At 40.4% G+C, this 60,948-nt stretch overlaps 1 protein-coding gene, 1 long non-coding RNA gene and 1 other non-coding gene across 3 annotated transcripts; 1 reads left to right on the plus strand and 2 right to left on the minus strand.

Annotated features, from left to right (window-relative positions):
• Positions 1-1,992: 1,992 nt before the first annotated feature.
• Positions 1,993-2,079, minus strand: trnay-gua (transfer RNA tyrosine (anticodon GUA)). Its single transcript is given in 2 exon segments — positions 1,993-2,028; positions 2,043-2,079. It is a non-coding gene; the product is annotated as a tRNA-Tyr (tRNA).
• Positions 2,080-30,278: 28,199 nt separating this feature from the next.
• Positions 30,279-32,685, minus strand: LOC148348520 (uncharacterized). Its single transcript, XR_015847762.1, has 2 exons — positions 32,379-32,685; positions 30,279-30,745 (listed from the first exon to the last, which is right to left on the minus strand). It is a non-coding gene; the product is annotated as an uncharacterized LOC148348520 (long non-coding RNA).
• On the plus strand, positions 32,539-42,063 carry LOC148348521 (beta-2-microglobulin-like). The gene is made up of 3 exons (XM_088322868.1): positions 32,539-32,827; positions 37,963-38,238; positions 40,139-42,063. The coding sequence occupies exons 1-3, from the start codon at positions 32,692-32,694 to the stop codon at positions 40,150-40,152; spliced, it is 426 nt and encodes a 141-aa protein (XP_088178994.1). The 5' UTR covers positions 32,539-32,691; the 3' UTR covers positions 40,153-42,063.
• The last annotated feature ends 18,885 nt before the right edge of the window (positions 42,064-60,948 follow it).

Consider the following 60,948-nt stretch of genomic DNA (forward strand, 5'->3'; position numbering starts at 1 on the left):
TAGGAAGCGGAGGGAAATTGTTCTCAGAAAGTGACCACAAAAAATCTGAAGTTTTACATAGATGAGGTTTAAGGACTATTTTCAGGGATCTTGTGAAAATATAAAGTCATTAGTGAGAAGTAAAATATTTTGTTTGCAACTCCTTATGTCTCTAAAACCTAGTCCTATGAACCAGTGTTGAACCAGTGACCTAACTTTTTCAACATTTGGTTTCTACAGTCCTGTTCTCTGCCAAATGAGCTATCGAAGGGCATACTCTCATCAGGATAGTGTTTTGAGACGGAATGAAGTGTAAGGTGGAGTGAGGAAGTAAATGGAAATTGTTCTCAGAAAATGACCACAAGAAACGTGGAGTTCCATCTAGATGATGTTTAAGAACTTTTTTTCAGGGATCTTTTCAAAATCTAAAGTGCTTATTGAGAGGTAAAATATTTTATAAGTGATTGGTGAGAAGTTGAAGGTTTTTTTGGTAACTCTTTAAGTTCTTAAAACACAGGGATATTAGCATTTTAACATTTTCATGTAACCTTTTCCAACTCTGTCAACTGAGCGATCATAGAGCAAACATTTAGTTTTACAGTGTTTTGAGAGACAATGAAGTGAAGGTGGATTGAGGAAGTGGACAGAAATTGTTCTCAGAAATTGACCACAAGAAATGTGAAGCTCCACATAGATGAGGTTTAGAACTTTTTTCAGGGATCTTGTCAAAATGCATTCATTGGTGAGAAGTAGAAGGTTTTGTCTGTAACTCTTCAAATTCCTAAAACATAGTCCTTCGAACCGGAGTTGAACCAGTGACCTAAAAATTTCAACAATTTGATCTACAGTCCTCCGCTCTGCCAACTGAGCTATCTAAGGACATGCAATGCAGTTGCAAAAACATTCTTTTGAGACTGAATGAAGTGTAAGGTGGAGTTAGGAAGCGGACAAAAATTGTTCTCAGAAAGTGACCACAAGAAATGTGAAGTTCTATATAAATGAAGATTAAGGACTATTTTCAGAGATCTTGTGAAGATCTAAAGTCATTAGTGAGAAGTAGAAGGTTTTGTCGGTAATCTTTAAGTCTCTAAAATAGAGTCCTTTAGACCGGAGTTGAACTAGTGACCTGAATATTGCAGCATTTTGTTCTATAGTCCTCTGCCCTGCCAACTGAGCTATTGAAGGTTATACGTTCATTGTAATGGTGTTTTGAGATGGAATAAAGTGTAAGGTGGAGTTAGGAAGCAGACGGAAATTGTTCTCAGAAAATGACAACAAGAAAAGTGGCGTTCCACATAGATGAAGTTTAAGAACTATTTTCAGGGATCTTGTCAAAATCTAAAGTGCTTAGTGAGAGGTAAAATATTTTATAAGTGATTGGTGAGAAGTAAAGTATTTGGTTGATAACTCTTCAATTCCCTAATACACAGTCCTTCGAACTAGTGACCTAAGGATTTCAGCATTTTTATCTGTAGTCCTCCGCCCTGCCAACTGAGCTATAGAACGGCGTACATTTAATGAAATAGTGTTTTGAGACAGAGTTAAGTGTAAAATGGAATGAGGACGCGGACAGAAATTGTTCTCGGAAAGTGACCACAATAAATGTGGAGTTTCAAATAGATGAGGTTTAAGGACTTTTTCAGTGATCTTGTCAAAATCTAAAGTGCTTAGTGACAGGTAAAATATTTTATAGGTTACTCTTTAAGTCCCTAAAACACAGTGCTTCAAAACAGAGGTGAACCAGTAAACTAAGTATATTTGTTCTTCAGTCCTCCGCTCTGCCAACTGTGCCATCGGAGAACATGTAATCTTATGAACAATGTTTTGGGACGGATTAAATTATAATGTGGAGTTAGGAAGCGGACGGAAATTGTTCTCAGAAAGTAACGACAAGAAATGTGGAGTTTCAAATAGATGGGGTTAAGAACTTTTTCAGGGATCTTGTCAAAATCTAAAGTAATTGGTGAGAAGTAGAAGGTTTTGTCCGTAACTCTTCAAGTCCCTAAAATAAAGTCCTTCGAACCGGAGTTGAACCAGTGACCTAAGGATTTCAATGATTTGATCTACAGTCCTCCGCTCTACCAACTGAGCTATCGAAGGGCATCCACTTGTTTAAATAATGTTTTGAAACAGAGTTAAGTGTAAAATGGAGTGAGGAAGCGGAAATAAATTGTTCTCAGAAATTGACCACAATAAATGTGGAGTTTCAAATAGATGTGTTTTAAGGATTTTTTCAGGGATCTTGTCAAAATCTAAAGTCATTAGTGAGAAGTAGAAGGGTTTGTCCATAACTCTTTGAGTGTCTTAAACACAGTCCTTTGAACTAGAGTTGAACCAGTGACCTAAGGATTTCAACGATTTGATCTACAGTCCACCACTCTGCCAACTGTACTATCAACGAACATGCAGACTGTTGAACAATGTTTTGAGACGGAATAAAGTATAAGGTGGAGTTAGGGAGCGGACGGAAATTGTTCTCAGAAAATTACCACAAGAAATGTGGAGCTCCACATAAATGAGGTTCAGAACTTTTTTCAGGGATCTTGTCAAAATACAGTCATTGGTGAGAAGTAGAAGGTTTTGTCTGTAACTTTTTAAATCCCTAAAACATAGTCCTTCGAATCGGAGATGAACCAGTGACCTAAGGATTTCAACGATTTGATCTACAGTCCTCCGCTCTGCCAACTGAGCTATCGAAGGGCATGCACTTGCAAAAACATTGTTTTGAGACTGAACTCAAACTCTGTTTTAAGTCCCTAAAACAGTATCCTTCGAACCAGAGTTAAACCAGTGACCTAAGGATTTCAGCATTTTGTTCTACAGTCCTCCACTCTGCCAAGTGAGCTATCGAAGGGAAGCCCTTTGAGACTCTTCGTGATTTAGGGCTATACAAATAAAAATGACTTGACTTGACTTGACATTCTCTCGAATAAGTAGTGTTTGAATGAAGTGTAAGGCGCAGTGAGGAAGTAGAAGGATATTGTTCTCAGAAAATGACCACAAGAAATGTGGAGCTCCACAAAGATGAGGTTTAGAACTTTTTTCAGGGATCTTGTCAAAATGCAGTCATTTGTGAGAAGTAGAAGGTTTTGTGAGTGACTCTTTAAATCCCTAATATGCAGTTCTTTGAACCGGAGTTGAACCAGTGACCTAAGGCTTTCCACAACTTGATCTACAGTCCTCCGCTCTGCCAACTGAGCTATGTAGGACATGCTAATAAAGACTCTGTAAGTCCCTGAAATAAAGATGCCAGATTTTGTACACCTATGTCCTGCATTCTCTCCCTGTGCATGGCAGATTAATGACACATGTTAATTTCTGGTGTTCCTTGCCATCGTGTCCAGTAATGAGAATCATTCCCAATGGTGTCACCGATAACAGATTGACAGACTCTGAGTGCAATTAGGCTGAAATTTGCAGACAAAAATTCTCAACATCGGTATGGGCCGAGTACATTGAAGGCCACCGAAAAAAAAATGCCCCTTTGGTATCATGCACCTACCGTTCGGGTGGGGGCGTCAGCTCTTTGTTCCCCTCTTCATCTTTCTCAATGAAGAGATGCGGACAGGTTACCTTTATGGAAACATTATTCCTCGACTGCTCCGTGGCAGGAGTTCATTACAACCCGGTGCAACGTTGAAATATTCTCAGGCAAATGTCAGCATATGTAAATGAGAACTCGGTTCTCATGTTTGGTTTAAAATTGTTGTAACCTTCTTGTCTGGCGTCATCAGCAGTGATCATTTGATAAACAAGGGGAAAAAAAAGCATACCTTGAAAAATAAACTCAACAAGAAGAAGACAAGAGGGTGTACAGTATGGCTTTGCATATTTTTTTTTTCTATTGAGTTTTATTGGACATTTATTTTAAGAAAAACATGCTTTCAAAAGTGGACACAGTCTATCTGTACTCTCAAATTAACCATAAAGACAATGCAGGTAAGGACTGTCCTGATCTCATGCTGCAATGAAAATTGGTTATTTTCTTGGGTTGTTTTACAAAATCACAAAAACATGTAGATTTGTTTTAAAAACGAATGGCAAAGAACTGAGTCTAGTACAAAACAAAACAAACATTTTCTTGCTATTACATACGCTGCCATACTTACGAACGAGATTTGTTTGTAAGTTGCTTTGTACTAAAAATAAACATTTCATAAAGTAATATGCTCTATAAAGATGGATAAAGTTGAGTTTAATTTACTATTGGAAGATGCGCTTCAAGAGGTCCTCCTCCATGGTAAAAAGTGGCCAGAAAAAAAGCGGTTTGACCATTTTCTCAACCACATCAAGCTTCCTTATTCCACTTTAATTTCAAAAGAAATGGTTTGTCTTCTTTACACTTTACACCAACCATAATGAATGGATGCACACGATATTAAACAATAAGAACATCAAACTTCTTAGCGCACCAAAGATAAAGTACGAGTACAGTTATATGTTTACACACTAAATAAGAAGTAGAAGCTGGATACCTTCTTTAGGGTGCAGGCTGGGTGACCTCTCAGAACGCCACTACATGCTGGTAGCGGCGGAAAGAAGCATTACAGTAATGTCCTTTGCTCGGAAAAAAAGTGCACACAAGACAAAATCTAACTTACAGCAATGTCTGGATATTTTTCGAGATCCCGAAAATATGTTCGTATCTACTGTTTACGTATGTAGAATGGTGGTAAGTAGGGGAGTGTCTTTAAATAAAATTATATCATATGCTAGATACAGGAAGCAACACTAGAAAGTAGTGGCTTTCTGTATGTGTGGACAAAGATCTATAAAAGTCACTCCATCTAATGGCAATTTTTCAAACTGAAATCATTCCTTGAGGCCTGATGCTTACTGATAAGCTGCGCAAAAGCCTTTACAAAAGTTTTTTAATAAAAATAAAAAAAAAAAATGTAGTTTTACTTTTTGTCACTCAGGTTCAGAGCTTTTGAAAACCTAATTACCGTAAATTCCGGACTATAAGCCGCTACTTTTTCCCCTAACTTTCAACCCTGCGGCTTATTCAGTGATGCGGCCAATTTATGTCATTTTTCTAACGGCCGCCAGCGGCGCTCGAGTGTTGCTACTATTAACTGCCCTGTCAAAGCTATATCATTATTATTAAAGCTTTGAAAACTCTCTCGGTGTACCGTCTTTCTTTGTAAATATGTGTAACCCATGTATAATATGTATTTGCAAATGTATATTTTTGTAATGTATTTATTTGTATTTATTTTAGACACTTATTCTGATATGTTTTGCACGGTTGAACGAAAAATGAGCGGCGGAACAAACGCGGGGTGCTGAGTTTAAGTGGAGTTGCGTGAGTAAATGTGTTCATCTGATATGTTTTTCCCACCCTTCCCTTTGGAAATATACACTTTTTTCCTTGGATTACTTTCAACGGGACCCGGACTCTGCAGGTCTGCATCAAACCTTAAGTACCGGTAACATTTTCCGTTCATTTTGCCAGCTGTGATTTTTGGACTGTGGACTTTAATGAAGGACATTTAGTTTCAATCGCCGGACTCAAAGTCAGGTTTTGGTTAATTTTGTGTTTGTGTTACATGTTTAAATGTGGGCGCATGCGGCTTATATACAGGTGCGGCTTGTGTATGTACAAAATCGGTTTTCCTCTTAAACTGTGGTGGGTGCGGCTTATAATCAGGTGCGCTCTATAGTCCAGAATTTACGGTATCCGTTTATGGCATGAATACGTTTCGGAGATTTGCACAAAATCATGAATTTACTGTAAATCGAAATAAAACAACAACAAAAAATATGATTTAAAACCGATTTTAGCAATATTGATTTTTGGTTTTGTTTCCGTATTTATATCTGCTAAGCCATATTAAATCATGTCGAACTACAAAGATCCCTCAGGGCAGTTTAAATATTAGTGAGCATTAAATCAATATCAATGCGTTCTGTTGTTACACACTAAAAAGGACGCTGGCGTGATTCAACATTTATGCAAAACAACGGCTAAAGTCTGGCATGACGTCTCGGCTGGTGCTACGTTCGTGCGCCCGGAAGGCCCCGTGGCTACTTGCGTTGATGAGAAGGGATAGAGCTTCTATTCACAGCCACCCGTGTGAGCCGAGTGCCTCCATTTGTCGCCTTGCTCGGCCGCTCCCTCGACATGACAGCTACCACGGGAGGCTAAAGCTAACACCTGATCATTGAGCTTTGATGCCAGGCTAAATACAGTGGTACTTCTTAATTCGGTCAAGCTTCGTGCTTGTAGCTCGAGCAATTTTTTTCGATACTAATTGTCTAATTGCCTGTTCTTGTCCTCTCAAAAGCATCTAAGGCACAGGTGACAAACAGGCGGCCCGCGGGCCAAATCAGGCCCGCTAAGGGATTGAATCAGGCCCGCGAGACAACACTCAGAGAAGCGCAAGAGAAAAACAAGCTGCAGGTTGAAATATGTCAACTCGATGTTGCCAAAGCCTCTCTCTCTCTCTCTCTCTCTCTCTCTCTTTCTCTGTCTCTCTTTCTCTCTCTCTCTCTCTTCCACCCCTTTTCTCCCTCTCTCTCTCTCTCTCTCTCTCTCTTTCTCTCTTCCACTCCTTCTCTCTCTCTCTCTCTCTCTCTCTCTCTCTCTCTCTCTCTTCCACCCCGTTCCTCCCACTCTCTGTCTCTGTCTCATTGAGCTTTGATGCCGGGCTAAATGCAGTGGTACTTTTTAATTCGGTCAAGCTCCGTGCTTGTAGCTCGAGCATTTTTTTCGATACTAATTGTCTAATTGCCTGTTCTTGTCCTCCCAAAAGTGTCTGAGGCACAGGTATCAAACAGGCAGACCGCGGGCCAAAGCAGGCCCGCTAAGGTATTGAATCCGGCCCTCGAGACAACACTCGGAGAAGCGCAAGAGAAAAACAAGCTGCAGGTTGAAATATGTCAACTCGATGTTGCCAAAGCCTCTCTCTCTTTCTCTCTGTCTCTCTCTCTCTCTCTTTTACCCCTTTTCTCCCCCCCCCTCTCTCTCTCTCTCTCTCTCTCTCTCTCTCTCTCTCTCTCTCTCTCTCTCTCTCTCTCTCTCTCTCTTCCACCCTTTTCTCCCTCTCTATCTCTCTCTCTCTCTCTCTCTCTCTGTCTCTGTCTCTCTTCCACCCCTTTTCTCCCACTCTATGTCTCTGTCTCATTGAGCTTTGATGCCGGGCAAAATACAGTGGTACTTCTTAATTCGGTCAAGCTTCGTGCTTGTAGCTCGAGCATTTTTTTTCGATACTTATTGTCTAATTGCCTGTTCTTGTCCTCCCAAAAGCATATAAGGCACGGGTGTCAAACAGGCGGCCCGCGGGCCAGATCAGGCCCGCTAAGGGATTTAATCCGGCCCGCGAGACAACACTCAGAGAAGCGCAAGAGAAAAACAAGCTGCAGGTTGAAATATGTCAACTCGATGTTGCCAAAGCCTCTCTCTCTCTCTCTCTCTCTCTCTCTCTCTCTCTTCCACCCTTTTCTCCCTCTCTATCTCTCACTCTCTCTCTTTCTCTGTCTCTCTTCCACCCCTTTTCTCCCACTCTATGTGTCTGTCTCATTGAGCTTTGATGCCGGGCTAAATACAGTGGTATTTCTTAATTCGGTCAAGCTTTGTGCTTGTAGCTCGAGCTACTAATCGTCTACTTGCCTGTTCTTGTCCTCCCAAAAGCCTCTAAGGCACAGGTGACAAACGGGCAGCCCGCGGGCCAAATAAGGGGATTGAATCCGGCCCACTCAGTGAAGCGCAAGAGAAAAACAAGCTGCAGGTTGAAATATGTCAACTCGATGTTGCCCTTTTCTCCCACTCTCTCTCTCTCTCTCTCTCTTCCACCCATTTTCTCCCTCTCTCTCTCTCTCTCTCCCTCTCTCCCTCTCAGGTGCTGCCTTATTAACGGGAAAGTGCAATCATTGATACACGGAGAAATTGGTTCAGTTGAAAGGTATGAGAATAAAAGACTCTTGACAATGCATAATAACTTATTGTACACTTAATATTAAAGTTACCGTTACTTAAAATAAACTTACATATCTAAAACGTTTACAGCACAATATTTTACTTTGGTGGACCGCTCGTGACCTGTTTTTTTCTTCGTATAGCAAGTGAAGAAGGATCTTGGATTCTTATCTTGTCCTTTGCGTGTTCGTTGAATTCCGAGTGAGGAGAATGGTAAATTAAGAGGCTGGAGATGAACTGCTTCTCGGGTTTTTTTTTTTTTTTTGGAAGATTATATTCTGCAGACCACAAGTCTTCAATCGGACAATCTTAGCAGTGGCCTCCCTATGACATTTTGAAGCAAAGTTTGTATACCTTTTTTCAGGCGTTGTATAGGTCAACAGGAAACCACAACTTCAGTTTTCTGCTTTCCACATGTTTGCACATATGGTACTGCATTACGGTGTGGTATGCTGGGTGCACAGCAGCAGACAGGAAAACGCTCCAGAGGGTCATCAAACAGCCCAGAAAATCATCGGTTGCTCTCTGCCCAGTCTGGAGGACATCACCTGCTCTCGCTACCTCAGCAGAGCAGAAAACATCATCAAGGACTTTTCTCACCCCGGCCACCACCCCTTCAACCTGCTGCCTTCCGGCAAGTGCTGCAGGTCACACAAAACAAAAACAAACAAGCTCAGAGACAGTTTCTTCCCCAGAGCCATTACCACCCTAAACACACACCGCGGGAAAAAAATGAAAAACACTACCTCATACGAACGTAAAATGGTACTCATGTCTATGGTTCTTGCACAATGTTGACTGCACTATGTTTACTGCTCACCTTGCAAAATGTTGACTATCTTTTTTTTGCACTATGATGACTATTTTTGCACCAAATGCATATGTTGACTATTTCTTGCACTATAACTATTTTTGCACCAAATGCATATTGCACAAACCCTTACGATACCAAACTGTATGTTACATCCTACATGCCGACATTTCTTGTGTAGATTTTGTGTAAATTATAACTATAACCTTATCCTCCTTGTTTCATAACCTTATTTTCTCTGCTCCTTTATCTTCTTGGGTTTTTTACCTCACTGCGAAGGTGTGAAACTGGAGTGCCATGCCCAATTTGGTTGTCACAATATGTTAACCCATATTCTATTCTATTCTATCCTATTCTATTCTATTCTATTCTATTCTATTCTATTCTATTCTATTCACATATTTGTGTTATCCATTCTCAAAGTTTCAGTTTGTTTTTTGAGGCGTTTAATAGGTCAACAGGAAACCACAACTTCACTTTTCTGTTTTCACCCTGGTCTTGTGGTTTCTTGACACCAGGCTGAACTTTGTTATTTCTCTTAAAGTTACTCATATTAGTTTCAACTTGTAGTTTGCATTGAAAGTATCCATTTATAATAAAAGCTTATACACATTATTATACACGTAGGTCTACACAAGCAATCTCTTGCATCCATATAAAACTCATCTAGCATAATTATTATGTTTAGAGGTGCTCGTATCGATAGGTACCAATGTAATTTCCTCGTTTTGCATGTATGAAGACAACATCATCTTAGAGAATGTTCTTCTTCTTCAAAAATGTATTTTGTGCCAGTGCACAAACAAGTCTGCTTCGAGCTGTGAGGGAATGTTCGTCTTTGAAAGGGATAATGCCACGACTCCCAAAATGAGTCTCGACTATACCTCGGAGCGAAGGTTGAAACTACGGGCGCGTCATCAGCCTAATGAAAATTGCATTACCTTCCCCAGCCTTTCTACTTGTGCAGTCTAGAATATGAAGCTCGTGAACTTTGGGTCTGTAATGTCTAACATGTATTTAAGTGAGATCAAACCGAGGAGCGAACGTGAATTTGATGAGTTCGACAGTGAAACTATTCACTTTGCACATAATGTACAGTAGTGACATTTTCAAACTTGGATACAATCTGTTAGCTGTTCCAATTTCATTCGTGCAGTGTTGGTCCTCATGGAATAGTCTTCACTGGTCTCTTTTAGATTTAAAACAGTTTATTTCCATCCATTTACAGTTTCAAAAACTTTGCCGACCAAATTATCAAAAATGAATAGACAAATAAATGGACGAAAATGTAGAGTTTATAAAGATATAAACTTGTTGCTGGCGGAATTATTCAGATAAAAACACTTATTGAGTTTTGACCTCCTTCGTGAATGAAGCGATCACGGCCCAGTCGCCATCTTGCCCGGGCCGTACTGACTACATCCGGTCAGTAGGCGTGGTTTATTGAGAAGTCACACATAAACAGGAAATGAAGTCACACATGAGTGTCATATTACATTACAATTAAATTAGACTGAAAACGTAGAAATAGACTGATCTTTGAAACATGACTGTGTGTGTGATGATCACTTGTATATTAGGAATATTAAAAACAGGTTAATTTCATAGCATGGGAGTCTGAGAAATGCGCAACTAAAAATAGCTAACTTTACAGAGGTTGGACAGATGGATAGACAGGAGTATAGATACATGGGTGGACGAATTGACCAATAGGTGCATAGTTATTCAGGAGAATGGATGGGAGGACAAATGGATGCCTAGATGGATGCCTAGATGGACGCCTAGATGGATGCCTAGATAGATTGATATATAGAGAGATAGAGAGATGGATAGAGAGATGGAGAGAGAGAGAGACAGAGAGAGAGAAACAAAAACAAAACCAGTGTATTTTTTCCCCTTGATCTTATATCTCATCTTCGACATGCAATCTAAATAAGCTATTGACAATTTTTGGGGTATATTTTGCAAAAACTGTTATTGTTTGTATAACTGCCACCTTCTAAATATGACCTGAATATCTTTACATTGCATTTTATCGTTTAAGTTACATGTTTATCCCTGGTTCCAGACCGAGTGAAAATATATATTACCCTAGAAAGGGATGGGCGCCACCAGGATGGACTTGTCCAGGACACACCACAGAAAATGATTCTCCAATGAGTGGTTAAGGTGTCCAACCAACCTACACTATAATCTATTTTTTTTTCAACACTGAAGTTAGAAAATAATTAAATCATATTATACTAAAATAACAATAAACATGAAATAAAGTAAACTATGTTCTATTATACGAAGGAAACATTGTAAAGATGATCATTATTTATTATTAAGCCTTTCTATCTTATATAATTTGCTTTAATTTTTAATTAGAGTTTTTGATTTATTCTAGATCACGGGTCAACAATCTGGTGCCCGTGGGCTCCCTAAGAGCACCCGAGTAGCACGCGGACTGGTTCTGAAGACAGCTCACCAGTGAAGGATCATAGTGATTTTCTAGGACATTTGATTTCATGATACATAATTGACATGTTCAGTGTCTTCGAATACAATGTTTCAATGATTGATTGGACTTAATTTAACCCTACTTGTGACATTCACAACCTGGTAATAAAACAATAGCAACATAGTAATTGTGTTTGTGTGTTTAAGGCAATTGTTGTTATTGAATGAATAAGTTACTATGAATGCAAATGTAATACTAGGCTAAAAATGGGTAACAGTTAATTTAAAAATTGTCTACATGGATAGTTTGAGTTGGTTTAAGCTTCAAGTTGAAAAGTGCTGTAAACAAATACTACTTTCCTTTCTCAATGTTTCTTAATTTCCTGATACTGAGGTTTTACGTTTTCCCTTGCCCTAATGCAGCTTTTAGATCAGGGGGTGGTCTATAAATAGTCTAGTCTGTAATAGTCTGTGGTCTCTGTAGCCCTTTGAGGCTTCTTCTGATTAAGGGATATACAAATAAAAATGACTTTACTTGGATCGACTTACTTCCGGGTTTCCTGTGTCACTTTCGGTTCCGCCAGTTCAATGTAAACAGAGACTCAGACAATAGCTGAAAAGACCGTTGCATGTCCAATCCATCCTCATCCATGTTGAAGGATTAACAAGGCAATGCCATATGTTTCTAAAAGTGTTGTGTAGTGATGTATGGTGTATAAATATCTTCTAATGGTTGTAAAGGGTATGCATTTTATCGACGTGAACTCATTGGTACATTTTCTGAATGCATTTTATTGTACTTAAATGGAATGTACCCTGTGGTCACGGTCCTTCTTTGGTGGTTTAGCTCAGTGTCTCATTGATGACACTACATTAATAAAATATAGACGCTCCCCTACTTATGACCATTCAACTTACGAAAAACGGTAGATATTAACATATTTTTTGGGATGTTGAAAAATATCTGAACATTGCTGTAAGTTAGATTTTGTATTGTGTGCACCTTTTACCGAGTAGAGGACAGTACTATAGTGCTTATTTCCGCCCCAGCATCTAACCCGAAGAAGAGCTTCATGCGTAAACATACTACGTGTACTGTAACTATAGCGCGCTAAGAACTTTGACATTTTTGTTGTTTAATTTCTCGTGCATCTATTCAATAAGGTTGGTGTAAAGTGTAAAGAAGAAGCGAGCCGTTTCTTTTGAAATGAAAGTGGAAAGATTAAGAAAGATTGATGCGGTTGATAAAATGGTGGATCGCTTTTTTTGCCCACTTTCTACCACGGAGGAGGAAGTTGCCTAACTCTTGAAGCCCATCTTCCACAGGTTAGTTAAACTTCACTTTATTTATCTTTATCAAGCATATTAGTTTATTAAATGTTTATTTTTTTAATACAAAACAATACAGGTTACTTATACAAGCCTTAAACATACTTATATAAACCTGAAACATACAAAATATAGCACCGAAGCAACTTACGGACAAATTAAACTCACTAACGATTGTTCGTAAGTAGGACAGCGTCAGTAGGAATAAGTTGCTAATTCAGAGATCTATATGAAACTGGTAATCAGAAACAAAAAATTGCTCTCAGCTTTATAAAGGTTGGTAAATCAATTTAATAAGGCAATTCTTAAATTTCGATGCTCACCTTCTGGCTATATAACTTCACAAATGAAACATCCTCAGAAGCAATTCTTCTGTACACTTTTTATTAAAATCCACTTAGAATTACCGTAAAATCCGGACTATAGAGCGCACCTGATTATAAGCCGCCGCACGCACCATATTTTGCGGATATAATTAGTTTTGTCCCTACACAAGCCGCACCTGTATATAAGCCGCATGCGCCAACATTTAAACATGTAACACAGTCACAAGTTTAACCCAAACCTGACTTTAGGTGCCGCGGTTGTAACTGCAGGGGGCGGATTTTGTAGAAGTTTATTGTTCTATATTCTTTATCAATCATCCATTATCGGTCAAATCATAATACACTGCAAAGCCAAGAGGCCGACACACTTGCTCCCAGCCAAGAAGCTGAGTCAAGGTCCATAAATCCATTCACCACAATCGGCAACATGAACGAAAGATGATACTTGTAGTTAGAATTTAATGCAAACCTTTAAAGTCCAGGTCCCGTTGAAAGTAATCCAATGAAAAAAAATATATATTTCCAAAGTTAAGGGTGGGAAAAATATATATCCACTATTGTCCGCTGCAACAACAAAGAGATTTAACTCAGCTTTACCCCACTTCCCGTCAGCCCGCGTTTGCTCCGCCCCTTCTTTTTGATTCACTCGTAGAAAACATATCACAATAAGTCTCTAAAATAAATACATTACAAAAATATATAGTTGCAAGTACATATTATACATGGTTACACATATTTACAAAGAAAGACGGTACACCGAGAGAGTTTTCAAAGCTTTAATAATAATAATATAACTTTTATCCCAAACAGTGCCTGTGAAAGGTACCACCACGCTACTCCTAACCAGCTCGCAACGCAAAAAGCGCAGCTGTTAGAAAAAGCCGTACCGCAATTGCAAAATTCACGTTAAACCGTCTTCAGCTTTCTCGTAATAACTATCTCCATCAAGGGCATTTTCCTCATAATCGGAACGAACCTTTGTCATACGGACAATTCGAACGTAAACTAAGATCAAGCAGATGCAGTCTACCTCGGTGCACAATTCCACCGGTCTAAATCTTACCTGTTGTACTCGAGTGCCGCTGGTGGCCGTTAAATTACATAAATTGGCCGCTTCACTGAATAAGCCGCAGGGCTGAACATTTGGGAAAAAAGTAGCGGCTTATAGTCCGGAATTTACTGTATTGTTCATTGGGGTTCAAGCTGCACTACCTCAAAAGTTATTCTGCTCACTGGTATTTTCCTGGATAGATTTTGGGGCCTTGTTTAGTAAAAATGGATTTTTTATATCACTCCGCAGTTGAATTGATGTAAAAATGAACTGTTTAGACTCATTGACGCTATGCTTATAACATGCAGGGATTTCTTCATTTGTTATGAACCAAATGTATGCTACAATATTGGAAATCTAGTTAGAAAGAAAAGTGATGAGTTTCAGGAAGTGACTGGAATCTCCATGCTAATGCATAATAATCACACATCTACAACATTAGAAAAAAAAACACCTTGAATTCAATTATAAGGCCAGCTCGAAATAATCCTAACGTTATTGGAAACTCAATTACAGAAGCAAGCCATGCCTGAAAATTAGCTAGACTTATCCGAGACAAGTCAGCCCCTTGAATTCATCAAGTATGGATTATAACAATATTACATGTTCACTTTGATTGTGTTGTCCAAAGACAAACCTTTGCAGTCACTGCTGTACCCTCCCCACGTTTGTTTTATTCATGAACTGCTCTCTGATCTATTATACATACAAAACTGATTCTATGCCGATCGCCTCGGGCTAAACAGCTCAGACGTCGAATTAATTATATTATATACACATGCATGATAATTGTGTATGATTCGGTCAAACACGGTGGTATTCCTCTATGTGTGATTACCATTGTTGCCACATTGGCAATTATTTTCATTAACATCGCTAATATCATACAGGTTATTGTTTCTTTATCATGGCTTTTCTCTCGGATTTGTTTACACATCATCAGCATGTACAGTATTGAGTTCTACGAGACAAATCGCCAGGTTTCTTGACAAGGCCCGTGACAAAAGCGCGTGAACAGCAAGCTCGTATAGAAAAGAAATGACTAACACAGGTCAGCCGCTGGAGATAAGGTTGGTTAACTCATTAAAAATAATAATGAAATAGTGTAGAAGTCTATTTGTTAGTATTATCATGGAAACTGTATTTCCTCTGGCGCACTTAAAGGCTGGATTTTGCTATATTAGCATTTGTATATTGATGCATGCATGGTTTACTATTTGCATGATTTAAGTACAATTTACATTTTGAAATCCATAATTATGCAAAAGCCGGACTATAGCAGGCAAATTTAAAATGTCATATGTTTTATTTTATTTATTGGCAATGAATAAGAAGGCTTTTTGTATACTGATGACTGAATTTGAACCTGTTAGAGATCTAGGATCTGGAGACTTGGGTCAATCAATGGAACCCTGAGTTCAGGGTAAAGTTGAAGCTTTACTTAGCTGTTATGCAACATGCAAAAGCAATATGCTGCCAAAAGTCACATAGTCTTAGACTTTGATTCTTGGCTCATTTCAACTTAGTAGAGTACATTTTCTCAATATTCATGAATAACCAGTTGCCAGTGCGAGAAGGGAGCAGTAGATCTTTAAACATGTTTCAATAGTAAGGCAGAAACAATTTTGTGGGTGACTAATGACAAAATATAATTAAAAAAAACAAAACAAATTGCTTAAGTAATTGCTGCATGGTTGTCATGGTGCCCAGCTGGCCCCGCCCCTTGACACCGGCTGACCTGCATTTTCCTGATTACTCCTATGGGTAGTTAAACGTGCATTTTGGAACTGCCCTTTGCCAGATCATTGTTTACCCTTATTGAAAACCTGTTCATGCCTGTTTGATACCTGTTTATTCTTGTTGTGCTTGTTGGACTTTGTTGCACTTCGGTGTAACATTCTAAGAGATTCCTGCAAGTTTTGATTAATCCTGTTAAATTCCTAGTCTGTAGTTTTGCATGCATTTGAGCCTACTTTGTTTTGTCTTTGGTCCGTTTGTGTGTTAGACAACTTTTCTTTCTCAATTAAAGTGACAGATCATCCACGCAAGTTCCAACTTCCTGCTTCCCGACCCGTTTCGTGACATCCTGTTTGTTCAAGACACCACCACCGATCAAAAACAGCCCATCCAAGTGCTGGGCCTGGTATATCAGTGCTATTCGTATAGACAATATACAAATGAGATATTCCCTGTTATTTGAGCTCTTTTATAAACTATTGATATTAAATGATTTCATCATACTTTAAAAAAAAGGTGATTTTAATTCATACCATATAGAAGTTCTTATAGTTGAGACAATTCTTACCATGGAGTTGGTCACCTTGTTCACGAGAATCACGCTTCACCCAGGTAAAGCAACCAATCGCGTTTGGTGCTGCATTCACTGTGCATTAAAAGACACAAAATTCATTCAGAACTTTAAAATATTCAAAGTTAAAACCTTGGTGTCTAAATGTTTTCTTTTCTTTCAGTTATGTTCCTGGTTTTTGACATTAAAGTTTTTTCAGATGAGCTTCACTTTGTATATGCTAATTGTATCACCACAATGTGTACATGGCTTGAACAACTGAAAAATATTGAAGGGTGTCCACAGTTTTACCTACAAAGGTCTGGACCCTAACCTTTAACCCTTTAACCCTAACCCCTAGCCTTGACCCACTAACCCTCTAGCCTTAACCCCTAACCCATAAGGGCAGAAACCCTAGCCCCCTAACCCTACCTCTAACCAAAAACTGTAACCCTACTTCCAAACAAACCCTAACCTAGTTCTCACCAAAACCCCAAGCCTAGCTCCAACATAACCCTAACCTTTCACCATCTAATACCCTAAGCCTAAATCTTTACTCATTTGAATGGGGAATTAACCCTGTGTGTGCAAGATCAAGCAACTTCAAGGGTACTTTCACGAGAATAGAAGAATAGAATTAGAAGAATGGAGGACAGTTGAAGATTGTGCAGGGATTCTCGTAGACTAGTGATTAAAGCAAAAAAAACACATTGACGTTTTATTGACGTACTTTCATTAAAAATGGCCAAAATCTCAAGAAAAGTAGGATTGGCCAAGTCTGTCTCTTTAAAAGTAGCTATATCCCGATAACAATGCTACCGACTTGATTTGTAACCGTAGAATCAGTCATTCATCAGTAACATAAAAGCATATTCAAGTCAAATCAAGTCACATGTATTTGTATAGCCTTTAATCACAAAATGTCTCAAAGGACAGGTTACAATTACATCATACCCTGATCTTAAACCGACATGCAGGCAAGGAAAAACTCGAAACCTCAGGATGCGGAAGATAAGAAACCTTGAGAAGGGGCCTCACAAGTGGTCATCCCTCTTCCAGGTTGACCAGGGTACAATGGATTTAGTATTGGGTAACACTAGATAACAGATGAACAGCAATAAAAGAAAACAATAGGTAATATGTTAAGATTTGTCCAGAAAGTGCATGACAGCAACGACACCTCAAACAGTCCCTAATAAAGCTCTTCATTTTTCTTGGTATATGTATGGTTTTTTATTAACTATTTCTCAATAACTATTGTGGTCTCTATGTATGTGTAATAAACATAGAGCATACAAGGTTTCACAATGTAGCAATTTGTTACCTCCCGTCTCGATTACTGTAATGCACTACTCTCTGGTCTCCCGAAGTCTAGAATCAAGTCTCTTCAGCTGGTACAAAATGCCGCAGCGAGGCTTTTGACTAGGACAAAAAAGTACGATCACATAACACCGATTTTGGCTAACCTGCATTGGCTCCCAGTTAGCCATAGATGTGACTTCAAGGTTCTCTTAGTATTGTACGAAATCATACATGGACTTGCTCCCTCTTATCTTTCAGAACTGATTTGCCCCTATGTCCCGGTCCGAAGCCTACGATCTGAGAGTGCCGGTCTTCTGGTGATCCCAAGAGCAAAGAAGTGTTCTGCTGGTTCGAGAGCGTTCTCCATCCGGGCACCGGTGCTGTGGAATGCTCTTCCCCCTGAGATCAGATCTGCAACCTCAGTGGAAATGTTTAAATCTAAACTTAAAACTCACTTCTACTCCATAGCATATGAATAACCTACTCTTCTCGTCGGCTGAAAAATAGTCTGTGTAATATAGTGTAATAATCTGTGAAGCCCTTTGAGACTCTTCGTGATTTAGGGCTATACAAATAAAGATGACTTGACTTGACTGAATCCAATTCATTTCAATTATATTCCCTGCTTTCCTTTGCTAGTAATGACAGAAAAAAAACTCAGCAGACCACACAATAGATATGCAATATTGTACTTTTCTCAATTTAATAAACAGTCAAACATCAAGTCGCTCAAACTGGTTTAAATATCAGGGAACATTAAATAGCTGTAAACGTGTACCCGGTTTAGAAAAATAAGTCCTGGAATATGCAGTCCTAACAATTGAATGTGTTTCATCAATCTTCCCGTGTTGATGTCTACGCGATTCGTCAACTTGAGGAGTTCTCTTCATTTACGCCCTGCTCCCCCCTGCATCGTCTTCGCAGCCATGTTAGGCGCTGCCTTGCTCCGAGACGACTTCAATCCCCTATTATCAGGAAAGCGCACATTGCTGCTCACAAGGGTTTAATTTATTTGTGCCTGTTTCAGCCCAAGATTAAAGTTTAATTGGCGCTGACTGGCAGCTCCCAAGTTTTGACTAATTCTCCTTATCGGGAATCCTTACCGAGCGAGTAGCTGTGGGCAATGTGAGGCAAGCTTGGCTTTGCGCATACTCACACTTACACACATTCGCCCTCCCGCACACTTACACGTATACGCAAATATTTCAGCTATTCAGGAAATGTTTCAATTTAATCGGTTCATATATCGAGTATGAGTGTTTGAGGGGATTGTGAATATATTGTTTGATATCTCCGCAGGGAGAGGAGCCAGCTGAGGTGGCTCGGGCACCAAAAAATGATTCAACCTATAGAACTTACTCAAGAGGTGTTCTGGGCATGTCCCACCGTCCCCGGGGACGACCCAGCACACGCTGGAGAGACTATGTCTCTAGACTGGCCTGGGAACGCCTTGATATCCTGTTGAATGAGTTGAATGAAGTGGCTAGGAATAGGGACGTCTGGGCTCAATTCCTGAGGCTGCTGCCCCGCGACCTGACCCTGGATATGCAGAAGATGACAGATGGATGGATCACAAATTGACTGTAAATATGATTTAAATAATATATAACTCAATACTAATACTGTTTGAATTCAGCTTAATGCAAACCTCTGAATTGCCTACTCGTTGTTCATAAAGAACAGTTTTTACTGTTGGACACTTTCAAAAAATATTAAAAAGGATTATTGCTCACCATTGTTTTGTATTTTGGCTATTGACCGAGTATTTTTCATCACCGATGACTTCAATCAATCATGCCACAAATACACATTGAGTGTCTGCTTTTAAGCTGTTTGCATTGTTGGCGCCCTGGACATAACAATCAGGGGTTTGTTTAATTATTTGTCTAATATGGCTGCCACTATTGGGTGCCCTGGATGTAAAAATCCAGGCTGTATATATTATATTTTCCAAAATGACAGCAAGTCAAGCAAGAACAATGATACACGTTTGTTTGCCGTCTGCTTTTAAGCTGTTTGCATTGTTGGCGCCCTGGACATAACAATCAGGGGTTTGTTTAATTATTTGTCCAATATGGCTGCCACTATTGGGTGCCCTGGATGTAAAAATCCAGGCTGTATATATTATATTTTCCAAAATGACAGCAAGTCAAGCAAGAACAATGATACACGTTTGTTTGCCGTGTATCTGCTTTAAATATATACATTTTTTTTTATTTTAAATGCCCTTGATGTGACAATCCAGGCTTTGTTTGAATGCCCGTTCAAGAGGGCTGATATAATAAGTTTGTGGCTGGTGGGAAGACACCTAGATTGAATGGTTGGAACACCTTTACCACTACCAAATTGAACGTATGTACCTTGCACATGCAAGGAGTGTAGCAGAAACTCATCTAAGAGAGGGAAATCCACTCTTGGGATATCTCGGGTCTTTGTTAGACCAGATGCAAAAACTTTGCAGAGACAACTGACGAGGGCCACAAAATCTACCATAGTGGAGAAGCTAAAAAGCACATCTACTCTTAGTTCACAATAATATCAAGGTTTTTTTAGGATGTTACCGGATCTCAAGCAATGTTAACAGTGTGTTACTGATCAATGGTACCATTAGAGCGTGGTTTCAAACCAGAATTGGCGAGAGACAAGGCTGTATTATCTCTCCAGCTTTATTCAACATCTTCAAGGAGAGGACCATGACCAAAGTCATCAACTAATATGAAGGTACAGTATCAGGAGACATAACATCACTAACCTCCATTTTGCTGATGATATTGCTGGACTGGCAGGTAAAGTGCAGATCTCAGGGATCTGTTCAATCACCTTGGCAAACCATCAACCCATTGTGTGATGGAAATCAGCAGTGAAAAAAAAAGTAATGAAAAACAACCCCCATGGTATTACCACAAACATAACCATCAACCACCATATAGCTTGAACCCGTTGATGTCTTCCTCTACGCTTCACAGGAAAGCTGGAAAAGGAAATCCAGGCCATAGAGATGTGGTGCTACAGGGAACATCTAGGCATCAGCAACATAGCCCATGTGACAGAGAAAACAAGGACTCTCACAGCAAAACTGTAAATGAAAATCAGGGCTTTGGAGATGTGATGCTACAGGAAACTTCTGCTACAAAGCCTAGGGCACAGTCTAAGATGGCAGGAGGAGAGGATGACCGAAAAATAACTAGTCCGACAACATCAAGAAATGGACAAGCGCCAACAATGATTTGTCTTAGACAGCAGCTAATGACATACCGACACTAATAGACATTTTCTTGTTGCAAAGCTAATGTAAAAATCAAATATTGGTTAAAGTTTAGTACAATCAAATATCGCATAAGCCATTCTATACTCAATCTGCACTTGGACTTCCAATTGCAAGCTGCAAGAGCAACACTGTGGCTGATACTGCTGCTTTTCCCGTGAATCATTCTCGCATAAATCATTATATCGCGGCATTAAAGCCGAGCGATCCCATTTCCATAAATGCGTGTTTGTGCCAGAATGATACACAAGCGTAAATAACGCTGGTAATCTGGGCCCGCGTTTGATCAGCCAAACGTCGGAGGGAGCGATCACTTGTGACCTGTAATATTAGCGGCGGCTATTAAAATGTGCCGTGCGATTTGCAAAGCTTCATTTAGTCAGCCGGGGAGACGTGCGTGAAATAGAGTTTCTTTGGTCGTAACTAATGTCTCCCGGTTTCTAATGAGCGTCGCAGCCACAAAGCTCCTAAAGTGATAAACATTGGATTAACAGACTCTTGGGAGAGGAAATAGAGCCGTCATTTCAAAGTCATCCGCTTTGAACAGCCAAAAATTGTACAGAGTGACACAAAAATGTTTACCAAATGATTTACTAAATACCTTAAAATGCATTTACCTTTTTTAAGCATTACTATCTCTTCAACACGACTGTGAGGTTTACTGTACTCCATTGGCTATGTAATATTCTTGTCAGAATCATTGGACTTGTTGTAATACTTCAAACAAATCAAGCAATAAAGTTATCACTCCATTAACACAAATAATGGCAACTAAGAACCCCCATGAAATTTGAAAAACGCCTCTTTATAAAAGCCCAAAGGGTAAAACATACATCGGGATTATGTCTTTACCGCCTGAGAGTATGGAACTGTAACAAAATAACAATTATAGATCTATCACATGACCAAGGAAGATAGATAGATAGATAGATAGATAGATAGATAGATAGATAGATAGATAGATAGATAGATAGATAGATAGATAGATAGATAGATAGATAGATAGATAGATAGATAGATAGATAGATAGATAGATCAATAAAAACACAAAATTGAAATTAAATACATGCTTTTTGTTGTCATATTGTCACAAACATTAAAGGAAATTGAAGGGCTTTTCACCTCAGTGCAATGAAGTTATTTATATCGTGGCTGGCTAGCATTGGGTATCCTTAGATTGAGCCAGGTCTTCACGTTAATCAAAATACACCTGTCCTGTATATTGGTTTCCCACGAGTTGCAGTTCCAGGTCATCTGTTTCATCTGTATGGATCCAGCGTTGATAAGACACAGGCTCCCCAAGGGTAGCTTATGAGAGTTTTTACGTAGCTTTGCCGTAGCAGTAGGCCCAACCTGAAGCCTCGTTATTTCTTTCTCTCCTCAGTTGCTTCCCAGACCTGATAACAATATACCGAGCACACACTGGTGATCACCATTTCTGTGTGCTCTTCTGACTTTCCTCGGAAACCAATTAAATTGATGAATTTATTTTCAATGTAAGGGGCTGCTAAGAGCTGGCTGCTCTTAGCTTCACAGTTTTTTTGGGAGGACACACTGACTTGTACGCCTGCCCAACTGATTTACAAGCCTATCAAAGTCACGCACACAGATAATCACACTCAGCCATTACACACACATACCAACATCCCCTCATGATAGCATTTGCAGTGTGCTGTCTGCTTAGAACACAATTAACAATATGAAAGAAGAAAGGCACAAACAAATTAACAAACAAATTAATGCATTTAATATTGCATTTATTAATACATTTTACAAAAAATAATCTCAATATTTTGATATTGTCTTTTTCTTGTTTTGCCTTCATAGAAGATTTCCAGGTAAATTGTAAATGTGTTTTTGTGTTGACTGTGTCACAGCGGGAAACACAAGGTTACCTATTTTGGTTAATACATTTTATGTAATTTGGGATATTACTCATCTCATCTCATCTCATTAGCCGAACCGCTTATCCTCATTAGGGTCGCGGGGGGGGGGGGGGGGGGGGGGGGGGGCTGTAGCCCATCCCAGCCATCTCTGGGCAGTGGGCAGGAGACACTCTCAACTGGTTGCCAGCCAATCGCAGGGCACACATGGACACCTCATTCACACCTAGGGACAATTTGGACAAACCAATTCACCTGAAATGCATGTTTTTGGAACGTGGGAGGAAACCGGAGTGCCCGGAGGAAACCCACGCAAGCACAAGGATAACATACAAACTCCGCACAGGAAGTCTGGAGCTGGATTTGAACCCACACAGGAGGCTCCCATGACATGAACTGTGCCGCACAAGCGCTAACCACTGCGCCGCCGTGCTGCCTGGGATATTTCTATATTTTCAAAATTACTAGTGGGACACAAACATGTTTTGCTCAGTTCAAACTTTTGCATACTATGAACAAAATAAAAATCAGCAAAATAAAAATGCAAAATGTATTTCTTCACCCAATTTATTTCATCTACTTTGGAGTGCACACAATAAGCTATTCAATATATTTTGTTATACTACGACATGAGCAGATAATTAGTATTTACTAATAAAATACTATATTAATCTGTCTCCATCTAGTGATATTAATGAATATATCAGTTACTTGTCAGATCAATGGAACCAAGCTTCTAAACAAGCATGCAAAGATAAAATCGGACAATTGGCTATGGCATACTAGACAAGGAATCAAGGCACAAGAGTGTAGACTGATGTTTGTTTATGTTCCAGTCTTTGACGTAATGTGAAGTGCTGTGGACATGCTGAGGTGTGCTGTGTGTATTTCAAGTTTGGGGGGTTATGGTTGAGTCCCTAATAAATCTCCCATGTCTGGTGGTCCTAATTGGTGGCTGCTAATTTTATGTGACACTAGCGAGCTGCCGCAGAGTACAACCTGGCGACCAATCGGCAATACAGTATCAGTCAGACACATGTAGTTTACACTTAGTCATGAAGCGCTCTCTGCAGGGGTCAAGATAACTATCTGGGTCACCGTATAGGGAGCACCTGATCCCGGCCAGGAGGGAATCAGACTCCGGCATATTTTGGGTGCTTAATTTAGCTCCCACTCTATTGTCACCTCAGTCACACCTGAGAGAAGCAGTGAAACACTTCCACAGCAAACAGTGTGACTTTAAATTCCAAATCAACCAAAATGAGATAAACTAGTACACGGATACATACAATCTTTTTCATCAGTGTGTTCCAATTACATTCTGAGATAATACCTTTTGAAGACAGTCTGTCCCGTCTTTGACTTCCCGGGCTTTGATGTTATGTGAAGGACACCGGCACCTTAGCAAGCGAGTTGGCATTATGTTTTTCGTACTAATGAGTTAAAGAGATTACAAGTGTTTTAAGTGATGTTTTGGTCGTTCATATGGAAAATGCCCAGGCATTGTGTCACAGGTGGACGCAGTAATGGTACAACAGAGGGCGAGCAGCCAAAAAAGGCAAATTGGCAAAAATAACACAAGTACAGCCAATGGTGCCAATGGGGGCTAACTGGGGCTAACCGGGACATATCACCGAAAGATAGAACACTGTAACGCTGGCAGTTATTTCGACTTACCCAGATCACAACTTACTCTGACAAGACATCATAAGCAAAGTTCCAACACATCCAAGCAAAATTTAGCTGTTCACTACAATCAGCGTCTGTTTTGGAGCTGCCTCATATGTTGTGTTGATAGGAACTGGTGTTTATTGTATTGGGTTCCTCCGGTGACATCACAAGTCTATAGTATATGAGACAAATCTGTCAACTTTGGGACTAAACTCTCTTGAGTCACTCGGCAGTTGGAATGTTTTACTACATATCTGCATAAGTGTAAGGAAGAACACTTCCCAGTTGTGCCTATTTGCAAAAAAACATTCAGTTGCAGAACGAATATCCATGGCAGTATTGTTTTTCGCAGTTTTGCAGTTCAAAAAGGACGGATGATAGTAATCATCCCTAGAGTAGATTTGTGCAAACATTATATAGATTTGTCATGCTGTTTTACATACGTGTGTCACGACCAGAACGGAATCAGGACCCAAATACGTAGTGTTAACCACAACTTTATTGATAGAAAGAGGAAGGGCAGCGCCCGCGATCCGGTGCTCGCTGGGCGCGGGAAGCAAGCCGCTCACGCAATCGGATCGTGATCCGAATACGGAAGTTGATCTTCCGAAACGGGGGATGGCAGTGTCAAGGACGGGAAAACAGGTCGCAAGGCGGGACGGGAGAGCAAACGTGGTCGGAATCAAAAACAGGTCGGAGCCGGAGACAAACGGAGAGATTAGGAACAGATGGGTGGAAAACGGGTGCAAAAACGGGACAGGCGGGAGTCAGGGTCAGGGCTAATTAGACTGAAAAACAAGAAGTAAGATAAAACTCCATGAAGTATCAATTCTGTGAAAAGTAAACCGCGACACAGCAGTTTTTGGGTTCAATAAAGAAGAGTTTGAATTAATAATACATAATTATACATACATACCGTAATCTACAGATTATTCATTTTCTGGTTTGCGATAACATCCCCACCATTAGTCTTTTTTTGGCTACTAAGAAGTATTGAGTGAGAAGTTGTTTACAAGAGGAAACACAACATTGAAAAATAGCCATTGTGGTTGACTTTTTTCAGGAAACGATGAATGGTGCTAGCGGTGGGCAAATGTGCTTGAGGCCATAAACACGTTTCTCACGTCTCCATTCAGTGTGTGTTTGTGTGTGTGCTCTCCCTATGTTGGTTTCTCACTGCTTTGGGAAAGAACATATTCAAATGTGCGTGGCTATTAAATGGTAATCTGCTCAACAGATGAACACCAAGTACAGTGCTTCATCAACTAAATCTCCCTCTGTTGCACAAGTTAAACGACTTCTTCGTTTTGGAATTTATGCGACTCGCCAAATGTATCTGGCCTCAGTTATCTATTTATACTTGGTTTAAGTTTCCAAGTGGGAACGTATGCAATTCTTTCAAACAGCGGCACGTTTTATGTGTTAATAGAGAAGGAAAAACACAGCAAAGCTTTCAAAACCAACCCTACACAGATCAGAGCTCTACAAAATGTGTTTTAGTGCTTTTAATGACATTTTCTTTTTAATCCTTTGTCAGGACCAGAACAGAAACAGGACCCACTCGCGTAACGTTTCACACAAGTTTTATTAGAAGTAAGGGGAAGGGTTGCACCCACAATCCGGGGATTGCTGGACGCGGGAAGCAGGTCGCTCTGAAAGTGGAAGTGGGACTTCCGTGGCGGGCGATGGCGGTGTCGGAAATTAAAAAAAACAGGTCAGTAGCCGGGATAGAAGAGCAAACACGTGGTCGGGATCGGAAACAAGTCGAAAGCCAGGAGAGGAGAGTAGACGTGGTCGAGATCAAAAACGGATCGTTATTCGGGACGGGAGAACAGACTTATTCAAGATCAAAAACGGATCGTTATTGGGGACGGGAGAGCAGACGTGGTCGGGATCAAAACAGATCGTAGCGGGAGACAAACAGGAGCAAAAAATGGGTTGCCGTGTTAAAACTTTCACAACTTTTCACAAAGATTCGCAGACGGACTGACAACCGGGGATTGACAGGACAGAATAGAAATAGTGGGGAAGCCAATCCGTCAACAAGCTGCAGCTAGCGCCACATGGGCGGTGCCAATTGGGTGCCATGGGAAGTGTGACATCCTTATACATTAAGTATGTTTTATCGGGGATGTTGTTAATTGTATATAGTGTTTGCTTGCAGCCCAACATGCTAAATAAGCAAGGCTTTGGTGTAATTTTTTAAATATTTTTTTATTTTTTAGCCTTTTTTGGTACGTAGCAGCAAAAATGGGTAGAGTAGCCAACACTAACACAGTAAAAGTATTGTTACTTCAGAATAATATGACTCAAGTAGAAGTAAAGAAGTCATGCAAATAATGATTTGAGTAAAAGTAAAAAGTACTTACCCAAGGACACTTCGACATGTAATACGGACAAGCTGGAATTCGAACTGGGATCCCTTGATCCCAAGACGAGCGCTCTACGTCCTGAGCTACCGCAATGTGCACTTGCACTTTCAAGTTCAGGTTCAAGTTCCAAGGTATAAAAGTGACTGACGGAGCTTTGCCCCAGACTATTTGAGAAACACTGAGCTAATGCAACCAATAGTGAATTCCTACAGCTAAGTTATATTGTAAACCTACAACAAAATAGCAAACAACCGTGTTTCTCCGAAATAAGTACAGAGAGATCTTTGAAGGTGCATACACCAAGGCCTTTCCAGGCGTGATGCATAGAGGTGAGATAAGCCTTGCTGTAGACGCCTACGCCAAAACGCCGCTGTCAGCATTGCTCTGATGCTCTCCGTCGGCGTGTAAACACCTGACGCGTTCTCCCAAGCGCATCTGCATCCGAGCCGCATCACGCAGTCACACCGCAGATGCTGAAACAAAGATTTGCCACCCAAGCTCCCTGGTGTTTCCTCCCCGCGCTCCAGCTTTTGAGCTGATGTCGCCTGACACGGTCACAACATTGTTCTTGCATCGCTACGCCGGGCGCGGGGGCTCTACGGCGCGGGGACGTACCTGCTTCCTGTTTGAAGGCAACGTGGAAAACGGTTGTGACGAGCACCTGGTCGGTGTCAGCAGAAGTCAGCGTAAGGGCTCCACAAGAAAGAGGGGAACCTGCAGGTAACTATGGCATACAATTACTTTCGATCAAATCACATTTGAATTATAGAGGATACAACTTGACAATCCAAGACCCAGATATAGAAAATTATAATACGGTAATCTTGCGGTTATCGATGGTAATGGGGACCAGAATCCTCTGTGAAAAGTTAAATCCGTAAAGAAGTTTCACCTTCATAAAAGCCCCCAAGGGTTAAAAACACCTCGGGATAAGTCCATACCGACTGAGAGTATACGATTGTAACAAAATAACTATAGATCTACGAATAAAAAATAGAACACAAATGTGATCTTGATTTTAGATATAAAAAAGTACAACAAAATTGGAGGGATTCTTTTTTCAGAGTAAGAAAGTGGTTTAAAGAATTGCTGGCTAGCTTAAGCCAGGTCTCCGCAATGATTAAAATAGACATGTCCCAAATTAAATGGTCTCCAACGATTTGTAGCACTAGGTTATCCGTTTCCTGAGTAATGGATATGGCATTGGTAAAATACAGGTTCAGCAGGGGGGGGCGTGAGAGAGTTGTTAGCCTAGCTGTAGCAGTAGGCCTTACCTGCAGCCTCGCTATCGCCTATTGTCTCTCCTGACAGTGCCTCATTAACTCCCTGGACTCGCTAACAATCCACGGAGCACCCGCTGGTGCTCACCATTACTTTTCAGTCTTCGATTCTTCTCAGAGTGTGATTAAATTGATGAGTTTATTTTCAATGAAGGAAGCGCTGAAGCTAGTGGCTTTGGTCTTGCTTCCTATTTTGTTTTTTAGCCTTTGTTAATTGGTGATGCTGCAGTGTCGAGTGTAATCTCATTGTAAACTATGTTCACTACATTGTTATCAATGAGAATTAACACATCTCTAATTATATAGTATGATATCATAAAGTCTAGTCAAGTCTAGTCTAGTATAATATAGTATAGATTGGCGTGGTATGGTACATATGTTGCCACCCGGTCTCAAAACAGGGACTTTTTGCGTGATGGGCAACTCTATTTTAAACTGTTAAAACAATAAAATTATCGCTTTTTACTTTGAAGTTTTTGTTGATTATTGTATTTTCAGTGTTTGTCTTTTGTTTTTCACCCTATTTTTGATTTAAGTGGAAAAAATGAGTTACACTGCTGTTGAATTGCATACCAGAGTAGAACATGGCTTATGTATTTTGATTTAAAAGTTCATTGTTTCATATTGTCCCATGCAAAAGAAAACCAATGCAAAATGACCACAGCATAGCAGCAAGATGCCATACAAACATGGTGACAACTACTTGGTATGGGTTCAGCTATTTAAAAGAAATAACTGATAGTTCATGGGCTGTACGACAGCTGAGTGGTTAGCGCGTCTGCTTTACAGTTCTGAGGTCTTGCGGTCAAATCCAGCCACCAGCCTTTCTGTGTAGAGTTTGCATGCTTTCCTCCCACATTCCAAAAACATGCATGTCAGGTTAATCAGCCGGTTCAAATTGTCCCGGGGTAAGAACGAGATAGTGAGTTGTCTGTCTTTGTGTGCCCTGCGATTGGCTGGCAACTAAATCCGGGTGTCCCCTGCCCACTGCCCCAAAATGGCCTGGATGGGCTCCAGCACCCCTGCGACCCTACTGAGGATAAGCGGTGCAGACAATGGATGATGGTTCATGGATCTTTGCCTTATATTCAAATCAATGGCCCAATCCCATTTCTCTCACTCGGCCCTGAGGACCCTCCAGTGAGGTCCCTCGATAGAGGAGTGCCCTCCGCCGGTGGAGTGCAAAGTGGAGATGGTTTGGACAAGACTTGCAAGGTTCCACCCCTGTCCAGGAGATGGCGGTAATATTAATTGGCTGTAGACCTCAGTGACGTATTGGTCTACGTCACATGTAAACAACTCGAGTCTCAACCTGTAGTGTGTCAGTTGGAGAGTTCGTGCAACGTTAAAAATGCCCGCTACTGCTGTGTTATTACCGATTGCCTGAAAGCTCTTCATCTTTTCCGTGTCTCCAATCACCGGAGGAGAAATGTGCTATACTGAAGACAGCTTCGGCGCTATGTAGTGCTGATTCATCTTTACAAGGTACGTACACTCATTAAAAAAAATGACCCGTTCGGTCAAATACAGTAAGAGTTAACATACAATGCACGTTCACATAATACCCTATGTTTGTGTAGACATAAATGGCAATCTACTTATTAGTATCTTAATGCCATTTTATGACATATTGTAGGGGTCTTGAATCTGTGACATGACGAAACGTAAACAAACACAAGAACAGTCCACCTGACCCTTTAGCTGGCACAATATCGTCACCAAACTTCCCTGTACGACCCAAAAACCTTAGTTCATAAGGAATTTAATTCAAAAGAGTTGTCATTGAATATAAAAAGGTCATTTCAACATTTTTTCATGATGCTTACATCACAGTTAAAGCGGTCTTTTTCTTTTCTATGCCCACATTTATGTCTAAATTGATTTGTTATCTATTGTGTTCCAGAGTGGCTGTCCCATAAGCGTGGACAGGTTGGACAGGAATGTTCCCATCCTGTGCTTATGGTTGGATGTGGAGTCAGAACTCATTCAGGACTTAAGGTTGAGCAAGAAGGTTATGTGGGCCCTGCAGGAGCTGCTAAAGAGGGAACAGGGCCATGGCTGGAGGTCTTGATCTACGTGTACTGGCTGGTCCACGCTCTGTCCTACCGTGTGGTGTCACGGGTCTTCAGGGTTCCCAGGTCCACCGTACAAAGAATTGTCCACAGTTAATATGGAATAAATTGCCCAAAAGCCATATTTTAGGCTCTGGAAGTCAGACCCGCATTTGCATTATGTGCTTTTCTGCATTACTATTCAATAAACATCTTCATTTTGAGTAACACCTTGGTGGTTTATTTCATAATGATGTGAGATACTGTGTGTGAACTATGTGACTGTTGGACAGAAAACAACTACAAATCACTCCAGCTTAAATAATAGTTTACTTTCAGAAAAACAAACTCACATTGGGCCAAAATACATAATAGTAAATAAATAATGTGTCACAAATTTTAACAAAAATATACCAATACTTCCATGAAGCTGGGAAACACAAACTGGAACTTCATTGAGTTCTTAATAAAAAAAAATATTTTCCTTTTATAAAACAAAGGGAAACATTGCAGAGATGTCACTGTTCTGGAAATTTGTCCACGAGCTTCCCAAAAAGGACAGGAACCGCTCAGTTTTGGCCACAGTTTCTTCGAGCCTTTTCCTCACTCCGGCAGACTCCACTTTCAAAAAGTCAAGGAGTGTATTGTGCTTCCTTTTTTTTCTGGGTGATTTGGGGTTTGGCGCCGGATTAGAAGGTGCCAACGACGTGCCCGGTGGTGTGGATGGCGTGGTAGCTGTGATGGTGACCAGCTCTTCCACGGGACGTTCTACAGTGGCCTTTAGGTTGGGTGGAAAAAACAAGAATTACTTAATGCTGATGTATTATACAAAAACAACTGTGTATAGGGTGCTCAACAAGTTGATGTGAGACAGGAAATTATAGGATGTGTTCTGGATAAGTATTTGATAGTGAATAGATACACAAAATTGACATGTTATTCTTATGGCTGTATGAGCCTTCTATTGGCCAGCATCACATATGCTTTAGAATTGTCTCCACATTTGGACAACATTTTGAGAAGGTAATTAGTTTACTTAATATGTGTTTACAGAGAAGGCAGTGGACTATGTGATAGTAGTTTGTTTCAACTGTATTTCCACGTGAAATTCGGAGACATTACTCATAATGCATGATGAAAACTAATGCATTCTGATCTCACATGAAAGAATCATATTGTAAATAAAACACGACGGGGGTTTTGGGGTTTTTAAGGGTTATTGTTCTATTTTCGTTATTCATTATCCATTATCCGTTATCGGTCAGTTCATAATACGCTACAAAGCCTAGGAGCCGGGACACTCTCAGCCAAAAGGCCAAGCTAAGGTCCTATCCCTAAAGCCTTGCTGCGATCATTGCGAATGCACCCGAAATTGTGTGCAGTAAACAAGCGCTTATGTCCAGAACGGTATTCTGACTATGCTCCTTTAGCGACTGGCCATGTACAGTAGGTCTAGCTATGCTGTACTTTTAGAGTTTCAAAAGGTTGAGTTGTTTTCTTTTACATAACAGGCGTCATAAGTATGTGATAATGGCCGTACCTGAAGACTGTATCGAACCAAAGACAATAGTATCGAAGTACTCGCTCATTATAATATTGAGTCTTATAGTGTTCTGTGACAGGGAATCTATGTGTTCTTAAACGAACGATTATCGAAACAGTTATACTATTGCATACGAGTAATTAAGCATTTTAGGAGGAGATCAAGGTTCTGACAGACAAGCTGAAAGAGGGTGTCGCCATATGCAGGCAATACACAAAGAGGTAAGTATTAGTTTCAGGAGCGAGCAGCAGCAAGTCAACTGCAGGAGAGAGAGTGGGAAAGGTGAGATGGCACAACATTCATTTGGACAGGTAACTTAAAATTAGTTTTATCTGGTTATATCAGTATCAGAAATATTTTATTAACACTCCACTTATTGAAACATGAATATTTTGTTTGTTTGTTTGTACATGATTCAATTGTTTGTTTGTTTGTAAATGATTCAAATTGAATCTTTTCTTCCGGCGCCGTCACGAATGGCAGCCACTCCAGCAGCTCCCGTGTTATTTTCGATTGTTCTCGATTGTTCTCAGCTCAGGGATGCTGCTGGAAATGTGAATTTCCCTTCGGGGATGAACAAAGTATCTATCTATCTATCTATCTATCTATCTAAAAGGACGACTCGTTTAAGATAAAAAAAGGGATGGGCTGAACCGTGATTTTCTGCACAGTTATCCTACTTTACAGTTTGTAGCGTGAAGATTTTTTTGCCAGCTCCCTTGGTAGATTAGTGCACTTCGTAAAGTAGCGATTTTGCAATGTTCGTGTTTTAACGCGAAAATACGATTTTCTATTGCATTTACGTCTAACTAAGATATCTCAATACATTTTGTTGCAAATACATGCGTGGTTGTGGAAAACTACTTACATTTGTGCGGTTCCTTTTCGGGCATGTTTGTTGATATTGAGAATTCGCAAAGCCTTCTGGGTAGTCACTTCGCTGCCAAGTGAGGTCGAGAGCCCCCTCGGTCTTGAAGTGGTTACGACATGGTTTGAGGGCACTTCTGCCTCGGTCTTGAGAGTATCGGGACACATTGTCATGATTGTTTTCTGTTTTTAGTGTCAATAAATTTGTTCAAACCAAAAAAAACAACCCATTTTCACGTGAACGCGCAAACCGAGTGACTAGGGCACATAGCGAGTGAAAGTGCGAAGAATGGGAAAAAGTGGGCGGAGCACTGATGACGTCATATTTAGTTTATTTTTCGGGTGTGTTTCAAAAAACTCACACAAGTGCCTTAAAAATGACGAAGAAATTCATTTTATATCTTGTATCCTTCATTTTGTGCCCCTTGGACGCAACTGGGACCGCAGTAAGTAAGTACTGTATACTTTTCTCGTTTTAAATATCGATTTTTTTTTTGATCGACATCAAATTTGTGAAAGATTTTATGCAACGAGATTAGACACGGCACTCCGGGGTGAAACATGGAAGAAAGACTTAAAAGTGAAATATTTATGATACATAATGGTGAGGAAAGACGGGAAAAACGTGTTCTGTTCACGTATTTTTTGCTCACCTTTACTCGATATGATTTGAATATTTGACAAGTAGAAGAAGCTAGATCTTGGCGTTGAAGCCGACAACACTAGTCTTCTGCAAAAAAAACCTAGTTTCCAGGTTAGAAGAAGCTAGTTTTGTGATCATTAAACTCCATTTTATGATACTTTTAAAGTGCACTTTGACCCTTATCCGTACACTTTCGATTCAACCCAACACTGCGTTCATTTAACGTTGTTTTTATTCACCTTTCAACGTAAACTGGATACAAAAAACTAGAAATGCTCCTTAAAACGAAAGCAACACGAGAGTTAATGCAACCATTTCATTTTCCTCACTAACAACTCGCTGTTCTAAGAACTGAAAAGCAAGAGAGAGAGAGGGAGAGATGGGGAAAGAAAGAGAGTGAGAGAGAGAGAAGGGGAAAGAGAGAGAAGAGAGAAGGGGAAAGCAAGAGAGATAGAGGGAGGGAGACAAGAGAGAAGGAGAAAGCAATAGAGAGAGGGAGAGATGGGGAAAGAAAGAGAGTGAGAGAGAAGGGGAAAGAGAGAGAGAGAGAGACAAGAGAGAAGGGAAAGCAAGAGAGAGAGGGAGAGGGAGAAGGGGAAAGAGAGAGAGAAGAGAGAAGGGGAAAGCAAGAGAGATAGAGGGAGGGAGACAAGAGAGAGAGGGAGAGAATGGGAAAGAGAGAAAGAGAAGAGAAGTGGAAAGCAAGAGAGAGAAAGGGAGAGACAAGAGAGAAGGGGAAAGCAAGAGAGAGAGAGGGAGAGATGGGGAAAGAAAGAGAGTGAGAGAGAGAGAAGGGGAAAGAGAGAGAGATAGAGGGAGGGAGACAAGAGAGAAGGAGAAAGCAATAGAGAGAGGGAGAGATGGGGAAAGAAAGAGAGTGAGAGAGAGAGAAGGGGAAATAGAGAGAAGAGAGAAAGGGAAAGCAAGAGAGATAGAGGGAGGGAGACAAGAGAGAGAGGGAGACAATGGGAAAGAGAGAAAGAGAAGAGAAGTGGAAAGCAAGAGAGAGAAAGGGAGAGACAAGAGAGAAGGGGAAAGCAAGAGAGAGAGAGGGAGAGATGGGGAAAGAAAGAGAGTGAGAGAGAGAGAAGGGGAAAGAGAGAGAGATAGAGGGAGGGAGACAAGAGAGAAGGAGAAAGCAATAGAGAGAGGGAGAGATGGGGAAAGAAAGAGAGTGAGAGAGAAGGGGAAAGCAAGAGAGAGAGAGAGGGAGAGATGGGGAAAGAAAGAGAGTGAGAGAGAGAGAAGGGGAAAGAGAGAGAAGAGAGAAAGGGAAAGCAAGAGAGATAGAGGGAGGGAGACAAGAGAGAAGGAGAAAGCAATAGAGAGAGGGAGAGATGGGGAAAGAAAGAGAGTGAGAGAGAAGGGGAAAGAGAGAGAGAGAGAGACAAGAGAGAAAGGAAAGCAAGAGAGAGAGGGAGAAGGGGAAAGAGAGAGAGAAGAGAGAAGGGGAAAGCAAGAGAGATAGAGGGAGGGAGACAAGAGAGAGAGGGAGAGAATGGGAAAGAGAGAAAGAGAAGAGAAGTGGAAAGCAAGAGAGAGAGAAGAGAGAAGGGGAAAGCAAGAGAGATAGATGACTATAACCTTAACCCTAACCCCAGCTTTAACCCTTACCCCTAACCCTTACCCTTAACTTTAACCCCAAACCCTAACCCTGACTTTAACCTGTACCCCTAACCTTAACCCAACACTAACACTAACCATGACCTTTACACTAACCTTAACCCAACCCTTAACTTTACCTCCAAACCCTAACCCTGACTTTAACCTGTACCCCTAACCTTAACCCTAACCCTGACTTTAAACCGAACCCTTACCATAACCCTAACTTTTCCCCTTTCCCCTTTCTCCTAACTCTGAAATAAACTAGTTCAAACCCAAAAAATGCAGAGAGACCGGATCAGTCACAGAAAGTTAATCGTCCATCTAGCTACCGATCAAACCAGTCTCAGGCACGTGACTTCAAATTCAAATTCCTGAGTTGTTGTTACGACTTCTTCCGAAAATGAAACGAAAGAATAAATAAAATAACAAAAGGAAAAAGAGATAAAAGAAGAAAATAAGAATACACTTTACATTTCCATACAAACAACGGGAAATAGAATTGAAATATCTATAAATCTACAAAAAAAGCTCTACACATTTAAAGGGACAGTGTGTATTATTTAGTGACCCAAAAAACTTTCATTCAGTGAAAAAAAAAACATTGTTTGGTTGGCGAGTTAGTGAGTTGGATCCCTTAACCACTAGGGTGATAGGGGCAGCTTTTTCTGTGGTGTGTCATGGGCAAGTACAGCCTGGTGGCGCCCATCGCTCTCTAGGGCATTATATGTTTCCACCAGGTCTCGAACCTGGGCCGTGCGTCTTTGGCACATAATGAAATCCCTTAACCACTAGGGTCGTAGGGTGCACCATTTCCTGTGGTGTGTCTTGGGCAAGTACAGCCTAGGGGGGCCCATCCTTCTCCGGGACATACGTTTTCACCCGGTCTTGAACTGAGGACCTTTCACATTGAAGGCAAATGTGTTATCCACTGCACTCATTGGTTGGATCCCTTAACCACTAGGGTGATAGGGACAGCTTTTTCTGTGGTGTGTCATGGGCAAGTACAGCCTGGTGGCGCCCATCGCTCTCTAGGGCATTATATGTTTCCACCAGGTCTCGAACCTGGGCAGTGCATCTTTGGCACATAATGAAATCCCTTAACCACTAGGGTCGTAGGGTGCACCATTTCCTGTGGTGTGTCTTGGGCAAGTACAGCCTGGTGGCGCCCATCTAGGGCATTATATGTTTCCACCAGGTCTCGAACCTAGGCCGTGCGTCTTTGGCACATAATGAAATCCCTTAACCACTAGGGTCGTAGGGTGCACCATTTCCTGTGAAGTGTCTTGGGCAAGTACAGCCTAGGGGGGCCCATCCTTCTCCGGGACATATGTTTTCACCCGGTCTTGAACTGAGGACCTTTCACATTGAAGGCAAATGTGTTATCCACTGCACTCATTGGTTGGATCCCTTAACCACTAGGGTGATAGGAGCAGCTTTTTCTGTGGTGTGTCATGGGCAAGTAATATATGAATATATTATGAGAATATGAATCAAATGACGACTCACAACACGTGGTAAGCTTTCTCTCCTGGCTTTGTACTCCGGCAAAACGAACATAAAATGCAACCAGGGTTGGGTAGGGTTACTTTAACTGGATTACTTTCAATTACTTTTGGATGACTCCAATACCAAATATGCTAATAAAAGAGAAAAGAAACGAAATATGAATCAAATGAAGACTCACAACACGTGGTAAGCTTTCTCTCCTGGCTTTGATCTCTGGCAAAACGAACATAAAATGCAACCAGGGTTGGGTAGGGTTACTTTAACTGGATTACTTTCAATGACTTTTGGATTACTCAAGTACCAAATATGCTAATAAAAGACAAAATAAACTAAATATGAATAAAATGATGACTCACAACACGTGGTAAGCTTTCTCTCTTGGCTTTGATCTCCGGCAAAACAAACATAAAATGCGACCAGGGTTGGGTAGGGTTACTTTAACTGGATTACTTTCAATGACTTTTGGATTACTCAAGTACCAAATATGCTAATAAAAGACAAAATAAACTAAATATGAATAAAATGATGACTCACAACACGTGGTAAGCTTTCTCTCCTGGCTTTGATCTCTTTGATCTCCGGCAAAACGAACATCAAATGCGACAGAAACAAAATGAAAATCAATCCAAACAGCTTTCCAACATCATTTTTGCCGTTCCATGTATTCCGTTCCTCCCCAAGCCTGCACAAAATGTAGTCATTTTATTCATATTTCGTTTCTTTTGTCTTTTATTAGCATATTTGCTATTGGAGTAATCCAAAAGTAATTGAAAGTAATCCAGTTAAAGTAACCCTACCCAACCCTGTCAATTTGCTTTGTACAATAGTTTCGATTTCCCGTGAATGCGTCCCATGTCTTCTGCTGTTACATACCTGTCAACCTGTACAAAGTACGTTTAGAATAGAATAGAATATACCTTTATTGTCATATGTTGTGACAACGAAATTGGATGTGGCACTCCAGGGCCACATTTTACAGTTAGGACAAAGAAAACAAAGAAGATAAAGGAACAGAGAAGATGTTTGTACTGTCCTTGTTGCAGGCTTTGTTTTCCTCTGGAGGGGGCTGTATGAGGGGGTGAGGGACAGACAGAGATGGCCGGATCCAACTAGATATTTGATCTTACTGTACACACATTCCAGTGTTTTTTCCCCTGGTTGCTCAGTCCACGTATTGAATGAATTTGGGAAGTACAGTCCTTAAGCATGCTTGATTAAAGTCGCCGGCGACGATAAAAGTTCCATCGGGGTGTGCGAGCGGCTGTTTATTGATAGCAGCGGGCAGGAGATTTAGCGCTATGCTAACGTTAGCATCCGGTGGAACGTAAACAGCAACCACAATGACCACAGTTAGCTCTCTCGGTAGATAGAAGGGTCTACACGATACTGCTAGAAACTCTATATCGAGTGTGCAGTGTGTGTCAATGATTCGGCTGTTTTTGCAGCGCATAGTCCCCCACCCCTGTTTTTACCGTAGTCTCCGTCTCGGTCGTGCCGGTGAAGCTTGCGTCCTGCTAGTTGGACCGCGGCGTCGGGGAAGCCAAGACTCCGTGGTGACAAAAATACTGCAATTTCGGACGAAGCTGTTGGTGGCGATCCGCAGCTCAAATTCACTCAATTTGTGGACGATGGATCTGGCGGATCATGGATCAAAATTGAGTCATTTTATTCATATTTACTTTCTTTTGTCTTTTATTATTATTAGCATATTTGGTATTGGAGTAATCCAAAAGTCATTGAAAGTAATCCAGTGAAAGTAACCCTACCCAACCCTGTAAATGGGTGTATGCACTTACTTCCCATTGGACCTGAATGTCCTTCCCCCAAACAGAATCCCCAACGGTCCAAGTCTACAGCCATCACCCTGGAAAGTTTGGCAAAGCAAACACACTGATCTGCTACGTGAGTCAGTTCCACCCACCAGATATCGGCATTCAACTGTTAAAGAACAACGTGGTGATGTCGGATGCCGTCGAAAGCGAGCTGAGCTTCGATAGAAACTTCCACTTCCATCAGACCAAGCATGTCCAATTCACACCCACCAAGGAGGACAAATACATCTGCCGTGTCACTCATGCCTCAAGTCCTCCCATGGATATTTACTGGGGTGAGTAAAGAGACGTTTATCGGAAAACGAAAACTCCGACGAGCATTCTCGGCGCACAAGAAAATCTAGGCAACGCACAAAAATGAGGGCTCAAAATGACTAATTAAGAAGCGACTTAAGTCAAAGTTACAGTGCATGAAGGTCAAAAATACACGGGTTCCCCTGGCGTCGAGTCCTAAATGCGGTATTTTGAAGTAGAACGAAGTTGAGTAAAGTTAGTAGAGTTTGTCGAGAACCGGCTTCTTCGGCTCGGCTCACTCAAAGGAACTGGCTCTTTCGGGTCCTATCTATCTATCTATCTTTCTAGACATCTAGACATCTATCTAATCTATCTATCTAGACATCTATCTAGACATCTGGATATCTATCTAGACATCTGGATATCTATCTAGACATCTGGACATCTATGTAGACATCTATCTATCTAGACATCTATCTATCTAGACATCTATCTATCTATCTAGACATCTATCTATCTAGACATCTAGACATCTATCTATCTAGACATCTATCTATCCATCTAGACATCTATCTATCTAGACATCTATCTATCCATCTAGACATCTATCTATCTGGACATCTATCTATCTGGACATCGAGACATCTATCTAGACATCTATCTATCTAGACATCTATCTATCTAGACATCTATCCATCCATCTAGACATCTATCTATCTAGACATCTATCTATCTATCTCTATCTATCTATCTAGACATCTATCTATCTAAACATCTATCTATCTAGACATCTATGTAACTAGACATCTATCTATCTAGACATCTATCTATCTACCTATCTATCTATCATCTAGACATCTAGACATCTATCTATCTACACATCTATCTATCTAGACATCTATCTGGACATCTATCTATCTGGACATCTATCTAGACATCTATCTATCTAGACATCTATTTATCTGGACATCTATCTATCTAGACATCTATCTGGACATCTATCTATCTGGACATCTATCTATCTGGACATCGAGACATCTATCTAGACATCTACCTAATCCATTTATCTATCCATCTATCTATCTATCTATCTAGACATCTATCTATCTAGACATCTATCTATCTATCTATCTATCTATCTATCTATCTATCTATCTATCTATCTATCTATCTATCTATCTATCTATCTATCTATCTATCTATCTATCTATCTATCTATCTATCTATCTATCTATCTATCTATCTATCTATCTATCTATCTATCTATCTATCTGGACATCTATCTATCTGGACATCTATCTATCTATCCGGACATCTATCTATCTAGACATCTATCTATACATCTATATAGACATCTACCTAATCCATCTATCTAGACATCTATCTATCTGGACATCTATCTAGACATCTATCTATCTGGACATCTATCTATCTGGACATCTATCTATCTGGACATCTATCTAGACATCTATCTAGACATCTACCTAATCTATCTATCTAGACATCTATCTATCTAGACATCTATCTATCTAGACATCTATCTAGACATCTACCTAATCCATCTATCTAGACATCTATCTATCTAGAAATCTATCTATCTATCTAGACGTCTATCTATCTAGACATCTATCTAGACATCTATCTATCTAGAAATCTATCTATCTATCTAAACGTCTATCTATCTAGACATCTATCTAGACATCTATCTATCCATCTATCATAAGTATATCTTTTAGTATTTTTTTCTCAAAAGGAAATTTACATTATTATTTGAGGCTCTTCAAACTAGATGATGTTCACCATTGGCATGGAAACCCCTTAAAAGTGCTTGAATTTGGTCATGGAAAGAGTGTAAGAACCCTGCTTACAGGTGACTGATGATGAAATGAAATGAAATGATTAGAATGGTAAGTGAAAATATGCATTTCATTTCTCTTCCAGAACCCAACATGTGAGCAGGGGACCAGTGATTTGCTCGCATAGCAATTCAGCCAGCATCGCGGACTTCTCGCCAAAAATTGCAAGGAATAGTCGCAACAAAATTGAAGCTTTTACCAGTGTCTGAAACTCATGACGTTGTCTGCTCCAAGCCACGTGAACTCCTCTTTCCACGATGCTTTTAATGTACGTTTACGTTTTGTAGCGTCAACCATTTTGTTCGCTTCTTTTGAATCTTTCTTCTGGGGCTGAGGTTTTGGCTTGATTCCTAACCACCGATCCATTTTTTTTTTGCGTTCTCTGTGCGTCTACTTTGGAAAATGATACGCGAATTCACGACGTTATAACGCTCGGGAAAGTCCGGAAGCAGGAAGTTATTCAATGCAGGTTTCTGCTGCAGAGTATACAAATTGCTAAACAAACAAATTCCGAAATTTCCAAAACGAAGGAAGATTTCGAAATTTCCAAAACAAACGAAGATTTTGAAATCGGAATAAAACATTTTGTTAAATAAAAGTTGTTGTTTTTTCCTCCGTGGAGGATCTGCACACCATACACTCAATTTTACTCAAGTCATTATTTAGATAAAGACAATGCTTACCAAACTATCAGTCCAACTCCAAATGACTAAATCCAAAGATTTTTTTTCTCCGGTGTCGTAAAAGATGCGCGGCTTCCTCCTTCCACTGTTGTGGATTAACTGTAAGTCAGCGGCCTTCGAGCTGATGGTGGCCTGTTGTGTGCAGACATCTGGCAGGACGTTGTGAGATAATGTTGATACAAGAAGTCACAACATATTGACTGAGCGAAGCAAAATAAGTTGCGCCACTTATTTTGGAGATATGCGCAGAGACAGAAATATGGCAAAGAGGGAACATACTTCATTGCATCCGTTCATTCATCCAAGACATGTTCGAAATTCGTCCGAGAGACGCTGGCCTTTATACTGTGTTCAAAAACATCACGTGATGTTTTTCTCGGAATTGAAAGTGTTTTTTCCCGGCCCCGACTTTGCTCAGTCAACATCTTGTGACTTCTTGTATCAACATTATCTCATAACATCCTGCCAGATGTCTGCACACAACAGGCCACCGTCAGCTCGGTTACAGTTAATCCACAACACCACGTCCTTATGTCAAATTTCCGCTTCTTGCCAATAGCTTACAACCTTTCTTTTTGCTTTTTGACCAAATCTTTCACTATTTGCAGCCTGTAATCTGCAGAATCTGATTTGCTCTTGGTGCCTTGTTGTTTAGTTTCACTTTCATTCGCTGCGCGTTGCCGCGAGGCGGACTTTGGAGCTTCACCTTTTATTTATACAATGCACTCGCAGTGCACACTTGATTCGGAGGACTCGGCCCCAAGTAAACCCCAAGCGGCGTAGTTTAGCCGAAATGCACAGTTCGTGTTTACTTCGGGTTTATTTCGGACTTGGTTATCAATCTGTCGGGTTTGGGCGGGTTCGGGTTGAAATACCTGTGACGCGGGTCGGGTCGGGCTGAAATGTTTAGGCCCGACCTTACCTCTAATGGCTGGAAACAAGCATGATCCCCAAATATATGCATTTGGAAATTATACGATTAAAAGGGCGCAAAACACAGGCGACATTATTATGCAAATACGCTTGGTTTTCTTTTTTAACTTTTGACATTAAATGAAGGATGATTTAATCCATGGCTCCCACTGCAAAACACTCTACTTTTTTCTACCTTGCTCTCATGTTTCCCCTTCTTTTTGCTGTTACTTCAGCTGTTCCAATAGAAACTAATCAAAGACAAAATTGGTACATGATCCAGAATGAGGAGATGAGCTGAAACTGTCATTTCTTGCGAAGTATCAACAATAAGTGGGACAGAATCATGAAGTGGAACTCACTTTATTGGATATTTCAAACTTTTTTAACAAATAAAAAACGAAAAAGTGCAAAATGATTCAGCCCCTTTACTTTCAGTGCAGCAAACTTTGTCCAGAAGTTCAGTGAGGATATCTGAATGATTCAATGTTGATCTAAATGACGGACGGTGATAAATGGAATCCACCTGTGTGTAATCATGTCTCTGTATAAATGGACCTGCACCGTGATGGTCTCAGAGGTCTGTTTAAAGCGCAGAGAGCATCATGAAGAACGAGGAACACACCAGGCAGGTCCGAGATACTATGATGGAGAAGTTTAAAGCTGGATTTGGATGTAAAAACATTACCCAAGCTTTAAACATCCCAAGGAGCGCAGTGCAAGAAATAATATTGAAACGAAAAGAGTATCAGATCCACCAAGATTGGGCCGTCCCCCTAAACTTCCAGCTCGTACAAGGAGAAAACTAATCAGAGATGCAACCAAGAGGCCCATGATCACTCTGGATGAACTGCAGAGGTCTACAGGAGAATCTGTCCTTAGGACAGCAATTAGTCGTATACTGCACAAATCTGGGCTTTATGGAAGAGTGGCAAGAAGGAAGCCATTTCATATAAAGTATTGTTCAAAGATTGCCACAAGCCACCTGGGAGACACACCAAACGTGGAAGAAGGCGCTCTGGTCAGATGAGACCAAAATCGAACTTTTTGGCAACAATGCGAGACGTTATGTTTGGCGTAAAAGCAGCACAGCTCATCACCCTTAACACACCATCCCCACTGTCAAACATGGTGGTGGCAGCATCATGGTCTGGGGCCAGTAGGGACAGGGAAGATGGTTAAAATTGATGGGAAGATGGATGGAGCCAAATACAGGACCATTCGGGAAGAAAGCCTGATGTGTAAATATATATATTTTTTATTTTTTTTATATACATATATGTGTAACCGCGGTGTACCTGTCCCACCAAAGATCCACATTCACGCTGGACTGGATGATAAGGTTTTTATTACAGTTGCTGCGAATGAATGAGTCACAACACGTGGTAAGCTTTTCTGCTGGCTTTGATCTCGTTGGCAGCTCGTCGTAGACTGCCCAAAACATATCAAAGAGCTTTCTTTTCAGTTTACATAAAATACATTTTAGAATATCAACCATCACAATACATTTTAACAAGAGATCGTATAGTGTTTTTTTAACGTTTACAATGAATTCAACATATTTTTCTTCAAACTGAATTTTAACCAACATCATCCTTTTTATATAGATGAGAAAATAGAAATGATAACAATAACGAGTGTGAGAACGGGTACAATTTACCTGCAAATGATTTGGTCACAACACAACACGTGGTAAGCCTCTCTGCTAGCTTTAAACTCTATAAGGGGAATTAGCATTTTAGCACAACATGCAACGTCCGGCGAAACTAACATAAAAGGCGACAGAAACAAAACGAAAATAAATCCAAACAGATTGACAACATCAATCACATTCCTGTGCATGTTGAGAGATTTGTCAGCTGTGGTTTTAATGTTTAAAATTAACTTTTTTGCGGAGCACCAAAAGATCGTGTCTTACCGTTGGCAGCTCCTTGTAGACTGCCAAAAAACCCCCACCTTCCTGTCGCAAAGTCTAAAGCCAAACCAAACCTTACCACATACCAGCAGGTGGCACTGTTGGACTCATCAATTGCAGGACACTTACACAAAAACTATACAACATATTTCAGCAGGAATTCCAATAAAACAAAAGTTATTATTACACCCGTTGAATTCATGAGTCATAGTGTTAGCGCCATCTAGATGAGCATCATATGACATGTGAAATGAATACAATATTTTTTGACCTACAGGTATTTAAATGCAGGTTTATATGATCATTAATGCCTTTTTGTGTATCATTCGCATCAATATTGTTTTTGAAATAAAGTTGTTTTTTTTTTAAATCATACACATTGTCCCTTTAAGAATGAAAGTGTTTTATATGACTCTTCTTATTGGATGATCAGGATTTTTTTTTATATCTAAAGCCATTTTCAGGTTTTTCCACTTTAAATGGTGTGTAACGAAACAAGTTTTGATGTCTTTTTTTTGCTTTTTACTTAATGAAAGTTCTTTGTACCACTACAAGGTAGTAAATACGACACATTGTCCCTTTAAATTCAGGACACAGTTTTTTAAGGTCAGCTGAGTGCTGCTGAAGTGCAGCGGGTTGCAGAATTTTGCAGGGGCTCGTGGACGTCTGTGGCAAGGTCACGGCGGGAGGTATAAATGGGACTTGATGGCTCCGTTCTTCTTTCATCCGCCTTGCTGTCTACCGTATAATTTGCAAACTGTGTTGCTGAGTGCAGCTGACATTCTGCCCACACAAAAGAAACATAACAATAGTCATAAAAACACAAAAATAGAGCTACACAACCTTCAGTTTGTCGAAAAGATGAATAACTGATGCATATCCCCCCTGAGCTGTTAATTCAGACACTTTTGACTTTTTTTGTTCATGTTTGTTGACAGAGTGTGTATTATTTAGTGCTTTCTATGAGGTTAAACAAAAACTAATTCATTACAAATTTAAAAATGATTAATTTAGATAATAAGATAATACAAATGAGTTATCATATAAACTTAAAATATTTAAAGTATTGGCAGTTAGAGAAATTATCAATTTAATGATCTGCCATTTTGAAGCTACAAGTCCCATATACCACCTATTAGATTGGGCAAATAAAGGGGAAGAGAAATTGTGTGGTTTGGTCACTTTTAGTTTCTGTCGTTCTTATTCTTACATGTGCGTTTCATTGAAATTGAATTGTCTATATTGGCATTGTTTACAACGTAGTGAAACATTGTATGCAATGAGATTAGACATGGCACTCCGAATTAAGTGTTAAGTTTAGGAGAGTAATAGAACCATGTGGGGGAAGCAGGAATTGGAGGCAGGGATGCTCAGAAAGAGGGATGGTATCTAACAAAAGGAGGTACGAAGTGGATGGACGGAGGTGCAAAGTGACAAACAAACAAGTGTTCACAAAACAATGACATATCTATAACACCAAACCTCACCAAGTCCCTACCAGAAACAAAGACATAAACTGGAAATAAAAAATCCAAGGAATAAAATGACAATCTAACAATTGGGCACTGAACCACTAACACAACATTCAAACAAGACGTAATCATAAAATAAAACAGACGTGGCACAGCAGTGAATGAAAAATGGAAATGACCCAATGGCATTTGCTGTTGAAAATGTCCTTATAAAGCTAAAACGATAATGATGGGCTGGTGTGCAGATATTTGACACATCTGTGCAACAGGACAGCTGAAGGTCCTTGCCCTCACCGTCGATACATAAAACCGGGCGCGGCCAAGGGGCTTTTTCCTCGATCGCTGCAAAGACACTAAACCAGGCGCGGCCGAGGGGTCGTCTCCTCGCCGCCACGACAGGAAACCCGGGTAGCCAAGGGGCCTTCTCTCCTCCAGAACAGGAAACCTGGGTAGCTGAGGGGCCTTCTTCTCACCTCCAGAAGAGGAAACCTGGGTAGCTGAGGGGCTTCTTCTCACCTCCAGGACAGGAAACCTGGGTGGCTGAGAAGCCTTCTGCTTTCCACCAGAACAGGAAACCAGGTGCCAACCAAAAATCTCGGGAAGGCCTGGCTAACGTAACTGAAAATAAATTGTTGCGGTTTGGTTACTTTGGGTCTCTGTAGTTTTTATTTTTACATACGCTAGGCAGCACTTTATTTCAGCTGCTCAACACAATACAGCGACATTTAGAATTCAAATACTACACATTAGTACTTTACATGACGAACAAACACACGGTAGAAGTGGAGATGGATGCCACACCGGACTTCTTTTTTTCCTTTCTTTTGCAATGCATTCCTTTACTGCAAATTATAACCATAAAAAGCCTCCCATCCAACCCATTCTGTTAAATTAATAGAAGCGCACAAAAAAATGTAATGATAGCAATTAAGTCTGGAAAATGCAAATTTTATAGTCAAGGACGATTACCTCATTTATAGCATGTGCTGGAATGATGCCAGGCGAAGGTAATTTAGATCTGGGTTGCTCACGGTTACATCATGATGAATGGGAGATGAGTGCACACGCACCTCCAATCACGCAAGGAACGTGAATGCTGTCAGGGACCAAAGATGGCCCACAGGAAAGAAAGGAGACGGTGGCGAAATGCTTGAAAAACTCTTTAAACTCAGGGATGGTTACACATTTTGGCAAAAAGGCCACTTGAACCTTGATCGGGAACTCAAAATGCTCTGCTCTGGACAAACGGGGTCAAACATGAGAATTCAATCCCCAATTGGCATAATATAGTGTCCCGGAACAGACGGACGAGGACCACAATTGCGTCACATTAAGAAAGTTTATTTAGGGATCGGGGAAACGGCAGATAATGGCCGTGTCAGTGAGTGTGTGTGTTCTCCAGTGGCTGATTGGCAATGGGGGTAGTAGAAGGAGAAAGATCCGGGCTCACTCACCACGAGTCTGGAAGACCGGGGCACAAAAGAAGGCAGAAGGGTCAAACAGGTTGAGAGTCAGAAGCACAGACAAACAGGTTCCAGGTGTAGGCTGTGCAGACGATCTGACAAAGGTAGGCTGTAAAGCAGGGCTTTAAATACAGAGTTTGATTGGCTGGGAATTCAGAACAGCTGATGGTAAACAAGAACAGACAGGTGGAACAGATCAGGGTGCAGTGAAAGAGCAGAGAGATGATTGGTGCTGGTTACCGGTAGAGAGCTCATGACATATAGCACCTCTTAGTGATATCATTATTCAGTCCTGTAAAAAAACAATAACTATTATTTTAGTAATAACTCCTCTTTAAGTTGACTGGCCCTCATCATCTAACTTCTCATGGTGCGACATTCACAAACAAAACAGGTCCACAAGTGAACTACGGGAGACGGCTCCCAATGCACCAAAACGGAAGTATAGAAACAACGGAACCTTAAAGTGACCAAACAACACCAGTTTTCTGCCCAGCATCTCACAAGTTGTATGGATATTGTGGGGACGCTTAGCAGCAAGATGACGGAGAAGTATCTTGACTTTGTGTGTTTAGAAAAATGCATGTTTCGATGATAGTTCATATACGTTTGCCTAGTATTACAATCTTTGTTTTTTGAACCACTGAGATGTCATGGTCGCCATGGCTACCAGTCTGCCGCGCCCCCGAACTCAGCTGCAGCAGATCAGCTGATTGCTGGTCTGCTATTTAAGGCTGGATTTTGGGTTTGGCGGGCGCTGGCTCATTACACAATCCAAGGTCTGTTATGCCTTGTCCTGTTTTAGGTTTAAACATTTTCCGTCTGTTATGCCTTGTCCTGTTGAGTTCGTGCCGGAGGAACTCTGTATTGTTCTGTTTTGGTCCCGGAGTATTGGGCGACTTTTATTTTGTTAAATAAAACTTATGATCGTCAACGCATATGAGTTCTCCCTTCCTGCCTCCTGCCTCCGTTCTGGCCCGGTCACCCCTTCCAGTTCCACCACGCCACGTGACATGAGAGGCACTAAATAATATCAAATTATTTCATATTTACCTATTCAAAGGTCTAAGATGTTAAGTAAAATATCCCAATTCAGTTTTATATTAATTCTCAAATAAGTTAGTTGTTTTATTAGCAAACTTTTTAAATTGATTTTTTTTTTTATAAAGAAAAAAGGTAAAAAGAAGGAATACCATCTAAATTAATATGTTTGAACATTCTGAGTATTTTTTAAATGACAATATAGCAATACATATGTAGCGAATATGGTTGGTGAATAAATATGTTATTCTAACAAACAATTTATTGAAGGAGACGAGTATTCTTTTCAAAACTCGTCTGGCCTTTTTGGAGCACCACATACGTTTTTAGATCGTTTCGTCAGAAAACGGATGAAATAACTTATTTAGTTAATCTGAAAGGAGATTACACAAATTTTAGGCGAATTATTTTTAAAGTTTTTGATCGTTCAACATACTTTAATCAAGGAACACACACACTTGGATTTATGGACTCTTCTTTTACTCATCATCTACTGAAGAAACTTGAAGAGAACACAATACAACAATAATATAATAAAATAGAAGTACAGAACTTATGCCTGCACCATTTGAATAGACAACAACATTGGCTGTTTCTCTACGTTATTGTATTTTGATAGGGTTCCTCATTTTACGTCACACCAATACCTAGCAACAATGAGATGATCTGTGAAGTTCTGCTTTGATAAAGATGACGGCACAGTCTTTATGTTCTCGGCTGTAGAGCAATGAGGGATCCTGGTGGGCTCGAGAGCCAGGTGGGACGAGGACCACAGGATGCAGAGTGTTGAAGGAGAGGTTGACTGAGGTTCACTGCTGGTGGCTTAAGGTTTCTCTGAGGTCACTGGCTTTGTTCCACCTGTTTGGCCGCTAGCTTGATCAAGATTGGCTTTTGACTTGGCAAGGTTCTCCGGCCGCTTGTTGAGCTGAGACTTGGTCAGGACCGGCCAGAATTTTGATCCATTTCTTCTGGTTAGGATATGCCCTCTTCCCTTGTTGCTGGCCAAATTCACACTGCCCTTGCAGGGTGAGACGTGTGCCAGCTCTGGTTTCCCGTCTCCTGGGAAGGGCGGACCCCTGTGGTGGAGTTGTTACGGCAACCTTTGATGCGCAAATGCAGCCATAGCCCCCCGCCCCCTTCCCAACCTCACGTTCAAGCAGTATCAGTCAGATAGCACAGTACAGGTATTTACTTCACATGTTTTTACATTGTGACATCGTTTTGATCATTTTTTGACCAGACGATGAATATTCTACACTTATAAATGACTTTGTAATCCAACCTCAATGAATAAATGATGTCAAATGCAAACTATTAAATGAAAAAACTCCAAAAAGACAACATAAAGTTTACTCTCCGTCCCTTTCCTTCTTGCATGCCCTAGTATTTGCATAATGTTCATTGACACAGATTAAAACATTCTCATCGAAACTCCAAACCCGAGTGACATTTGAATTTAAGGATTTGGAGAGCGTAACTACACGGGGCAGTGTGAAATACTCACATAAGTTAATTATTTGAGAAAGGCAGCTGTAACAACGTTAATCTTTTATAGTAGGTCTGCCTGCTGCAATGATCTCTAATAGCTTAACATTTCACTTTAGCACTCCCTCCATGCTTGTACAGTAGGACATGATGAACATTTATAGGGCTCCTTGGTACCAACAGCTGCCTTTTCATTTGTCATTAAAACTGCTGATCCCTTGTGACTTTGATTTTTGTCACCTTTGCAGGGAGGGGTGTAGGTTTTTTTGCTTTAAAAAAAGAAAATGTGGAGTCATGTTATGTTTTAAAACTCACAATGATCAGGTCAGTGATAAGTTCATAGTTTAGTAGAAACTGAAACAACGTAGCAAAGACTTCAAGGACTATTGAGGTTGCAATACCAAAAAAAGTACTTTATAAAAAAGATCAAAGCTATCCTAAAAGTCTTCCCTTGCAACCTTTCTTTTTATTTGATCTCTTAGAATGCAAAAAGCAGGTGAGTCCTTAGGTGTGTGGAATTGGCCAATAGTGAAAATCATGTAAACAATGCACAATAGTCTCAATTAATGAACACTGGACCACACTCTTCACTGTAAGGAAACAGACTAAAACAAACCTGAACAGATATTAACTGATTTATTTATCAGTAAAAGTTTGATGGCTATTTGTTTCCTGTTTGCCACTTTTAGAATCTGCATTAATCATCAGCTAGATAGATAGATAGATAGATAGATAGATAGATAGATAGATAGATAGATAGATAGATAGATAGATAGATAGATAGATAGATAGATAGATAGATAGATAGATAGATAGATAGATACTTTATTCATCCCCGTAGGGAAATTCACACTTCCAGCAGTCTACCCCGTTGTTTATTAACAGATGAACATGATGCCCTAGGGGTGCTTGTAGCGGAGTGGATGACGTCACGCCAGTCCAAAAGTTCGACATCCCTGCGGCAGATGGAAAACTTTTCTTTGTGAAAATCCAGGGATACACCACCTCGTGTTAGCAAGTCCGCCTCCTCTCCGATTCCCCCCGGCTTTCGTGTCTCTGTTTAGCGGCGTTGAAGCCGGATTGCTCCGGGTAGCTCCGGGTGGCTACACGTTAGCGTCCGGAATGCTAAACGTGAGCCACGTTTCCGCAAAACACAGCAACTGCGCTCCCTGTGCGCTTCGATGTTTTCCACCAGCACTCGATGATCTTATTTGGTCGTGAGTTCGCATTTACCATGATTACGGATGGTACCGAAGACTTATAACGCCGCTAGCCGCTTCGCTAGCTCCAGCTCTACTTCCACGATAGGCCCCTTCATCACGCCGGCACGAGAATTCTTCAGGGCAAGGAGTTGAAATTCCTTGAATACACGCATTTTTTGTGCGCTAAAACCCATGTCCATAGGATAGAAGTAATCCATAGTGTACTTGTCAAAACGGGAGGAAAAAACACAAAGATAGGAGCAGACCATAAAACAATAGGGCAGCTGCTGGAAAAGGCAGCCGCTCGTGGCAGCGCCGCTTTGATGACTTGATTTGATACATCAAATACATGATCACATTGGATCAGAGGAAAGATCTTGGGCCAGGTCTGAAACCAAGCCGGAACCCGGCCCGAAATTTAGGGTTTTTTCCTTAGTGTAGGATCCTCACTGCATCCACTTACTTTGACTTGATATTTAGACGTCTAATTTTTACTTCTACTTGATTAATATTTTTCTGAAGTAAGAGTACATTTACCGGAGTGACACACTTCGGCGGTGCAGTTTGGCGCCAAAATGGGCACTCCAGCGCCGGAGTTACATAATTTGGATCACTTTATTATAAAGAACATTCTTACCAAACAATCAGTTTAACTCAAAATAACGAAATCCAAAGAAATGTTCATCCTCGGTGTTGGGGTGAAAGATGCACCGCTTCCTCCTTCCACTTTTACATCCCTTATGTCGAAAGTCATTTCGGCTTCTCGCCAATAGCTAACAACCTTTAAAAACTTCCTTTCTGCTCTTTGGCAAAATATTTCACTACTTGCAGCTTGTCATCTGCAGAATATGATTTTCTTTTTGGAGACCTTTTGTTAAGTTTCATTTCGCTGCACTTCAGTGCTGGAGTGTTCATTTTCACGCTGCACTTTGAAGTGTACACATGATTTGAGGGACTCTGCCCCAAGTAAAATAAATGCTGCGTGCCACAGCCAAAACTCACACTTCACCGCGGAAGTATGCACGCCACCTAGGTAAAGCTTTGGTTTACCTTGGCACCAAAGAAAAGCTTTGGGGTATTTTGTTTGTTGTACAATTTGAGTTTACTGTTTATGCAATATTTTAACAGGTTCTGGCCTATATCGCCACGGGCCGGGTCGGGTTGGACTGTAATGTTTAAGGTCCGATCTTACCTCTCCCGTGAATACCATGTGAATGCTGAAAAGCTTAATTTAACATAGGTAAATACAAACGATTTATTTAGATATTGATTTACATTGACTTATTTTCAATGTTAACAATATGTGATGAGTCGTCTTGCTGAAAATGTTAGCATCAAACTAAGTGGAAACATATATATGTTACATTTTTAATAGGGAATCTGAAGATGAAAATGTGCAATATGTCAGTTAAAAAATAGAACTCTGGGATGTAAAAAAAATCCCTTGAGGAAAACTGAATGAGCGGAAGATGTTTAATGAAAAATTATAAAGATCAGCTAAATTTTCAATGTCTGGAACCGCATAGCAGCCTGACAACGGGTATCATAATTCTGGCAGCAGGCCAGCACAGCAATTTACCACTACACTTAGTAACTACCTACTGGTCAGTAACTGCATAGTCCCACCTACCTACTCAACCAGAAAACTTACCCTCCTTCTGCACCTACCAATCTATCTAGACACCAACTCAACCCACTAACAACATTCTCACCTACCTACCTACCTATCTACCTACCTGCCCACCTACCAACCTACCCACCTACGGACCTACCTACCTTCTTCACACCAACCTATCCAGCCACCAGACCAGTCAACTAACCCACCTACTTACTTACCTACTTACCGACTGAACTAACAGCCTAGCTACGTACAGAACTACATACCTACAAACCTACCTACCCACATAGAAAGAATACAAACATTTATATATCTACTTTCATTTCAACATAGTATTTAATAGCCAAAAAAACTCGATAGAATGAGATATATTGCTTTTTAGGGGGACGGTGGCTATAAAAGTAACAGTTGCATTCGGGTCATTCATTGCACCTGGGCTGGACTCTCTGCAGCCCCCATCCATCTCCTCACACAGATTGTCCCCCGGTAGGCAGAGGCCCACCACGCTAATGGAAAAGGGGCGATGCTGGGAGCGTAGAGCCCGGAGAAGCCGGAAATGATCCCTCAGGCCATTCCTGCCACGGGATGAAATAGCGAGACTATTACCGTGGAGTTGTAAAGCCCCACACGCTTCACGCACTATCATAATAGAATATTGATTCTATCAGATGCCAGGCCGCGGTCTGTCCCTATGATGAAGAAATGAGCACTAAAGGTCATTTTGTGAAAGAAGAGAGTGGGGGAGAGTGAGAAAGACGAGCTAACGTTAAAAAATAGACCGTTTTGCACATCACCAATATGAATGGTATCAGTTGACCTTATACTGCAAATTCCTTTGATTTAATTCCGTTTTTTTTCCTTCTCAACATCCGTCTCGTGCACAGTTGTAAGTAACGCCAAGCAATTTGACCTATTAATTGTTGATCAGAGCGATTGGGAAGAGCGCCAACCGAAGAGGATGACAAAACGATGCCCGCCATGTGAACAGCAGCTCAAGCAGAAGACGTTTAAGCTTGATTGGAGCAATTTAATGTTTTCTTACCCCTCCCCCACCAAAACACTCACAAATCCTGGGAGGACAGTTAAGAAAATTACTTTTTAATCATCCAAGAAGCTGCGGTGCATTGTTTCTCCTGATGGCCCCATATTGAAGAATTAGAGCTATGAAGGGGAGCTTTACTGATATAAACGTTCAACTGCAACAGTTGGGATGATTTTCATTTGGGGAATGTCAAACATACGACCCCTGGGCCTTATCCAGCCCTTTGGATTTATTCTGACCCACAGTAGATTGCTAAATTTGTGAAAAGAAATAATTATCTACCCCATTTCTATCAAAAGTTTAGATTTTTTTAGAGAAATACGAACCAAATACCCCTACTTGCCACTAGAGGGCCGTAAAGGTGTGAAAGAGCTAACGTCCGGTCTGGTTTCATGTTAAAGACAATATTGTGAACTACTTCCTTAGCTTCGGTAGGCCCAGCTCTGTAATTTGTAATTATTCCCAGTTCACTGCTAAAACTCCTATTTCATATGTATTTGTATATCCATTTCAAAGCAGTATGAAAACTGAGGAAAGCATAGTTTATTCCTGTCGTGATTGTCGAAGTGAAGTCATCTGGGGCGATCGTTTGGTGCGCTGGAGCACACTTCCTGATTGGTTTACGTTATCCACTTAAGCGGTCTGCGTCCAGAGATGGTCGTCCGAGTGTACTCTTTGTATCCCTGAATGTTTCTCCAGACTACAAGGTACCCACGACTCCTCTTGCCTGATCCCCGTCTACAGACTCTCGGCAAAATAATACGTTATATACTAATTGTATGAATACATTTCATACTATGATGTGAAAATGCATCCATTTTGAAAAAAAAATCAATACATTGCAAAATGAAATGAGTAATATCTTTAAAACTGAATAAATACAACCATTTAATGTATTCTAAAATGTATATTTCCACGATGACAGGTGAGGCAAATCACTGTGCAATAATTTAATGTATTGGAGCTTGGGAGTACGTCAAGAAGGCCAAACACAAAACCTAGCCACACAATCCATTACAAAATTGACAAATGTTTGCTTTGGCGTTCTGGCCTTCACAAACTTCATGATGGATTTTAATATTTGTCGAGCCTTTCGGAAAATATATTCATGAAATTTCAATGTCAGATGAAACAAGTCATCTTTTAAGCTGGACTGTGACACATGATCCTCCATTTCTATTCCAGCCGCAGCTTTATTTAGTCAAATAAACACCCATTTATCTTGTATTTTTCCCCTTTTCTTTTGTCGTCCTTGTTTATTTGGTTCCCTTTTTCTCGTTCTCAAGCACACTCACAGAACTGGTAATTGAACAGCGGTGATTGTAGGAGTCCGCAGTAAACGAAAGTGCCATTGTAGCATCAAATATAATACATTTTGATGAGTCCTTTATATGCTCTCATACTCAAAGTAATGTGATATTGATTTCAGTGCTCTGATAAAGTACTCTTCCCATACGCTGCACTGATTATCGGCTTTTCACAAATTCTGTCATCATGTTTTATTCCCTGATCCGTCTCTGTCTCCCAGCTGCCTTTCCATCAAGCTGCCTGACTAAATATTCACTAACGATCTTTCTTTCGAAAGACGAACAATAAGCATGAACATTTTTTTCACAATTTTTTTTCTCAAATGAAAAAAAAAAACTCCTTAATCACCTTTCAGTTCATTGCGATATCACTCCCTTCAAGTCAACAACAAAACATAAAAAAATTATATTCATAGTAATAATCATATACTATTGTAATGGCCCTCGATGAGATCAATGATGCACTGAGTTGTTGATTGAGTCTTATCGCCAATTTAACCACACAACAACAAGGGGTATAAGCATTCATACAGCAGCTACTATTGGTCGTAACGCACACCGTTCTCGTGCACACACAGACCGACGTCAAAGCACGAAACATCCTAGCTTAAAGGCTCCAGACGTGAACACAAAATCTGCAACATGAGTAACATACATTACAACATTTATGTTAAGGAGAGGAAAAACTAGAAAATGAAATTAAAACTAGAATAGAATAGAATTTACTTTTATTGTCATTCTTTGTAACAATGCACGCAGAACGAAATGTCGATACCCCGGACCCGTACAGCTAAACTGTAGCGAGCCGATGCAGCCGCAGCCAAACAGGGCGCAGCCATTTTAGTCATTAGGTGACCAAACTCCCCAATTCCAACCCTTAATTCTGAGCGCCAAGCAGGGAGGCAATGAGTACCATTGTTGCAAGTCTTAGGTATGACTCGGCCGAGGCTTGAACCAGCGACCTCCCAGTCTCAGAGCGGGCACCCTACCATCTAGGCTACCGAGCTGGTAAGAAATGAAATTGTGAGAGACAGAACCGGAGTAGTCGTGGAACTGAGCAAGCGTATTGATAAGAGAGTACTCGGTTGGTTTGGACACGTGGAGAGGATGGATGAGGAGCGAATGTTGAAGAGGATCTACGGAGCAGAAGTCAATGTAAGGAGACCGAGAGGAAGGCCGCCATTGACGTGGATGAATGGTGTTATGAGTGCACTGCAGGAAAGAGGTCTAAATATAATGGAAGCTAGAGCTCTTGTTGGTGATAGAAAGGAGTGGAGAGATGTTGTGGAATGATAGTGGGATTGTGGACGTGTTCTTAAGGATGGGCTGGGCACCCGTATGATGCGGCATTGGTAAACCAGTGAAAGCTGTCGGGCCCTGCTGTTGAACAAAAGAGTGTGTTGTGTCACCCTGACACGAGTGACATGGCCCCTTTCTTGTGTCCCGTTTCATTTGGAGGGACGAAAGCATGACCAACTTAGGTGCCGAGGTGCCTAACTTGTTTGGGTGTTTGAACAATTGGGTTGGCAATGGTCCCAAAAATTTTGTGTGGTTTTATTTTGTTATTTTTTTCCCTTTTATTTTCTTTGTTATTGTATGTGTGTGTCTTGCTGTCGGTCACCCCTCTTATATCACCAAGGTAGATAGATAGATAGATAGCTAGATAGATAGGTATCAGTGACCATATTAACCTAATTTATGTGTATCATTAGTCACAAAGATGAACATTTGGCTGCACTGTGGTGGCTGTTTGGCAATCACAAATTAGTAAATTATAGAAATAACGTATTTTGATGGAATTTAAAGGAGGCATTGTGTTGGGATTTATAGGCATTTCTTTAAAATATTTTGAAAAGGAATGTGACTTCTCTGTTCTACCGGTTTTAGTATCTGGTGTAAGTATTGATGACCACTAGTATCAGTATCAGTTTGTAAAGAAAGTGGCATTAACATCTCCAATATATATTCATTATTATCAGCTTCTTCCTCAGGGCCATCACCATCCTTAACAAGTGCACAAAACTGCAAAAACATATATTGGGAGTTTTCTTTTTCTTTTTTCGCTGCTAAATATAATTGCACACAGCTGTAAAAGTCTATTGGGTTTTTTGTTGCTGCTAAATGTCATTGTTCTTCTTTGTATTGCACTATTGTTACAATGCACTATTTTTAATTCCATTTTTCATTCACAAATATTGTAATCATTATAACTTAGACTAGTCTCCAAGCATTAGGCTATACATATTTGTTCCTGCCTATTATTCTGTCCTTTATTTTTTATTTTTTTGTCACTATTGCCCATTGCCCTCACCTGGGCCCGCTCGTTTGGCGCCAGCTGCTGCCTGTTGCCTGATGGGCTCCCCTCCTATTTAAATTTTGTGCTCCCATTCACTCTTTGTAGGTCCGTCAACGAACCTCTGCACTTGCAAGACGTGTATTTTGACTCTGTCCGGTATCCTGCTTGTGTATCCAGTATCCGGTATTGATCCCGTCTGTCTCGTCCTGTCTGGTATCTTGCTTGTGTATCCAGTCTCTGATGTCAATCCTGTCCTGTCTGGTATCTTGCTCATGTATCCAGTACCCGGTATCGATACCATCTGTGCCGTCCTGTCTGGTATCTTTATCCGGTATCGATCCCGTCTAAATTGTTTTATTCATTCAGTGTTAAATTAATTATAGATATTATTTTTCAAAATCACTAAATATTATCACAATTAAAATGTACAGTAAATCATTATTAGTACCATCTTATGGAAAACCGATTGTGTTCCTGCATTTTACTGACTGCTGCACGTCAAAAGTAGATGACTACACATCTCAGACCGGCCGACAGAGAATAGTATATTTTAGACAGGTTGAAACCATGTCTCAGTGTTGGTGTATGTAATGCAATTCTATTTTATTGGCTTTTTCCCAAATGTTTTGCTCTTTGGTGATGAAAATGGTGGACAACATTGCATTTAATTCATACAAATGACATACCAGTCCATAAAACCTTGTAAGAATACTGTATAAAATATATTATTGTATTATAAAATCTTAGTTCCACTCTATGACATGAGTGTAATTTTATTGAATGACTGGTAGTGCTCATATTGTGTATGACATGCCTCTTCTAACTGTTATTGGTTGGAGTAGGAAATGCTGCATTTGCTCTCAAAACAGCCACAAAAACAAAATGTAACCATATGAAATGAAAAATGAAATGATCTGCATTTATATAGCGCTTTTCAAGTCAAGACTTCCCAAAGCGCTTTACAGAGTGCTTCACATTTCCCAATAGCGGCCGTGCAGCTATGTAAGGCGCTAACCTGCTTATTGGGGTTATTAGGGGTTCAGTGTCTTACCCAAGGACACTTTGACATGTACATGGAGGAGCCGGGATTCGAACTGAGATCTCTTGATCCAAGATGAGCGCTCTACCTCCTGAGCCACTGCCACCCCTTATATTAAACAACATTAGAATTATTAGTAGAATTTTCTTCATTGCCATGGATAACAATGTAATAAACAGAGAGTAGACATGGCATCGGAAGATAAACCCATAACAAGGACTTAAAAGAGGAAAACAATGTCAGGACAAGGTAGTGCTTGCTGACTGGCCTAAGTTGTAAATGCACCGTAAGAATTGTGCAACGAAAAACAGTTAAACATTAACCAGCAACAAAATTCCAAAATACGTCGATTTATAAAGACAAACGAGTACACATTTTTCTGTTCATAAGCAAGATATATATATATATTATTCAGTTTTGTGCACTTGTTTAGGGGGGTGATGGCCTTAGGAAAAAAACAGAGTGCAGTTTGTGACATTATTGTGCAAGGCCATTATATAAGGCCCATCATGTCTAATTCATCTGCTCTGAGATTAAACAACAACTAGTCATGAGTGCATCCAACTCTCACACATTAATTCCGCTAGGATAAACTCTCAGACGAAGACAAATGTGTGAAAAAGAAAACAAAATAGATGCCCAAACGCGTCATATTTTTCCCAAGGCTGGATGAGCCAACCGAGTGCTCCGCTGTTACCTTTCCACGCTAACAGCAGCGTTGCCGCGATGTGAGTGATGACTCTCCTACAGGAACCAACAGCTGTATGGGCAAAACATGTATATCAATCAATTACGGGGCCCCTATGTACTTTAAATGTGCCCATTAATTAGGCAATGTCAGAGACAATGAACCGTGAAGTTCATTACATTTTTAGCTTTGAAAGTCAGGATTATTTGAAGAGTTTGCCCCATCATTGTTCTCAATGTTACTGTCGGTAAAGTATTATCTTGTAAAGCGTTGTTTCAGTTATTTAGATTGTTGGAAGTAAACAAAAAAAGTTTTGAATTCACTTTAATATCGTTTTCCACTTTTGAGGTCCCTTCTGAAGGTTTCTTATTTTTTTTATTCTGAGGTTTTTGAGTTTTTCCTTGTCCAGATGTTGGTTTAAGATCAGGGCTTGGTGTAAATGTAACCTCTGGAGTCCTTTGAGACATTTTGTGATTAAGGGCTATACAAATCAATGTGGTTTGACTTGACTTGACTTAATATTGACCACACTATGGATGGAACATAACATGTTTTTATTGGTCAATACAATAACAGCTACTTCCATCATTCCATCCATTATCCGCACTGCCTTTCCTCAGTAGGGTCACGGGGGTGCTGGATCCCATTCCAGCTATCTTCGGGAAATGGGCAGGGGACATCCTGTACTGGTTGCCAGCCAGTTGCAGGGCACACAGAGACAGACAACTCGCTTGCTCATACACACCTAGGAACAATTTAGACTGGTCAATTAACCTGGACTACATGCTTTTGGAATGTCAGAAGAAACCGGAGTGCCCGGATGAAACCCATGCACGGGGAGAACATGCAAACTCCACACAGTAAGGTTCAATCTCATGACCACAGAACTGTGCCACACACGCGCTAACCACTGTGCCACTGTTAAACGTCTTAACACTTGCCAATTAGTTCAATGGATTTTAACCCATAATGCATTTGACCTAAAGAAGTAATTTTGTTTCACTCTTTTTTTTTTTTTTTTTTTGTTGAGGCACTGAATACAATATACAGTGGAACATTTATATTATTTGGATTATTTCCTTAGTTTATTTATTTTTTTAGTTTTTATATTGTTTTAGTAACCTATGTATACAAAATAATGCCTCTTTTTTTGTGGGGGTTGCGTTCCGAACCGGTCTCACGTTTCTTAAAACCCACAAAGAAGAAACCTTTTATACATTGGAACCAGAGGACAGAGTGAATGTACAACCACAGCCATTTCTTGAAGAAACAAAAGTACTGTACTTCATACATGTTTTTTTTTTTTTTTTTTTTTACAAATAACTTTTGCACTGACAATTTCTAATTTCAAAAATAAGCTACGTTATTGCACCGTTAATACCGGACACCATTCTCACTTTGGATGATATTGGATCACCGTCATGTGGACATTATGGGAAAATGATGGTGTTAAAAGGATTTTATCCTACTTTAGCGTGTGAAAAAGTCTAACTTTGTTGGCAGTAGAAATGTAAAGTAGATCATATTTAGTTAATTGTGTAGTTATCTTTGTTCTATGTTACAAATAATCCTGATGAAATTAATTAATTATTTTTTTCTCATTTGTATTTACTATTTTTCCAATTTGAATGTATGAGTAATCATTAAAATACACACACATAGCCTGATTTTAATACACACATATACTTCAGTTATTTTTCGTTGTATCTATGGAAAGACGTATTTGTGACGTCATTGATAATTTCCACGCATGCGCGAACTTTGAATAAAACTCGTTTGCTGTCTGCAAACGGGGTGAGAGAGGTCTTGGTATAGCCCAAAATGGGAGATACTACCTTCGCTCTCCCCGATGCGCAGCGGATTCTAAAACTACATTTGCATTTCTGCCTGATCACTTTAGTCATTAGCGTATCAATATTTTTAATAACTCTCTCAAGAAAGCATGTTCCTCTGCCTTTAGGTGTTATTGCGAGTCCGCAGTGTTGAAATGATGGCTTTTAGAGAAACTCAATATTGAAAAATATTTTCACGTACATAATATAAGTTTGACTGGCTCTTTCAAGTATGTGTACTCAGACCTGAACAGACAGACACAGGCAGAAAAGGTGTCACAATCACCCGGATCGGGAACACCTGTGTTCAGGATTTGGCGCCAACAGCCAGGAAAGCTGATTGCCGCACCCTGTACATTTAAATCCCCAGCTTCCGGTAACATGTTGTCTGATTGTACTATGCGATCTGTTGCCATCTGCTCAGAAAAGCCCGTACCTCCGACTCTTTGCCTGCCTCCTGTTTTTCTGCTTGATCTCCGTTGCCGACCAGTTTCCGAATTTGCCTACGACCTGCCCTGCCCGTCTGACTCCTGAACTCTTTTCCGTATACTACGACGCCCTTCTTCTCCAGCCCCGGCCAACAAAACTACGATTACGCCTGCCCGCGACCATTCCCGCCAAGCCTTCACCCGGCTGTCAAGTTTCGTCATCCGCCAACCAACGGATCGAAGAATCTCACCTTGTCATTGCCTTCCTTTCAATAAAACCAAGAAACGAGCGCAAGTGATCTCAGTCTTCCTTTCGTCCTGTCTGACAAAATGGGCAGAGTGACTTGTTTTTCCAATGAAAATGCAGAACACGATGCATGCTGAAAATCCGTAACGATGCGAAACTGCAAAAAATAAACAGCGATGCAATGAAGGATTGCTGCACCTGAAACTCAATGCCAGCTGCACAATG

The sequence above is a fragment of the Urocampus carinirostris genome, chromosome 18, assembly GCF_059441175.1.
Source record: "Urocampus carinirostris isolate Australia breed hairy pipefish chromosome 18, RoL_Ucar_1.0, whole genome shotgun sequence".
NCBI lineage: Eukaryota > Metazoa > Chordata > Actinopteri > Syngnathiformes > Syngnathidae > Urocampus > Urocampus carinirostris.

Bases quoted from the DNA above. Each gene is read 5' to 3' on its own strand.
- LOC148348521 (XM_088322868.1), top strand. From the start codon at position 32,692: ATGACGTCATATTTAGTTTATTTTTCGGGTGTGTTTCAAAAAACTCAC. The intron at 32,828-37,962 runs GTAAGTACTGTA...TCCCCCAAACAG, and splicing joins CGCAACTGGGACCGCAGTAA to AATCCCCAACGGTCCAAGTC.